Below are 60948 nucleotides of genomic sequence, written 5' to 3'. Positions count from 1 at the left end.
TTTAATAAGCATACTTATCAATTAGTCCCGGATGGCCTAGATACTAAGGGGCGTTAACCCGGTCCTGGTTCTCGGTTATTAGCCAAAATCGGGAACCGGAACCAGGGTACCCTAGTTATTGGTGTTGGGAAACCGGAACTGGGTAACTGGGTCCCGGTTAACCAGCCGATTCCGGTTTGTATCTGGTTATCCGAACCGGGTAACCAGTTTTTAAAAAAATTTGTATTTTGAGCTTATTTTAGGTATTTGGCCTAAAATAAGCCCATTTTTTGCACACAGTTGGCCCATTAAAAAAAAAAACTTAGAAAGCCAAAAAAATCATAAAAAATCAATGTTTTTGCCTATATGGGCCTTAAAAATAAAAATTCAATTTTTTTAAATACCTTAAAAATCATTTTAAAAGCTTACATAATAGGCTAATACATAATATATGTAAACAAACCAACAACAAAAAGACATATCTCCTCACAACTACAAACCTAAAGAAAACAATAAAAACATATTTAAACAAACCAACAACCACAAGAAATACCCCCTTACTACAACAATTCAAACCCCCCCCCCCCCAAAAAAAAAAAAAAATCATAAAACAAGTATTTAAATAAATTACCAACCAAAAAAAATACCCCCTTACAATAAAAATAATTCATAAACATATTACAAACACAATGAAACCTAAACTAAAAACTAAACTGGACACGAAAAAGTAAAAGGGAAAATGTATGATAAATCCTTGAGTCAGCCCTTCAAAATTTTAATATCCTTAAGTTTTTTTTCTTCGAAAATTTAGTCCCTGGATCAATTAAAATGACAATAAAACCCTTGCCGTTAAAAATTTTTAACAGATGTTAAACAACTTCAAAACGCACCGTTTTGCTCCATTAAAATATTAATTTTTTTATTAATTTAATTTAAAAAATTAAATCTAAAAAAAATTATGGGTGGCCAGGGGTGGTGCTGCCACCCCTGGCCACCACCCAACCCCTATGGGGTGGCGCTGTCACCCCTGGCCACCACCCAACCCTTATGGGGTGGCCGCGAGCCACCCCATGGGGGGTTTGGGGGTGGCCTGCGGGCCACCCCAAACCACCCATAGGGGTTGGGTGGTGGCTGTTGCCACCCCTGGCCACCCATAATTTTTTTTAGATTTAATTTTTTAAATTAAATTAATAAAAAAATTAATATTTTAATGGAGCAAAACGGTGCGTTTTGAAGTTGTTTAACGTCTGTTAAAAAATTTTAACGGTAAGGGTTTTATTGTCATTTTAATTGATCCAGAGACTAAATTTTCGAAGAAAAAAAACTTAAGGATATTAAAATTTTGAAGGGCTGATTCAAGGATTTATCATAAATTTTTCCAAAGTAAAAATAAAAGCAATATATATATATATATATATATATATATATATATATATATATAAGGATTTATCATAAATTTTTCCAAAGTAAAAATAAAAGCAATATATATATATATATAGTTACCGGGTTATAACCGGGTGCCAAAAACTAGAACTGGAACTGGGGTCCACTGTTTTTGATTTTTTCCAACCGGAACCGATTCCCCAATTTCTCGATTTCAGTTATAATTTTTCGGTATTTTTTGACACCCCTTCTAGATACTCATAGACCCACAAGACAATTCCTATGAATGACTACCAACTTAGTTATGGGTCGTGCCTTTAAGGCCGAATTGTATAGCCTAAACGATGTTAGGACTAGGCCAGATGGCTAAGCCCACACCAAGATGCACTTACATCTTTATGAAAAAAATCACATACAATCCCCTCTCTCGCCCTAGGTTTTCAGGCTCTCTCACACACTAATACACTATGCATGGGCCTGGCGCAACCCAACGAAACCTAAACTGCATATTTAACCATTTTTGTTTTGGGGGAAAGACAGTCATGTTATGAGGAAATAAAAGAAGAGGAAAAAGGCTTGTCTAATCGACCATCTTACAAAACTTCTATAACAAATTATACAAGAGTTTAAAGTAAATAAAATTTAGGGAAAAATACACTTTAATGTTTTGAACTATCACTCATTTTACACTTACACTTTCAAACTTTAAAAAGTGATATCAAGTCCTCTCATATTACCACCACGTGTCAAACTAGACATTTTTGTAATTTTCTTACCAAAATACCCTTAGAGTTATTAAAAATAATCATTTAAAAAAATAAGCAAAAAAAACTAAAAACACCAATAAGGGGTAGCCCTTTTCATATTAGCCCCTTAATTTTTTTCCAATTGTTGTTTTTATATATTTTTTAATAACTTCAAGGGTACTTTAGAGATAAAAATGCAAAAATGCCTAATTTGGCACATAATGATAGTATGTGGGGCCTCAATTTTAGTTTTTAAAGTTTGAAGGCATAATTGCAAAATGAGTGATAGTTTAGGGGTTAAAGTATATTTTCACCTTTCATGGACGAAGAAATTATATCATATGATGATGATGCCGACTATGATCATGATCTTGGGCACCGATTTAAAATCACTAGCCCCACATTGAAATCATTCCCTGGCCCCCCATAGTAGAAGTATGTGCCCCATGGAATGTTGTTGGAGATCTTGATCTTGTAACAGCGGGAGTTTCTAGCTTTGGTCTTAAGATCTTTGGCACGACTGAGAATATTATTGACATTCACAATCTCTATGTTCCGAAAGTAGCTTGCTTTTCGAAACTTTTCATAGGGAAAGTGACCTGAGCCCATTTGGGTAAAGGTGTGCTGGCCGTTAGCCCTTCTGTTCAGCACCTCACCACCCCATTCTGCCCATGCAGCATGGTCTCTTGAGCAGGAAAATAGCTCTGCTGGCCAGTATCCTACGTCAGTGTCACCAATTCTTATCCACCAATTTCGTAGTTTTCGATCCTATTTAAATTGAAGGGGTAAAAAAAAACCAACTAAAAACCAAATCTGGGAATTAATAAAGTAAATGGACATGTGATATTTGTACTATAGAGTCTGTAATTATGTAATATGTATGTGTCTACCTTCCGGATGAAGATGGTAAGTTCATATTGCATGCCTAAATATGAAGATGGAGAAAAGGCACCCCCGATGGCTATCATGCTATTGGTTTGCACAAATCCTGCACAAAGAAGGTTGTAGCACCCCGTTGCCCCATACGAATCAGCCTGTACATGTAGTAGAGAGGCAAATGATGAAAAACGACAGTCGTCAGTGACATTGCTTCATTACTTGGAATCATTCTTTTAATATACCACAAGGGTGGTAGTTGAGTTGGTAGAAGAATTCATTTCATCCTAGTGGTCGCGTGTTCAAATCCGCTTGCGGTAATAGATGCGTGAACCAGATGCTACTTTGAAGGGGCTCTACTGGCTCACACCTTTGTGGGGTTGTGGTGACGGGCTCGCCTTCCCAGGCAGTAGCTATGGCTCAAACCGGACATTCCACAACGAGTGGGAACCCCGATGGTAACGCCTAAGGGGGGAAACTACACTGGTCGCCCCTTCCCACCTTTTTAATTAGAAAAAAAAAAAGAAAAAGAAAATTGACATACTATATGGATTTCAAATATATTATCTAAAATTTTGATAATTAAAAGAAAATTTTCTTTTTTCCTTTTGCTGAATCATTGATTAGCAGTTTAGATTGCATTTACACTCAATACACATGTGGGATTCGGGGTCTGTTAACCCTTATGAAGGGTAAGTGTTATAAGGCCGACTTGTAGCATTACTTTAAGGGGATTCTTGAACAATTTCACTTATAAGTAGCAACAGTTTTCGATCTTTAGATTTTTTATAAAAAAATAAAAAAAATTATGACATTAAATTACTTTTTCTTCCCTATTCAAATAAACTATACAATAACTTCTCTAATCGTTTTCCTATACCATTTAAATTTTCTTTAAATATTATTTCAAATAAATGCTAGAGATTGAAGGCAATTTTACACTGTATATTGATAGAAGAGACTTATTTTAATAGAAATTTCACACATCAATCCCTAACCCAAGGCCCATCACCCACCATTGAACCCCCCAACCCACCTCTGAGACTCCGCACCGAAGTCTAAAACCAACCAATATGGTGGCTCCAATGGTTTTGTTGGTAGTTTTGTTAATGAGATATTTTATCAAGTAAAAGGGAAATTATTTAGTGTGAAAGATTATATTATTTTTTGGTATTTCAAGCCGAGGTGTCTACTTCCTATTGGAGAATGCAAAACACTCAATTTATAGAAAAACTCAAACTGATTGAATGCTTTGTTGATAGTGTTAGAGAATATTAGGGGATTTGATTTCATTGTAATTATTTGTAATCTCCTATAATCAGATTTGATTTATAATCAAATCTGATTGATTTTATTGTAATTAGATTTGATGGTAATATTTGATTTGATTACCAAACTTATCTACCTCAATTCTCCATTAAATAGGAGTACCATGTATTGTAAAAAATATCAAGTAATAAGAGCATAATGTAGCCCTTTGGACTTTATCATGTGAACATAAGTCATAGACCGAACCACGAAAAAATCTCTTTGTCTATTTTATTTTATTTTTGCTTTTTATCTTATTTCCGCATTTATTTATGAATTTCTTCATATAGTGCTACCCTTGATTAGTTTCTTTATTGTTTCCCTTCGTTTACAAAACACCAAAGGAGTTTGTTTACATGTGGTTTTCTTTTTAATATATAAATATATATAGAAAAAGAAATGAGATTTAAGAAAGCTATTGTAAGTTGAATTATTGAAGAATGATTGATGACCGATTTGTTTCCGTTAGGGTGAAAATCCAATTGAGGATAAAGAGAAACGGAAATGTCAAAGAGAATTATATATAGTACCTTTGACCCCATCTTATTGGACGCGGCTTCCATGCGGTAAGCCAAACTACCGCATATCTGCGGTAGTTCGGTTTGAGGGTTGAGATGCTTCCAGGCAAGCTACTCATTAATTACACTAACGCCGACCCAAAAAAAACAAACGGAAATTAATCCCGTTAACTCCCTTCCATCTCATCTTCTCTCTCTTTTTTACTCAATACGTCTCTATCTGTTCTCTTTTTCTACCCAGACAGGCCTGATACTTCTTCAAGCGGCGGCGCAACCATCCTATGGATTTTGAGTTTTGGGTATTCTTCAGATTTTGAGTTTTGGGTATTCTCAAACATTTTCACTGGTATTTGAAGTTCAATTTGGGTAGAAAAAGAGAACAGAGAGACGTATTGGGTAAAAAAAGAGAGAGAGTTTTGGGTATTCTTCAGATTTTTAGTTTTGGGTATTCTCAAACATCTTCACTGGTACTTGAAGTTTAATGTTATTTCAATCACCCAACAGATATTCTTTAGAATTCCAGAATCTACTACCCAAAATAGGCCAGAAATATGCAGATTTCTTACACGAAGAAATTTTTCCTTCACGCCAAAAGAACACAAAATTAGTAACCAATAAACAGGAAGCAAAAAAACATAAAAAAAAATGTCAAAGTAAAAATTTGGAACACCCTAACAATGCAGATTTTCAAATGAATAACCAAATGCCAAAAGCCTTTACTTTAAAATTAAACATCAAACTACAGAAACAGGGGCACAAAACAGAGAAATGGCTAAATTTTTTGAAATATTCAAAGTTCTTCTTATAAGATATTCAAGTACCGGTGAAGATGTTGACAGGAGGCCTTCGAAATAAGGGTTTGAGGCGTCCACCTTATACTGGAAGTCCATCAGGCAATGCTTCATCCGTCAGGCAAGCCTCAGGTAGTGCTTCTACCAAGATTGAGCGATCCTCTTCTTCTGTAACGGCCAGGACTACAATTAGTCCTCATGCTCGCAATCGAGAGCTACGCAATCAGAAAGTGATTTTAAAACAAAGTAAAGAGCTAAGCCCTAGAGCCCCAGTCTCTGATTTTGATGATGATGATTCAGAGGAACCTCACAGCAGACTACTAGGTAAAAAAAAAGAAATAAAAAAAAAGAGAGAGAGAGAGAAGATGGGATGGAAGGGAGTTAACGGGATTAATTTCTGTTTGTTTTTTTTGGGTCGGCGTTAGTGTAATTAATGAGTAGCTTGCCTGGAAGCATCTCAACCCTCAAACCAAACTACCGCAGAAAGTTTGGCTTACCGCATGGAAGCCGCGTCCATATTTATAAAATGCAATGCAACTCTTTGCATTAGTTTTCTTTTCATAATTTCCATGAAAGTTATCACCTTCCATAGAGATCATTTAGTGTGGGGATCAGATGACCACACTTGTTATGGTGTGACCACCCCTACATCATCAAACATTACATGGCCCTAAAATGACATGTTTTTTAAAGATTACTACGATTTTGAAATACATGGCTCTGCATGATTAATATAATGACTTAAAACCTGGAATTTGTTACTTACTAGGGGGAATTCAGAATGTAAAAAAAGAATTACTATATTACAATGGAGTGATTAATTACCTTTTAAAATTCAGAAAGCTATTTGTCAAAACCTCAAACCATAGAGACAAAAATACATTTATCCCTTTGTACATCTCATGATATTGGAATTATAGAGTAAATTATCCTAATTGTATGCATATCCAAAGCAAAAAGTAATTTTTTATTTATTTTTTTAAACAGCAATTTATCGAAATAAGATCAAGAATTTTGACCGTCCAGTAAATGAACAATCTGGTTAAGCAGTCACCATAAAGCTCTGGAAAGACCTGAGTAGCATAATAATAAAAATTCAGAAAATTTTATACTAATTTTTAACTTCTTCAGTGTTATTTTTTTTTTTAAAAGAATACATTGATAAAATAAAGATTATGTGTGTGGAAGGAGAGGAAATGGAAGAAGTACCTACCTGCCATCCAGCTTCTATGGTGTTGGGGTTGAAACCCGAGGGGTATCCCGAAGCAATCCAAATTTGGGAGAGACTGAACTCGGTGTCCAGTTGGACTGATGGGCTCCACACGTTTATAGTCGCCTTTGCCCCCAATACAACTCGGGTTGATTTTCGGGTGTAGGCCACTGCATGCTATAAATGAACAAAATCTGACATTTACTTCATCAAATCTTTTTTTAAAAAATATTGACTTGATCGAAGGAAGAACAAAAAAAAAAGCCTTGTAGTTTTGTTGCTTTTGGCTATGTTTGGCAAATGAGTGGGACCGGAAGGAGGACTTAAAGACTCAAAACCTTTGTTTACAAACAAAAAAAACAAAAAAAAAAAAAAACTCAAAACCTCAAAAAATTTCTCTTACATCACATCAATCATTTTTTTTATTACTATTCAAATAAAAAAATCACTACAAAACTCTTTTTTTTTTTTTTTTTTTTCATACAAAACATTCTTACGTTTTTTTTTTTTACATCAATCAAATCTGCTACAGTTTCGGTCCACTTCATAGTTCTCTAAAAACTCATTGAATTTTGGCTATAAATAAGAACAACTTCACTTAGCTTCCTGAATGTCACGTATTTTATAAACACTCCTCCAAAGTTTAAAAACTCTCACTTTAATATATCAATCTTTTGATTTTTTTTCAATTAACCCCCTTCCGTTAGAGATTGGGGTTAAATCAAATGGTAGAAATTGTAAAAAGACCTTTTATACCTTTGAAAATTTTAAAATTTTAAAATTTACCCTTATTTACAAAAAAAAATTATTATTATTATATTTTATTTTTTTTGTGACCCCCGGTGAGTCACTTTGTGGGGTCACAACGTGACACATAAGTTTTTATTTATTTTTTATAGTAATAAAAATTTATTTGTTAATAAAAAATGATGGTATTTTAAGAATTTCACGCCCCTCCGTTAGGATTTAACAGTAAATCCTAATGGAGGTGAGTAATTGAAAAAAAAAATTAAAAGATTGATATACAAAAGTAAGTGTTTTTAAATTTTAAAGGGGTCTTGTAAAATACGTGCGTGACATTTCAGGGGCTACATGAAATTAGCCTTAAGAATAACTATACTCTGCCTATGGTCAGAGCTTTTTCAAAATCTTTCATGCATGGTTTCATGGCTATTTGGCTAACGCATTTGAAGACTTAGTTGGTCTTTCTTCCTTAATTTGGTAGTAGAATATTAGAGAAGGGCATCTCCCTTTTAGCTAAGCCAAGGCCCATTTTCGAAGAAATAGAGTGAATGAACAATTGCGTTTGAATTGGGGGTTGTTGTTTTGTTGTTCCAGCTGGTTTTTGCCTTGCTGGAGTACTGTTTGTAATTGTTTTGAGCTTCCAATGCCTCTTATTTCCCCGTTTTGAAAAAAATAAAAAGACGATGATGATACACAATATATACGTATATATATACCTCATGCATATTCATGCCTATATATGGTGGGTCATTGGAGGTAGTAAGCGGAAGCCTAGGTTGTTTCTTCCCAAAATGAAGCAAAGACTTGGCTCTTAAAACATCACCAACTGTGCTTCGGCGTATGGGAACCGTTCCCTTTGGACATGTTGTCCCATTTCGATGCCACATTTGCCATGCATCTCTCACTGCTTCCTTATCATCATCATCATCATCATCATCATCTCCCACCCTATCTTTTTTCACTTTGGGCATCTCTGAAGGATGTCTCTGTTGCATGCATATTAACACAATCATATATACACTGATCATAGTCGAAGAAAGAAAGAGCTTTTGTATATGTATATATATACCTGGATCTTGTGATTCTTTAAAAGCGGATGATCTAAAGCTGGCTGTTTTCTTTTATGGACACAATCAATGGTATCTCCATCTGGGCTCTGGTAATTAGGTGATCAAAAGACCCACAACCAACCAGAAATAAATTAAGGAAACACACATGGAAATATACGAGCAAAGAAAAAAGATATATAAAATGTGTGTGTGTATATATATATATATATATATATATATACCTCTATCGTCAAGACAGCGGGCTTGTTAATCTTGTCCAAATGCCCCTTTATCCTTTCAAGTCTCAAGCTACTCACTTGCCTATACTTTGTGTCATTTAGGCCCGAAACAACCTGAAATCTTCCAAGAAAGATGATGAAAAAGATAGGCAGCAGCAGAAGAAGAGCTGAAAACCCAGCTGCTGATCTCTTCCTTCCAACAATACCCATATCTCTCATTAGCAAAAGAAACGTTTGATTTTTTTTCTTCTTCTTTCAAGAAAAGAAATTAAAAACCCAGACATACCCAACTGAAACACCCCCTTTTTATATTCATAATTGATCTCTCCTTCAATTAATGTCCATCTGCAACTATACACTTCGTCATTAAACGGCAAACATTCCTTTGTTAGTTTGTTTCACCTTTTTTAAACGGCAACTACCACTCAATTGGGTGTGCAAAAAAAAACCTTTGGCACTGCGACATGTCATTGCCAACTTTTATATAAGAATAACGCTAAAAATTACATTTTTATTTCATCAACTATATATTCAGTTAAGCTAAAGTGTTGGAGTACTATAGAGAAAGAAATAAAGAATGATGAAAAGCCACAAAAATATAAATGCACCGATTATTAAGAAAATGTAAGTCTATGCTCTTTGATGTACTAAATTGTATAACACATTAGATTCTTTTTCAAATGCACGTATCACTTACAAAATTTTGTTAATAATACTGGTTATGGTGACACGATTGCTTTTAGAGAAAGAAAATTTGAAAATTAAATTTATAAAATCAGCAATATTGTCAAAGATTCACAAGAAAGATTAAATAAATTAGCCATGTTATCAATTGAAAAAAAAAAAAAAAAAAAAAAGTTAAAATCCCATAAAGCAAGAGGAATAATTTTTAAATAAAAATTATTTAAATATAATAAAAATAAATATTATTTAAATATAATAAAAAGTCTACTTTAAGCCTCAAAACTTATAGGGCCAGCCCTGCCCCCATCTTCTATACATAAAACAAACCTTTGGTCTTTTGGCTCATCGGGATGTAAGATAGCTGACGTGATAGATTATTGATTAAATGATTAAATTTATCATTTTTATCAGCTTAAACTTTTGTGGCAAGTGTTGATTTCATACGGTATCAGAGCAAAGGTCTTAAGTTCGAACCTTATCTCCGACAATTCACTTATCATTTTAATTAAATATTTCATGTGTTGGGTCTCTCACCTATTAAAAAAGGAATTTGAGCCTACATGCAAGATGAAGTGTTAGATTATTGATTAAATGATTAAATTTACCTATTTCTATTAGTTTAAACTTTTGGACGTATGTCATTGACCGTGCCAAGTAAAACCTATTATCTTTATTTCCTTTTATTTAGTTGATCATGTTAGAATATATTCAAAATATATTTTATGATATTTATATGATTGATTTATATTTCTTAGTATTGGCCGATTTATATTTCCTTGTACAAGTCAGATTTAGGTTTACTTGTATAGGTCGACTTATTCCCCTATAAGGTTATAAATAGGGACATTTGTATTGTAAACAATCAACTAAATAAGCATAATGCAGTCCTAAGGACTATTTAGAGTAGTAGCCGTAGGTTTTTAATATTGAACCACCCGTAAATTTTTTGTGTCTCTTTTATTTCTCTTTGCTTCTACTATTATTATCATATTTTAGATTTGCCCACAAATTTCAACTTGATATCAGAGCTTCATCATATTTCAACATATCATTTTTTAATACATAATACTCTTATTTATATGAGAATTGAGATGTATCAGTATGGTAGTGAAAAAGCTCAACATAATAGTAAGTAAAGGTCAATATCATTTTAATTTTATGTTTGAACAAAAAGCCCAACAAAGTTGTACTTCTTTGTGAATCGATAAGCCACATCAACTTGCAAATACCATCTATGCAAATGGAGCACCGTAGCCTATTATCGCTTAATCAATTTCAGCGTTTAAAATAATGGGAATCTAGGGTTTTTAGACTTTAACGTAATGAAACCCAATAAAGAACGTACCTAGTTGTTGAAATTTATACGTGTTGGGGAGGCTTCTATGTCAGTTGTTGTTTTTATATACAGAGTCCATTGATTAATATGGGTGGTAATTTTTGTTCACGTGTCGATATCGGATTGTGTTGAGGCATGTATATAAAACTATATAAGTTAATCATAATCCGATCCGTTTAAAACTCTTCGATCATAACTCTCTAATTTTGTATTTGGTTAGTGTCGAGTTTGCAAGTGCCCGCTATAATTATGTCGTGTGTTAGGTTCGAGTCATATCAAAGCATGCGTATAAAACTATATATATCAACCATAACCCGACCTATTTAATTAAACATGTCAGACTCTTTAATCTTAACCTTTTAATTTCGTGTTGGATTTGTATTAAGTTTGCGAATCATGTCAAAAATTGCCAACCCTACACTTAATCTAGTTGAGCCATTCCAAGCTTGTTTTCAAATTGTAGTTAGAGGAGATTATTTGTCATGAGTGGTAATTCAGCTTCGGTTCTTGGGAACTAAATGTAATTTTATTCAATATTTTATATCTCTGCAATTTCCCCGATATTATATTTTTTTTATATGTATGTGGTTTGTAGATTTTGACATTAGAGCTACTATGGCATAAGCTTTATATCATGGTCTTAGAATTCAAGGCTACGCATAATGTTTTGTGGATGAGAACAATTAATCACAAGATTGAAATCCTTAAACCTTGTTTTATTACACTAGAAAGGGAAGCTGTACATTGGTTGAAGCTTAGAGCGAAGGCTAACTACACATAAAAACAGAGTCTACCAACAGACACGATCTCTCACTCATTCAGGTATTTACATGGCCCATCATGCATGCATACCCTTGCCATATAAAAACCTCTACATCTCCATCCCACAAGTATATATAGATTATGTCCGTCCACCATTCAAGCAGAGTCATCTACTCTGTGGCTGCAAAAACTGCTGACCCTTCCACCTGAAATTTCACCCGCCCCCACACCACACCAAATTGTCAAACCAATACAACAGAAAGTTAATTATAATATGTGGGTGGCGTGAATTCCAGAAATTTGTACCTTGAATGTTGCACCCCAGATCTCTTCATCAGCAGCAGGCACCGCAGTGATCTTATGCTTAGGATTCTCGTAGCTCCTCAGTCCTCCTACTGCTGTGGAGAAGAAACACCCTACAGAAGAATCCATGGCGTGCAGAATTGTCAACAAAGTGAAGTAAATAACAATGATAATTGATGAGGCACCTAATCAATGTTGTTTCATTAATTTCACCCACCTTGAGGGAAAGAAGCAAGTGACTTGCCACAAGCACCTTTAAGCAAATCTGCATCGTTAGCGAAGGCGACATATCCGTCAGCAGTGATTCCCCAATACAAAGGAACCTTACCATATTGGTCCTGTTGTCACAATTACATATATACACCCAATTAATTAACCAAATCAAAGCTAGCTAAATTAGCTTCAGCAAGGCGTTTTGGTGGGTGGTGGGTGGAGTGATTAACTTACAGAAGCAACGAAGAGGGTTGAGGTAGACTTGTCAAAGACGACGAAAGCGAAATTCCCGCTGAGGTGGCCGACAACATGGTTGGGAGGATACGGAGCGCGATCACGAAGCGCCTTGTACGCCTCGATCACCAAAATCACCTCGTTCGCAGACTTGGCTAGACCATATTGCTGCCTTAAACTTCCCAAGTTGTCGAGCGCCCCCTCGAATAAGCAGAATATCTCATCCTTCACGGCAAACGACCTGCAAATTCCCACCAATTAAGACTTTTTTTGTCTTTTTGTTTAGATTTTCAATTAAGTTCGCTAAACGACCTATCACTTACCCCGTTGGGTCCCTGGAGGGACCCCCCCGCCTAAAGTTATGTAATCCTTATCCTAATCCCACCAACCTTATCCGGTCTAAAGGTCCAAAAGCGTAACTACGGCATGGCGGTGTGGCCAGTATCGAAAGTCGAAAAAAGAGAGGAAAAAACGAGACATCCACACACAGTAAATGGACCCACGAATAATTAACCTTTGCTCTCGCATCAATGATCGAGAAATGGTGGTTGTGACTTGTAGCTCTCTTGTACCCACTTCATAAAATCGTGGCTGTGACCACTACTGACTGAAATTGCCCATATACAATCAAAAATAGTCCTATTGTTTGAGTAAATATATCTCATGTAAATATATCTCAGGTATATATCTCCTATAAACATATGATATGTTCTTAAAAACGCCATTGAATTAAATTTGATTATTATTAAATTTTAATCAATTAATAATTTTAAAAACTACATTAAAATTAGAAAAACTCAAAGAAGACTCTAGTCCTCATTATTTACGAAACAATTTTAATACCTATAATATTGCAACTTTTTTTTAAAAATTGTTCGTTTGATAATGGTTTTACATTTTTTTTTAAATAAACAATTCTACGCACACCACACTTTTTAAATGTAAATTTTACTAAAAAATACTTTCAATTTTAGCTCAAATCAAAATCGAAAGAAAAAAAAAAAAAATTTTAAAATCATTATCACAATCTACCAAAGAAATATTTATTTATTTTTCTTTGGTTACTTTTAACGTATTCCCAAATCGACCAACCCAACTGTCAACATTCAGGTTTCTTCAAAAGGTGGTCGGACCAGTCGGTCCTCCACGACCACAAGTCATCCACATTAAATGTCAATTAACGTTAACCATCATCCTACCGTCCACGTATTAGCTATAACTTAATTTCCGCCAAGTCAAACACGCGTGGGGCTGAGGCTCACGAAAGCATACTCTGATACTCAGTACTTCAAGACAGCGAATCTCTGTAGCCACGTGCCAAGCACGGACAAACCTATCTCCACCTACTAAATGCCAAAATATACTTGTCCATGGTGGACCCATCCCTCAAGAATCACCGCTCGCTCATCAACCAATATGATCTTAAAATCATGACCATTGGATATCTTCACCCTCCACGTCACGTGAGCTACGGACGTGGAGGGTGGAGATATCGTCTTTCTCTGCAAAGTTCGATCTGAGAAGTTGTAATAAAAGTATGGTATTTGACCTGAATTCTATATAAATTTCATACGAAATTAAATTATAAGGAGTCGAGGAAATTAATTGATTAATTAAATAAATTAAGTTTAATTTATATAATTTTATGTCCATTATTAGACACAATTTAAATTTAGCCTAATAATTTTTTAGACAACCTATAAATTTACATGAATCATTCATAAAATTAAAAATTAAATATATTCTTAAGAAACTTAATCGGCTGAAACCACGGGATCTCTAACTCGAATCCCACCATCCTCTTAAGTGGACGTGTAAAAAAATAATAATAATAAATAAATCTAAACAACACGAAACACAAATAGCGACCCATAGGCCATAGATCAATTTTTGCAGTACTAGTTAAACATTTGATCTTTTTGTTGATCAAATGTTCCCGGTCCTCCGATCGCCACACTCTGCTTTCAGACTGCCGTCCCCATCACCGATCAAAAGACGGTGTAAGATCATTACTTGGTTATATTTGTTAAGATGGACCACGATTTTGTAAAACCATGTTTATGTCGCTAGTTTTTCTGAACAAAACAAGATTAATAGCATATATAAATTGTGAAGACTATTGATAAAAATGGTGACATAAATCAGAGCAGGCAGACTATGGTGTTTCAAAATCATGATCCACTCTAACAATACTAATTAAGTCATCAATAATCTGAATTTTAAGTGTTGAGGAGCAATTAATTGTGCATTTCTACCAATCAGAATACGGTTCCCCCGTGATCTAGCACAAAACGAATATCGACGGTTTCTTTTTCTTCTTTTTCATTTACCTGGGCAGTAACGGCGACTCTTTGTGGTGAGTGTAAGCCAACTGGACGTTGTCTCCCACCTGCAGGGACACCGCGGACTCATTGGTCTCCACGAACCGGTTCACCAGCGCCGTCGCCGTGATCTTGGGCGACGGAGTCCGGCAGCCGGCGGCTACCAGCTCCTCCGGTGGCGACACGATCGAGCTACTGAACACTCCCAACATCTTCACCTAGTAAATCGCCTCTTTCTCCTTCTCTCTCTCTTGATAGGGAGTTCAGAGCTCAGACAATGGAATTCGGAGCTGTTTGTTGGCTTTGCCATTTATAGAAAGAGGAGGAAGGAGAAGGGATGGTCTTTTCGTCTTTTCGAATCATTGTGTTTTTTGATTGTCCAATGAGGAAGTAGGAGACATGTGACGCGTGGGGTCCACGTGGGGCGATGATTCTTGAACGTCGGATAAGGACGAGAAGAGTTATGGGACACTCTGGGGCCTACCATAGGGTAGTACTTCCTTTGTTAATATGTGTGTCAAGCCACTAAAGCAAGCCTGTGGCTGTGGGGCAGTTTATGATCAGCTGGGGAAGTATCCAGATTATCCTCATATTATCGACTGATTCCCTTGTGCCCCGTCATCGAAATGATTGTATAGATCCATGATTGCTCTTGAAATGATTATAGTAATCCATGATTGCTGCAATTTCACTGGATCGATTGCACGACTAAATGCACATACGATCATTAGAGTATATTTATATATATATATAGGTAGTTTTATTCTCCAACTACTTTACGGTGCTAATGCTGTTTAGATCAATTTTTGATTAAAAAATATATATAATAATTAGTTAGGACGGTCATTTCGTGAAATAATTATAAAATAAAAGTATAGCATATAACATTATTTATATATGGTGACAATTATTATGTAAATCGATAAATAATTAAATTTGATTATATACAATATGTAATGATGTTATGTAGACTATGGCGTCATTTTATAAGTCTTTATAATACTTGTCATATCAACTATTAAATAATTAAATTTAATAATTACTGACGTGACGGTTCACATAAACTATCAAGTATTTATAAAGGTAGTTATAGTAAAATTTGCATTGCCAATACCTATTACTAATGAAACTAGTGATTTTTCATTGCACTTGGTAGGAGAAATCGGTGATTTTAAGTGCATCACATTTTTTGAAAAAGGTAATTCAATTTTAACCATTAAATGACAAATGATCTTTAACATTCATTCACTTTAACAACGTTTTTGTTTGAGCAAAAATTATGGGAAATTACGTCACTAAGCAACCATTCCTTGGCTTTTTGGAAATGAACTGAATATGGTTCTGATGCCGAACGTAAAGCGCAATCAAATTTGGCAAAATTTTGTGTCGGATAAGCTTGATAAGAGACGGCTACTATCAATCAGAATCTCTTAAAAATTGTAATATATAAACTTTGAGCAGAAATCATCCAAAAGCTTATATACATATGATTTAGGGTCGTAACATATCTCCATGCTTTCGTAGTCAACATCTACGGCTGCTTATTTTATCGACACTGACCCAATGATAGTTTTTTCTCTTTTGGCGGTTCTACTCACTTATCAGTATTTTAATCCAGCCCATATGTCGCTCCCTTTGTGACTTGAATCCGTAACATAGTGTTTAGTTCTATTACTAAATAATACAAATTTTGAGTAAAATTTACTATTAAAACCCGGCTTATAAATGAAGGATATCCAAAAACTTATATACACATGATTAAAATTAGATGATTATAAAATTTAGACCATTTTTTTACGTCCAAACGCGACATTCGACCATAATAACTGTGTACGGGTAAACTATGATTATGGGAAGCCAGCAGCCTACATACCACTTGCCACAAATGACAAAGCAAGTTGCATGATGTGTTACCTTTAACGATGTTGAAAGCTTAATATATAGTATTATTTATACTTCAATGCTCGCATATTATTTATTTATTTATAGTACATGTTCGAGATTTTTTTTTTTATTACTATTTAATTGAGAAAAGTAAAATTTGAATGAGAAAAGGAACTGCCCAGCTGATTATTATTGATTATGTTTTATATTCATGTATCCTTGGTTGTACAACTTTGGTGGTGGACTGGTGGGTAGTCTAAAATAGTTTTTCTTATTTAAATTTTATTCAAAGGTTTTACAACAGACGGGTCCAAGTTTCTCCAATGAAAACCACGGTCTGGGCCTTAGGTTTCTGTGTTCTGATGCCAATTTGGACCTAAATTAAGGTTCTAGCCACCAACCTTAATACAATAATCAACATTATTATTTTAATTAAGCTAATCAGAAACAGCGGCTTGGTATCAAAATGAAAGGTTTTTTTTTTTTAAAAAAAAAAAAAAATTGGGTTCGAAAAAATTACTCTAATTCAATCTATTGAACTAACATCTGTTCTTAAAATATGTGATTTTCACATGCATTTTTAATAGGATTAACAGAAGACGTGACATATGTTGATAGAGTTAAAATTTATGTGAGAATGTTATGGCATCAAAACATCCATCGAAATAAGATGTTAATTAAAGTTATTAGAGATTCCATACCCATTGGGAGAGATCTACAGGCAATAGATTCTACATGTTAGGGTTGGTATACTAGATAGTATCATTAATTAATCTATTAATAATCCTTTAAGTCCTCTTCCACGTCATACACAAGACAAAAGATCGATTAGATTCTTCCTTCAAAAATAATACTTGAAGTTACAAACTGAATGTTTATTAAAAATGCTTTAAAAATTAAGGTACCAGTTTGAAAAACATCGTTGATAAAACGAAAAGTAACACCATTTTATTTAGTTGTTGCTTACGTACGATAGTTTCTATGAAGTTACACTTACACATGAAGATTGGAATAAAAATGGACATGACAGATGGAAATTTATATATATATATATATATATATATATATATATGCTCACATATATGGAAGATCAAAGAATCTCATTCCTCTATGCGTCTCCGTCATCTTTAGTACTTATGGGCTGTGTTTGGCAAACGGTCGGATTGGATTGGACAAAAAAATTCATATTAAAATTAACCCCAACATTCTTACTTTTTACATCACATTAATCACTTTTTATTTATATTTAAATAAAAAAATCACTACAAAACAATTTTTTTTATTTATTTTTATACAAAACATTCTTACTTTTTTCTCTCATATCAATCAAATCTACTACAATATAGTACCATTCCACTCCCTTTTTCCATTCCAATATTGCCAAACACAATGGTGTTTTTGATTTTTGGGCTTAAAAGATTTTTTTTTTTTACTATTTATTTTTTTTACTGTGAAGTTTGTATTTGATTTCTGTTTCTTGTTTTTGTTGCTAATTTCTTTGGTTTACTTTAAAAAAAAAAAAAAAAAAAAAAAAAAAAAAAAAAAAAAGAAAAAAAGGTCAGGATCTGAGGGAGTTGGTGATGGGAACATAGAAGAAATTGATGGGATGTGTCCACCAAGAAGAATGAAATTTTGGTTTCTCTATTTTTTTTTCTCTAATTCGTTTGAAATTGTTTTAGTTGTGTGTCTGGTTCAGTGGATATGGAAAAGAGTTGCTTGTCCAAGTGGTATAAGATTAGAATCCGGGATTGAGAATTTTCGTGTATGATTAGTGTAAATTATCTTTAATTTTTTTAATGATTTGTTGGGATTAAGTCAGATTATATATAGTTTAACTGGATTTAAATCACGAGCGCTTTGGCCGGTTCTCACCGATTAGGTTATTTTTGTCATTAATTTTCTACGAACAGATGTTACTATGATCACGTGCCAGGTAGAGTAACTTCTCTAGTTATTTTCTAATGTATTTTTGCTCGGAATAAAGAAAAGAAAAAAGAAATGAAAAAAAGTGGCATAAGATTAAGATCAAGTCATCATCATCTAAAAATGGTCTATTTCTTTACTCACTTTTAATAAAAGTAAGAAATGGCGTGCAATTATTCCACAAGTTCAGATTCCGTACCCAGGGAGGGTGATGGGAATGCCCATGGTTTTGCCAGTGGCCCATGGTTTCAAAAGGATCTGGACTTTTCCATATCAGGATGACCAGTCTCAGGCAGTTGATCGTGACCGTCGGCTTGATAAAAATAAATAAAAATGTGTGGAAAAGAGTGATAAATCTGCAACCTCTATTTATGGTTTATTCCAAGTTTTCAGCCCAACAAGTATAAGAAATGAAACAGAAACAATTAAACATTTTTTTTTTCTATTCAAATGAGGAAAATGTTACAAAGGATGACATTTTTTACTTTTGATCCGAATGGAAAAGAAAATTAGAGATGAATTGAATATATTTTCAAACATAATGTTGAAAGCGGTATATTTAGCTAAAGTGCTAAACCATATGCTTTAAAGAACTTCTAAAAACCACAAAACATCTTATTATATTATCTGTTTGAAAATAACTTCTATAGGGTCTTGGCACAAACCAAGGCCTTTGTGCCCTCAAATAAGAAGGCGACACATTAGCGTGAAACACTCTAACAAAAATATGGCATTCCACCTAATCTTTTTTCTAGAATACCTAAAACAAAACACCTTATAAAATAACATTTTCATATTTTTCTCCAAAACGACCCCAACCACTAATCTGCCGCCGGAGACGATGCCAGCCGAGTAAGAACCAAGCTCCTCCTCCCTTTCTCTGGCGCCCTTCTCTCTCACCGGCGGCATTAGAGAAAAGTTTTTTTCCTCTGCTGCCGGGCAACAGAGAAAATTTTCTCTGTTCTCTGTTGCCCGGCAGTAGAAAAAAAATTTGCAGAGAAATTTTTTTTTCTTTACTGCCGCCGATGAGAGAGAGGGGCGCCGGAGAGAGGGAGGAGGAGCTTGGTTCTTACCCGGCCGACATCGTCTCCACACCGTCTCCGGCAGCAAGTTGGTGGCTGGAATGGTTTTGGAGAAAAATATGAAAAATGTTATTCTAGAAGGTATTTTGTTTTGGGTATTCTACAAAAAGATTAGGTAGAACACCATATTTTTGTTATAGTATTCCATACTGATGTGTCACCTTCTTATTGGAGGGCACAAAGGCCTTGGTTTGTGCCAAGACCTTATAAAAGTTATTCTCTATTTGTAAACATGTTTTCACATATGCTTTAATTTGCATATGCATATGCAAAAACATGGAAAGAGACAGTATTAAAATCAAGATAAGATTTTGTAGATTTAATAGTGTAAGTGTTGCCACGTTAGTTAAAATTTTGGGTTAATAACTTTTTTAGTATCTGGGTTTACAATTTTTTATTTTTCTCCTTAGGTTTCCAAAACAATAAAAAATGGTACCTAATTTATGGGAAAAAACAAAATCGATACCTCCGTTAGTTTTCGTCAGTCCCAATTAACAGAATTTTACATCATCTTCATTAATATTGCGACACATGTCCACTATTAAGTTTTTATTTATTTATTTATTTATTTTATTTATTTTTATTATTATTTTTTAAAAAAGGTAACTCTAATTACGTGTAAATCCACGACAGCAAAAACATTAAACAAAAAGGAAAAAAAATTGAAGTGTTCCCCCTTTCTCCCATTTTTCCTGTTCGTCCACCTAGGGTTTAGAATAGCCCTATTTTTTCAATTTTTTTGCAATTGCGATTGTTGGATTTTCGTGTCGGTTTGGATTTGGCTTTCGATTGGAAGTATTCTCGGTTTTGTATGGATTTAGGTGTGGACTGGTAGTATTAGTCTGCTAGTATTGGATTTGTCTGTCTGGATTTTGGGTTGGAGTTGGTGGAGTATCATGGGTGTAGTGGGTCGATTTCAGGAAGGAAATCGACTTTGTGGCGTGATCTAACCTGATTTGAGCACGTTAGCAGAGACCTTGTATGCGGGAGGAGTAAAATGAGACTACCTCAGAAAAAACTAACGAGGTATCAGACAATGTGGAACTAGGGACATATGTTGTCCTTACAACTCATTTACGTGGTGATGACATGAAATTTTGTTAATTGGGACTAATGAAAACTAACAAGGTATCAATTTTGTCTTTTTTCATAGGTAATATACCATGTCTGACTATTTTGGAAACCTAGGGAGAAAAATAAAAAACTGTAAACCCAGGTACTAAAAAAGTTATTAACCCTAAAATTTTTAATTAACATAACATCATTAATACTATTACAAAAGAAATTAATTTGAAATGAAGAGGATCTTATATCCTAGAATTTGCCATAATTAATGTTAAAATAAGTACAACTATAAATGGGACAAGAAAAAAGAAAAATCCCATTAAAAATTGAAAATCCCAAATAGATATTTATGGACTAAAAGTAATATTCACTTGCTATATCATCCGAGTCGTTGAAATTGTCACACTGTATAACATTAATAGCGTCAAACTTGTGTTCCCAAGAGGTAGTTTAATCGGTTGGGACCACACCTAATGAAGCGAAGGTCACTAGTTTGAATCCTCCTCCCCTCTCTTGTGCGGACATGTAAAAAAAAAAAAAAAAAAATAGCGTCAAACTTGTTAGAATATACGGAAAATATTATATATGTAGGTGTCTAATATCGAATTACTCGTAAAATTTTCTGTGCTTTTTCCTCTATATTGCTTTCACTTATTTCTACATTATCATTATTTTAACTATATATTTTTCGTATATTATAACAAAACTATCAAAAAATTTGTCATTTTTCAGATTATATATATATATATATATATATATATATATATAAGGAAGCGCTTTTTTTTTTTTTTTTTTTGGACCAAATTAGAAGGGATTCTTAAGAAAATAAGAAAAAAATGCCTCATAATCTCTACTTAAATCCGTCCATAATTATATTACAAATTAATAAAATTGAGATATATCACCATTGGTTAATTTTCATTTTTTTTTTTTTTGGGTAATTACATTTCCTCCCATCAACTACAACGCATTGTCACTTTGTTCCTATGAACTAACAACCCTACTGCTTGACCCTATCAAACTACCATTTTATGCCAAAAACCCCTATTCCGTCAGTCAAATGTGTTAACTTAGACGGTCAACCCGTCACGTGAGCCCCACATGCCATCTTGAAATGACAATGCGTTGTAATTGAATGAGGTAAAGTGACAATGCGTTGTAGTTTATGGGAGAACATGTGGGATAAAAAATTTCAAGATGACATGTGGGGCGCACGTGATGGGTTGATCGTCTGAGTTAACACCTTTGACTAACGGAATGAGGGTTTTTGGCACAAAATGGTAGTTTGATAAGGTCGAAAAATAGGGTTGTCAGTTTATGGGGACAAAGTAACAATGCGTTATAGTTGATGGAGGATAATTATTATTATTATTATTTTTAATTAAAGTGCAGAAGAATAACACATTCTAGCTGGATTGTGAATCCACATATTATTAACCGTACAAACAGGATGATTACTTACTTTAGAGGCACGAATATTTTTCATTGGAAAAGACTTAAAAACAACAAAGAAAACAAAAAAGAAAAAAGAATAAAATACTTCACTTCATATATATCAATATTGAATTAGAAAAAAAAAAAAAAAAAAAAATATATATATATATATATATATATATATATATATATATATATATATATATCAATATTGCAGACCCTATTTGTCGATCTATTGTCACCTACATAAAGGAAAGAATAATTACTATTTTTTTTTTTAAAAAAATTTATTTTCTGTAATTAATCATTACTTATACAAGAGAAAACAGTGGTACATCAGTATCTGGACAGAACCGCGGGGGTAGGTAGCGGGTTCATTTCAGCATACGTCCTCGTTCGTTTTTAGAGGTTCTTCGGTTGACAAAATCAAAGAGACAATAGTTTTTTTTTTTTTTTTTTTTGGTGATTGCAATCATGGATTGAGATATAATGACTTTCTGAATTTAAATGTGTTTTTAATTTTTTTTTAATTTTTTTTTTAAATAGATAAAATTTCCCAATAATACACTGAATTGACCTTTTTATATATTTTTTTAAAATATTATTAAGTTAGAGTGTCACCTTTTATTTGGAGTGGCACTGTAACTTATGTCAGAGAATATCCTTTTTTGTATTGAAAGGAAATATATTAAAATGATACCGTAACTTACTTACATTTTATAGGATTTATTGTAATTTAGTATGGTTGGTTTGATTGCTAGATTTATTTATCTAAATTCCCTTATAAATAGGAGTATTCTGTATTGTAAAATAATTTAACAATAAAAGTAAAATATAGCATTTTGAGCTTTATCATGTAAACGTAGATCGTAAACTGAATCACATAATTCCAAAACCAAATTACTCACCAAGATTGGATTTAATGATATGTTTAACCCAGCAACATCCTACAACCAACTATTCCCCTAAAAAGAGAAAAATAAAAAATAAAAAATATACATGTATACTTAGCTCCAGCGAATTTCTTGGTTACCGTTGTTAAACAACACCCACTGCCATGACATTGTTTATGTTTGGTGAGGAAAAAAAATGAGTGTAATAATTAGTATAGAAAAGTAAAAAGTAAAAAAAATTCGTTTTGTAGTAATTTTTTTTAGGAGAAAATATAGTTTATCGCCTTGAAGTTTCAGGAGTTTTTCAATTTTAACTCAAAAGTTCAAAAATTGGCAATCTCCCCCCTGACGTTTCAAAAATTGGTAATTTAAAATTCCCGTTTAATTTTTCCGTCTAAATGGATGGAAATCTATGAAATTACATCATTACCCTTAGGTTTTTTTTTTTTTTTTTTTAAAATTTATATTCAATTTAACGGAAATTAGTAATGGAATGTTTAAATTGCCAATTTTTGAAACTTCAGGGGGGTAGATTGCTAATTTTTGAACTTTGGGGTTAAAATTGAAAAACTCCTGAAACTTCAGAGGAGTAAACTGCATTTTTCCATTTTTTTTATTTAAATAATAATAAAAAATAAATGATGTGATATATAAGTGAGATTGTTTTAATGTTAATATTTTTTTAGGAATGAAGTGAATAGTGTTTAAGAAGGGAGTGTTATAGAGTGTTGTTTAACAAACAACCCCTTAGAGTTCACGAAAATGATGCGTCAGTATTGAGTGTTAGCAAACACCACTGTTGAGCTTCGATGGATTCAATCATTTCTTAAGGAATTGGGTATTTTCGTCACCATTTCACCTGCCTTATGGTGACAAGAATTTCGGTGCTACCTACCTCACAATCAATCCTATGTTTTATTCAGGTGCAAGACATATTGAAATTGATTTTCATTTCGCGACTCTTCGAAGAATCTGTTAGTACTATAATTCATGTTCAAGATTGCAACAGAAATTCAAATTACAAATGTGTGGCTAAAGATACGAGGATGATCAAGATAAAGAAAGTGTGTTGTTTCTTGCAGATGTTATCTTTGTAATAAAATCCAACACTCATTGTACAACAGCTGTAATAAAGTTCAAGAGAAAGTTCAACAGTTTGATGAAACAAACAGCTTTTAACATGAAGTGAGTGTTGAGTGTTTAATCTGCTCATGTGGGATTCCAAGGTAGCTATCTATAATGACATGACACACTTGTCATGTTAGTGATAATTGAAGGGGATTAAAGCATCAAAATTTGCATTTGAAAGGACTAGAAATTAAATTAAATAAAAGAAAATATATGTGATTCTCCTACACAGAACAAAAGAAGTGGACTGACTGGTAGTTGGTACTCTGTGGGGACAAAGAGGCAATATTAATTGCTCAATGAAGATGCCGGAATCGACTTGGATTTGACGAAGCAGAACGATTCCACCAAAGATTTAAAGAAAAGCCTAAAAGAGTATCTATAAGCAAGCACAACCACTACCACCAACGATAGAGACCCATGCAAAATCCTTTTGTTAAGGCAAAGTGAGAGCCACATTTTCTTCCTTCTTCCTTTGACCTTGGGCCACCCTCCAATGGGAAACAACATCGGAGATGGCCATTTGGTAGAGAATTTGACACACCCAATTGGGTTTTTTTTTTTTTTTTTTTTCACAAAAAAAATACTATTGGGGCCGCTGTAAACATCAGTACACGACATACCAACATGAAATATTGATTAAATTGAATGAGTAACAATCATGGCAGCATGTATAAGAAATAAAACCAGTGTTTTTGTTTCGTGATCACTACACTTTTCCTTTTATTAATCAGATGTTAGATATAGAAAAATAAGAAGAAGGTAAAGAAGTCAAGTGAAGGGGGACGAAATTAGGCTACTTAGGTAGACCCAAGATGTGTGGAAGAGAATGGATATTGGGTTGCCCCCACTTGTCTTATGGCGTTTGGAATTGGAGCTATCTTCCAATTTCTGCCTCTTTGTTTGGTGATGAAACCCATATATGTACAGTTTTCAATACACAATCGTTCACTCTTTCAATGTGTTAAAATATTGTCATTGAGAGCTAAGTTTATGACAGGCAAAATAAAAAATTGGTCACTTTCAAAATATATTATAAAGGAGCATGCTTCTTTTATTCCATAACTTGTGAAATAATTAAAGAATATATGGGTGTTGACTTTGTAAGAGGAAGATTTTTTGCTTAATTATGAATTTTTATGGGTGCTGGAAAATATGGGAAGGAGATTCTTATCCAAAAGAGAAAGGAAATATGAGAAAGAGAAAGAGATTACTTGAAATGGGAAACCCGATTAGTCATTTTCCCTGACGTGGGTATCATGGATATCATACTCAGAATCTTGTGTTAAATTCAATTGGATGCTTGATTGGCAAGTCTTGTGCTAAATTCAATTGGATGCTTGATTGGGACTTGCCATTTACTTGATTCGAGTATAGTTTTGGGGAGTTGAACTATCAAGTGGACTATGGTACATGGTAGATTCTCCAGCTCATGGAAATTTAGGGGATAAGAGTTGTTTGTCAAATTGGTAACATTAGGTCTCAATCAATTTAATAAATTCATCATTCACCAACTTAATGTATAAAGCCAATGATCATTTTGTTGAACGATTATATTAGAATCCAAGACTCCCAAACATTTAATCAAGAAAATAAAAACATCCAAGAATTTTTTCAACTTCAATGATGAATTTAAGAATCCTTTTCATCATGATTCTTTTTTTTTTTCCTAGTCTTTTCATCATGATTCTTATTGCTTATAAACTAAATTTTCCGAAATTGCGACTTTATTATTGAGGGGCCATTCGCAGATGACAATTTCCACATCAGCATTAAAGAATAGTACGAGATAAAAAAAAAAGAGATATGCTATAGTGCAATAAAAAGATTATTTTTGGCCCATAAAAGTCTTAAGTGGCAAGAGGCTACAGTCCATCCGTGGGTGAGGCCACAGCAACTACGGATAGGGCCTATAGCCTCTTGCCACCTAGGACTTTTATGAGCTAAAAATGATCTTTTTATTGCACTATAGCAATTTTCTAAAAAAAAAAAGAAAAGGGTTTTAACATTACTCATTTGAAATTATGCACATTAAACCGCTAGGCCTGCTGCTGTGACTGAAAAGAAAAGCCCGGCCTTTCGTTCTTGGCAGAAACAAAAGCCCAGCCTCGTTTTCACACCCATATGAGTCCACGACTATTTTCGTCTGAAAATTGGTCACAGCAATTGAAAGACAGTTGGCCATCCATGAAGGACGGACTCTTTGGCAAATGCCATCTCCACCAAAAAAATCATGAGTTACTTATTTAGAAAATACATCAATTACACTCGGATAATAGACCGTTAGATAGTAGCAGCCTTTCAATGTTGACCGAACTACTTGATTATCCGAACAAGGAAACAAAGTCCCTCATAAAATTTTTTCACTGATTTTGCACATTCTCCCTTCTTCATCTTCAAGTTAAGCCAACCTCAATCATCCTCATGCAACAAGATTATTGTTTACATCAAAATTCGACATCGACACCTTATCTATATTCCTCCGGCAGACGGTATCCCGTCATAACTATTTTGTCCGCAAACATCTTACCAGTTTTGGGCATGACATGCCAGTGCAAAGTCAAGTTAAACTCTTTACCCCGTAGATTGCTTCCCTGAAAGTAATTGAATGAAGAAGGCAAATCGCCCATCATGCTCAGTAAGATCTAGGGCTAGATTTTCTATGTTAATAACATATACAAGAATGGACTATATTACAATCAATATCATGCATGGATATAAGTCCCATTGCAGTGTTACTATGAAATCAGAAATGGGTATTCGACATGGATTCAAGGAATCGAAGTGTGCTTATTACGCAGGCCAGTTTTGGTCTATACGCGTAAAGCAGTGAAAAAACAGGAAAAGAGGCAGACATAATTCAGAGAGAAGGCTTACCTGATCAGCAAAGCGGTACTTGTTCGTGGTATGAATCCAAAACTTGGCATGCTCTTGAGATGGTATAATACCATCCCAAAGGGAAACCTGTTCCATAGCAAGAATCCATCCAATCCATCAAATTTATGCCGGAGGGACTCATTAAGACAATTGTCAACAAAGCATACACAAGAAATTATCTTAAAGAATGATATACATCCAGTCCTATATTATATATTTGTGGAGGGATATGAACCATTTTGGCTGTTAAGGACTCCATGCTAAAGTCATTGAGTTGTAAGCCCAACTTACTTGTACAGTTAAGATTCATTAAGTGGAATAATGTTTAGATTTTGACATGAAAAGGAGCCCATGGCAGGGTGAGCCACCACTTGAATGGTGTCCCTGGAATGTCTCGACGGGGTCTGAAATTCAGAGATTTCTGTGGAATTGTGAAAAGAAACCTATGAAAGGTGAGCAGTTGAAGCAAGATAATACTGTGAGCACGATCCACTGGTGGAGGTTTTGAGGGGGTTGGGCAGAAAGGAGGGATAATTTGGATTCTTGTCTGTCAATACCATCTCTCATCAATATTAAGGTTTCAAACTCTCTCTGATAGATGGAGTCTGGGGTTCTCCAGCTCCAGTGGAACTTTCCTCAGGTCCTACACCCATGAATTAATATATAGCCACAGATCATTTGTTCAAGAGGAAGTGTAACACTTATACAGGATGTGCCACAAGCATATAGATGAAAAATCAGTAGGTCAGTTGTCCTTCGATGTGAGGCATCCAATTTTAATGGAGAACTCTAAGAAACTTGAAAGTCAGTAGTTACATTAACATCAGCTGATGCATAGTTGGCAAAAACATAGCAAAAGTGATGGATAGAGAAAGTACTACCCTACATAAGACTGCTCACTGTCTCCTATCAAAACCCAATTTTGCTAGATGTTAAGAATACCAAGTACACAAATTTTATCCAAACCAAACAATTATGAGGCAATAAAGATTTCAAAGAGTATAGTAAAAAACTTGATTCACAAATATCTACTCTAGAATTGTCTTGGATCAAATTATCCAGGGAGACATATGCTCAGCATCCTTACAATAACCGAAGTATAGAATATAAAAATAGCACCATTGTAGCTTCATGCATCCAATGGCAGAGCTAGGATTACTAGTGAGTGGGGACAAAATACAAAATTTTTTACAATATATGCTTAAAAAAAATAATTAGATAATCTCTTGACCATCCCATCAAATAAGTGGAAGATTCATTAAACTATGAACTGCCATAATGTGGTGTGGTTCCAATGCCAATAAAAAGTAACTCATCCAATGGTATTTACATCCAAAAAACTGCCAAATAAAATGCATCCCAAGCCAGATCATCACAAGTACTGCCTCGTCCCAGAACAAAATAGTTGTTTTTTAATATCATTTTCAAAACAAGTAAATACACCATAATTTTCTTAATGAGTTTAAGCATTGGATAAAATACACCAACACCCTCTCTGGTTCAATATTATTCTCTTGACACCTTTGGCATCTCCAATTTTTTTAATAACACCCCCCTCTAGCATCCAGTTGTTCTAATCAACCACTTCCATCCACTTTCCACTGACATCATTTAACGAAAATTAGTTACATGAGATGCATGTGACTCATATAACTAGTAACATATTTTAACTCCTGCTCCTCTGGTACCCAACTGTTCCCATGTGATTGACTTTTGTTAATAATTTCAACGGAAAATGGATAAAAGTTGCTGATTTTTTTTTGACGATATAAAAGTTGCTAATTAGAACAAAACCAACCCCATGTTTTTTTTTTTTAAAAAATTCAGTGGGGCCAATTATGTGGCTCCAGCCCTGCATGCATCATAATGCACTAAGCATACCTGATTCAGAGAATTCTTTGGGGTTTCATACTCAGCTGATAGGAAGACAAATGCCTGCAGTGTTGAAGTAACAGTGAGATGAAATGCAAATTGCAACCATGATTCAACTCACTAGACAAATAGTAATATGGAGAAAAAGACAGCTTGCAGCCACAGAAACTTTTGAGTAGAAATGGAGCCATGTGATAGCTCGTTTAATCAACAGGTATAGGGTGCTCAATGGATCTATACTTGATGGGGTGCATTTGGAGAGAACGCGATGCTCAAAATTTTGAAGATTGTGAGAGAACGGTGATAAGAGTTAAAGGCTATGTTGTTTAAAATTCTTTTGAGTAGATGGTTGCTCTCAACTGTTCTTGCTTTTCTAATTTTTTAGAATCTCTAAATGTGCGTTCTTTTTCTTCTCCTTAATTAGGTGTCTCTCTTATATACTTTATGTGCATTTGGGTTACGCTCCCTTTGCACGTTCTAGTAAAATTGAATTACTTACCAAAAAAAAAGTTATTCAAAGCTTTACCCTTATCCAAAGCCTAGAAAATCAACAGCATTCATAGGGGATCTTAAATAAATACAATGCTTACCGTATTTCATAACTAAAAAGCATAAATAATTAACAGTTAAGAAAGAAAGAGGATGAGTAGTTCATATTTTATGAGTTTTGATAGTCTAAACTTTACCAAAAACAACGAAAAATTTACAATTAAACTAACATAAAGGTTTTTATTCATCATTATAGAAAAATCATATATTTTTTATTTACGAATTATAATATATTTACCATGTAGAAAGTCTTGTAGGATAATGCTGTAACACCCCAATCTCATATTGGGAAGATAAGAAGTAGGCCACATATGGTTGGTAGTTTATAAAGATAGTCATGAGTGCTAAGTCCCACATTACTTAGTTATTAGGAGAAACTGGACTTTGTAATGAATTCTAAGGAAGCTCCAAATTGGCTAGTCATTTTGGGGTGATAGCATAGATGTGGCTAGTGCTTTTCGCTAGGTCGTTACAAATGCAGAATATTATAATGACTATTCAAAATATCTTCTTCCACAAAGCCAGTGATATTATTTTGGAACGTCCAAAATGAGCCATTCAAAATTGATTTGCTGTCATTCTTCTATTGAGTTACCTATATATACCTATAGGTAAAGAGCTTGGATGAAAAAAAGGCAATTTCAACGATACTTAATGATAACAAAGGAGATCCTAGAATTGAAGCTCCCGGTAAATAACTAATCTACAATGTCCAGTTGAAAGGCTAATAGTAGACAAAACAAAACTGGAAAGCATACGGAATGGTTAATTGATAAACCTGTTTCGTGTTCCATGTGAACATCGACTGCAAATTTGCTGAGATATTCAATGTCAAGCTGACCTGTATCAAACCAAAGATGATAAGAGTTCATCAGAAAGGTTATTCATACAAAAAAACAAATAGTTCTTCAGAAATGTTCCCAATATACATATACATGCATACCCAACAATATATATATATATAGAGAGAGAGAGAGAGAGAGAGAGAGAGAGAGAGATGGGTATACGCATATATAAAAATTAAAATATAATAACACAATAGATAAATCATTACCAGAACCAACATAGAATTATCAGAAATAGCTAACAACCACACTCAGCTTCAAAATGGTAAATTTAGGCTCTGTTTGGTTTTGCATTTTTAAAACGTGCGATTTAAAAAATATAGATTTCAAAATGCAGTTAAACTTTTGATAAAATCGGAGTTTAACCTTTAAAATTACTATTTGGCCTTTAAAATCGTGCATGTTTAAGAACACATCTCATTATCTGAGATTTGAAAACGAAAATTTTTCTATGTTTTTAAACTGTCATTTTTTAAAAATAAGCACTTCAAACAAGACACTTTCTGCAATTTTGTTTAAAAATGCAATTTTAGCATGCAAAATTGAAGGGCCGAACACTCTTAACGCGAAAAATATCATTTTGTTTCCATAAAGAATAAAATTATTACATACTATTTAACAATTTCAACGCAGAATTTTCTTGGCCTTACAATTCAACAATTCCTTCGTTTCTACCAAAACATGATCATGGTCGTACCAATACCAATCACTATATACAATATAATCCAAATTATACCATAGCACTTTGAAAATTTACGGCATGTATAGTACTCAATTGTTAATCTCTGTACAATCTAAAGCCTGTCTCATATACTTGCATTATAGAGTCCAAAATCTGAATATTTAACGAAAGAAAGAAAAAGAAAAAAGTGGTACCTCGTCGTTTCCATCACGTTGCCTCTGAAACCAGTTGATGTTTAGCACGTGGACATGGGCGGAGGGAGAGGGAACATTGAGGTTGTCGGAGAGAGAGGCCATGGCGCACATCAGGGCCAGCACAGTGACCCCCAACGTTAGCAGAGCGTTCGCTCTGTACCCAAACGTGTGCATTTTTGTTCTTTCTAACCCTATTCACAAAACACCAATCTCTGTCTGCGTTTGTGTGTGATTTTGTCGGAGAATTGGATCTTCTCCGGCGAATCAAAGAGAGTGTTTGGCAGTGGGGATCTAAGTTAACAATGGTGGAACTGGGACTATAGGTAAACAGTGTGGGCCATTACGGATTAGGCCCAGCCCATCTGACAACGATTTTGCTGCATGGGCGAACAGTGAACGCGTCGAGCCCAATAGCATATTGCTTCCAGATTACGAGTCTTTTTCGTATGGCACCCACGGGCAACGGGTAAAGCCACCAGGCAATGGTTAAATAAATACTGGATCCTTTCTGGGTATTTTTGTTTCATTCAAAAGTGAAAAGACAAAAATACCACTCAAATATAATTAATTGGATATAATGAACCAAAGAAAATCCTGTTTCGAACTTCAGGAGGCTGGCCTGCGATTTTTAAATAAAATTATTGAAGTATATTGTTGTAGGAGTGCGTTTCTAAAAAATTGCGGTTTACTCGCTTAGAAAAATTTGTATTTGTTAATCACAGAAAAATGATTACGTTTTAAAAAATGCAAGATTTAAAAGGCTAAATTGCGATTTTATCAAAAGCTTAAGAATGTGTTTAGTTTTGCGATTTAAAAATAATGATTTAAATATTTGAGATTTGAAAACATAGTTAAGTGTAAGGTAAAATCATAATTTAGCTTTTAAAATCGAAGTTTAACCTTTAAAATCATGCGTATTTAAAAATGCACCTCTTTGGTTGCGATTTGAAAACATATGTTTTTTTTCGTTTTCAAATTGCAAATCTTAAAAAACGTACTCCCAAACGATATATTTTCTGGGATTTGGTTTATAATCACACTTTTGGTCTATGAAATCGCAATGTCAAACGCACTCTAATTTGTGTTTTCTAAATTTTAATTTTCAAATCACACGTTTTAAAACCAAAAATTCGAAAGTCTGGAAATTAAATTCCACTAAACTAATCAATAAAATTATAGTTGTGCTTTTTCCCTGAGAGTTCGAGCACAGAAATATTCTGGTCCTTATTTGCTTAAGTTCGTTGTATTAATTACATTATTTTGAGCTTATTAATTTGCTTATTTTTCTACCAAAGAGCAGTAACGCATGTTGCACATTTTCGCTGAAGAAGCTGATCAAAACAAATAAGAAAAAGAATAATTCAAAGTGTTCGATCTGGCAACTGACTGATCCGCTGCTTTCTGCATAAATTTGGTTACTAGCATCCATAAAACAAGTCTACTCAAATACATTTTTCTTGTGCACTGCAGGCTTCAACCAACTACATTGAAATTAGGAAGTGGAATTACATGGGCGGGCGGGGTTGTTGAAGACGAAGAATTCGAAAGAGAAGAGCACCTGCCACGGCTCCAATGGTTGGGGCTGTCATATATATCCATATGTCATTGAATTTCCCTGAAATTATTGCAGGCCCCAATGATCTTGCAGGATTCATTGATCCTCCTGAAACAGGCCTACAATGCAAACCCACAAAAATTTATACATGAAAATTAACTAGCTAATAAATTCTTAGCAATTACTGACATGTAAGGAGTTTTTTACCTACCCTGTGATTAACACAGCTAGTGAAATGGCTATGCCAACAACGAAGCCAGACAAATGGCCTACCTACAAAATATTTCAAATATATCATGTGGATATCGTGACGTACTGAAGCAGATTATAAGGTAATCAAAAATCCTTACAGTTTGATGTTGGTAGGTCACTGAAGCAGCTAGAAACATGATGATAAATGTCGCAATAAGCTCCACCCAGAAGGCGGAGCTGCAGCCTCGGAGCGGCCGGGTGGTCATAATTTCTGATTTGACGTTGTACACAGACTGTCCAATACATGTTGCCAACACAGAACCCAACATTTGTGCCAATATGTAAAGCGGAACCTATTACACATGCAGTTAATTTATCATTTCTTATTAGCTTAAATACCATGAAAGGCGAGATTTGAAAAAATTGATAACACATGCAGTTAATTTATCATTTCTTATTAGCTTAAATACCATGAAAGGCGAGATTTGAAAAAATTGATATATATATATATATATATATATATATATATATATATATATATACCTTGGACCATGGAAAATGACCAAAGGTTGCAAAAGCTATTGTGACAGCAGGATTAACGTGCGCACAAGAGATATGGCCTATGGAGAAAATGACAACAACCACTGTCAATCCTGCGGTGGCTGCATACTCCAGAAGACCCACTTCGCCTTTACTCAGCTGGGTGCATGCTATGATCCCGCACACAGAAAACATCAAAATGAAAGTCCCGACCAGTTCTGCTAAAACCTGCATATGTAAAATATCCGACACTCACATGCATGATTACTAAAATGTCATTGTCATGAAGGAGTCAGTAAATGTTCGAAAGTTTCTAGATAATTTTAAAGCTTCTAAACTTTGATTGTTTGATTAGCATATTGAGAGTCTCGATTATTTACTTGAATTTTAAAACTGCAACCAATTTAAAGCATTTCATTCTAGCAACTCTCAATTCCTTGGACTACATATACCCAACATCTTGTCAGTCCATACCATGACAATCTAAAAGTTCATGGAACAACATGTGATTGAATTCCTAGGTGGTTCTCTGGCCATCACCCCAGACGGTGTCTCCTCCCAGTGGTAGATACAAAGGGGGCGGGTGCCCTTCCAAAAATATTTGAATTTTTTTTTAGTTTAATTGACCCTAGCCCTTACTTCTTATTCTCCCGCCCCTATTCTTCTTCTTTTGCCTCTCCTAATACGAATTCCTAGATACACCACTGTCTCTTCCATTTCTGTACAACTACCAAGGGCCGCTACAACTAGCTAGCTAGCTTCGCTGGCAGCATTAACAATTGTCTTCACTGCCTTCAAAGATCTGCTCATGCAGTAAAATCAAGTGATAATTAAGCTGATTAGTCTGTCTTACCACGCGTCCAAGATTAAGATCCATCGTTCCTCGAGGAAAGCAGCCAAAGGCAGAGTTGTTCAAGACATCAGTCTTTGAGGTGGCATTGGAGCCCATTTCTTGATCTTCTTTGGATAATCGGCCGCTATTTGGTTCGTGGTTTGAAGTGTCATGAGGATGTGGCTGCTGATGATCTTCAAACAAGCTTTTCATGATCAATTATTTCTGCAGCACTCTCGATGGGTACTGGAGTCTTTAATGATTTAGAGAAAGCTAAAGAGGTGCAAAGAAGATGTAGAATAGAAAAAGCTGGGTCTGGTTAATTGCGTGCCGTGGGGATATGGTGCAACTCATTGATCTAACAAGAGGAGGAGGGTTAACTTAAATATAGAAGAGTTGTTTGTTGTTCACACAGTTTTGGCTGATCTTTTGGAGGGTTGAAGTTTGAGAGGTGATTCAAGTTGGTGTTTCTTAACTGTCTTCATTTTACAATTCAACCATCTTTTCCCCAACCCCAACAAATCTTATTTATTTGGTTTAACCTCCCTCTCTTGCTCCCTTCCAATTGTCATAATTCATTTTATATATAAATATGTACACTATTGATTCTTCTTTCTTGCCTATTTATGTAACTTTTTTTAAAAGGAAGGTAGGTCTTAACCATTTCTAATTTTAAGTTTGAACATTGACTTTAAGGTCTATCCCTTATTTTTGTTAAATTATTACTTTATATTACGTGTAGGTACATACATACGTGAGTGAAAGTGTTTACGATATTAATTAATTAAATAATTAAATTTATTATTTTTTAACAATTTAATCTTTTAAAATAACTTATGATTTAACACTACTATTAGTAATTAATTTCATCAGCATTATTTGTCAAAAGAGAACTTGTTAAATTGGTTTGCCTGATCATCTACAGTATCGTTTTCTTTTTGAAATAGCATCCGAGCCACCTAGATGGTTTACAATTCTCCTATCCTTGTGAACTTAAGTTTGACCTTATATATTCTCATATATTTGCCTCCATATATAATGCCCCATTATTTATTTATTGGAAAATTTTCACTTATCCCTAGTTTTGCAATGTCACTATTGAATTATCAAAAGTTGTAATTTGGGTATTCTATTTTTAACCCTTTTTAATTTTATCAATTTGTTGTGATTTTCCGTTAAATCCTAATAGAAGATGCCAAAATATTTTCAAAAGTGAAACTTTGCTGTAGGTCTGGTTTAGGGTTGTTTTTTTTTTTTTTTAATTATTATTTTTTTAATAAAGGGTAAATTTACATAGGTATAAGAGACATTTCACATGTTAACTGTTTGAGTTAATGCAAAACCTTAGTGGTAGGGGTGATACATTGAGGGAGTAAGTTAATTTTCGCTAAAAAAAAACCTCCGAGGACCACTCTTGAACTGCATGCCCTGGACCTGTGCAAGAGCCCCTAGCTTACATGGATCGGGTAAGGCTTGGATTCGTCACGGGTGTAGCTCTAATGAATTGTTTGCACTCAAAAAAAATTTGAACCTTAGATTTGATGGAAATACCACAAAGGCTAAGGTCTTCAGCACGCACTAGCACTAGAGCCAACCCGTTGGGGTTTTCCCACTCAGTATTTTTTTTATTTTTTATTTATATATACATAATACATCTTCCCAACATGCTAAGGTTTAGATGGGAATATTGGTTGAAAATTAAGACACATTTTCTTGTAGTAGGACTTGCGTCCTCTCCTCTCATGCTAAAAAAAAAAAAAAAAACAAAACAAAAAAAAGGAAACCGCCCCACCGCCCCTCAAGCACTAGTATTGTATGGGGGGCTTAAATGAAGGCACACAATAATATGTTTAAAGCTTGTTTGAGATTACATTTGAAAAATAGACCTTTTAAGTCAAAAAGAGTTTTTGGGCAAAAACTTCATTTTTAAGCTTTTGCTAAAAGTACGTTTTGGCCATTTTCATATTTATTAAGTAGTGAACTGGTCTTTAAAGTAAATTGAATCGGTCATTTAATATATGTATTAATACCTTACTTAAAAAACCATAATTAAAATCCCTCCATTTCCTCCATTTAGTGCATTTTGAAGGGTATTGCATTTAATGCACTGTCATTATTAAAATTTTTGGACAACACTACCCTTCAAAATGTACTAAATGGAAGAAATGGAGGGATTTTGAAATGGAGAGGATCCTTTTCCTACAAAAATGTGAGGTTATTTGCCTATCGTCCCAGAGGAGAAGAAACTTTCTTCTAGTTTGCTGTAGGCGGTGAAGGTAAACGTTGTAGTGCTCTTTTGCCCTTAGGGAAGAGTTTCTTCGGTGTCCGATAGAGTTGGAATGGCGGAGGATTTTTCAAAATTGTGGATGAACTTCTCTCTTTCTGAAGAGGAAAGTTTGGAAGTGGAGGTACAGGATCAGGCATTGGATGGGATAGTTGCCCGGGTCAATCTTGTCTGGTGGGAAAGCTTTTGGTGGATTGGATTATCAGCAAAGAGATCATTAAATCCACTTTGATCAAGGGATGGAGGCCAACAGGGACCGTATCTTTCAGAGTGGCGTGGGAAAATCTGTTCTTGCTGGAGTTTGAGCACTTCGGGGACAAAGCAAGGGTGCTGGGAAGAAAGACCGTGGGTGTTCGAAGGGAGTCTTTTTTCAGTAGAGGAATTTGACGGCCTAACCCCACCGACTCAAATGGGGTTTGAAAGGGCTGCGTTCTGAGTCTGGATGTTTAACCTCCCTCTGGCTTGTATGGGTCCGGCAGTCGGGAATCAAATAGGAGCCTCCATGGGAGTCGTAGAAGAAGTGGACATGGATAAGGTTGGAATTGGCTGGGGAGAGTTCTTACGGGTTCGTATCAAACTGGATCTAACCAAACCGCTACCCCGGGGATGTATGCTGAAGTTACAAGGGCAATCTGTGTGGGTGCCATTCCGGTATGAGAGGTTACCTAAATTTTGCTTCCATTGTGGTGTAATTCGCCATGGGAGCACCGGCTGCATGAAAAGGAGTGGGATCCAAACGCATGGGGCAACACCACAATTTGGCCTATGGCTGAGAGTGGATAGAGGCAGGGGAAGATTCGGGGAGACGCCACGATCCGCAGCGACGTATACGTCACACTCAAATGAAGACAGTGGCGGAGAGGAGAAGGAAGATGACCGGAGGGAGGCGAGCTCCGGTGGAGTACTTGACCAGGGAAAGTGTAACCTGCCAGGCCAGGAACGGCATGTTCCTCCTTTTTTGGTAAGACAGAATGGAGATCATGATTTTGTAGCCGAAAATCACGGACACCATAAAAGCTCCACAATACTGCCAAAAGCATCTGCGCATCAACCGGAAACGGAAACAGCAAGTTGTAAGATGGAGGGGAGTAATGAAGTAATAATGGAATATTGTCAAATTTTGGGAGATGGCTCTTTTGATGGAAAGATGGATGCATCTGTGAAGGTAACTTCCGGAAATCTTCCTTCCAAAATTGCGGGGAGTTAATGGGGCAGTAATGGGTGGAGGCCAATTGCACACTTAATGCAAGCAAGGAAAACACAAGATTGGCACTAACTACTAAGAGAAGCACGAAACCTCTAATCTTATGGAATAGTCATTTATCATTCTGATCTTGTTAAATTATTAAAAGTTGTAATTTGGGTATTTTATTTTTAGCCCCTTTTAATTTTATCAATTCGCTGTGATTTTCCGTTAAATCTTAATAGAAGATGCGAAAATAATCAAAATACCTTGTTTTAATATTTTTAAAATTTAAACTTTGCCGTGGTCTAGTTTATTTATTTTTTAACAAATGGTAAATTTATATGTTTATAAATTTCACATGGGTATTAGAGGCATTTCACATGTTAACAGTTTGAGTTTATGCAAAACCTTAACAGCAGGGGTGATACATTGAGGGGGTAAGTGAATTTTCTCTATGAAAAGCCCTCCAAGGATCACTCCTAAAAGGCAAACCCCGGATCCATGCAAAAGCCCCCTACACGGATCGCGTAAGACTTGAATTCGTCTTTGGTGTAGCTCTAATGAATTGTTTGCACTCAAAAAAATTCGAACCTTGGATACGAAGGTCTTCCACACTAGAGCCAGCCCTTGGGGTTTTCCCGCTTAGTATTGTTTATATTTTTTTTTTATTTATATATAGATCTATATCTTCCGATGCAACATGCTAAGGTTTAGATGGGAATATTGGTTGAAAATTAAAACACATTTTCTTGTAGTAGGACTTGCGTCCTCGCTGTTCACGCTACAAAAAAGAAAAAGGAAACCGACCCTAAAGCATTAGTATTTCATGGGGTGCTTAAACGAAGGCACATGATAATATGTTTAGTTAAGTACTCAATATAAGTGGGTGAGTGAGGTGACCACACAAAACAAAAGCAAGTAATAGATGATTTTTTTTTGTTTGGAGAATCTATATATTTTTTTTTTTGACATGTCCACACAAGAGGGGAAGAGGGAATTCGAACTAGTGACCTTCACTTTATAAGGCGTGGTCCCTAGCTGATTGAGCTACTCCTTAAAACGTTTGGAGAATCTAATTAAACCTACGTAAATTAAAAAAATATATAGAATCCATTTATGTGTGAGCGCATTTATGTAAGTTAAAAAAGCAAAAAAGTCTTATACTTAGTTCCATAATAAAACATAAATCGTAATTGTACATAAAAGTTACGTGTTTATAAAATAATTTATATTGTAGTTGTGTGTTTTTTGTTTTGTTTTTTTTATTTTGTTGACATTTTCGCACAAGAGGTAAGAGAAAAGATTCAAACTAGTGATTTCCGCTTCATGAGGCGTGATTCTAACCAATTAAACTACCTCTTAAATACTTATAGTCTTATACTTGTGTTTTTAAAATGCTATATATATATATATATATATATATATATATATAAAGCCGATATCATTGCTTCCTTGTTTTTATCCGACTACTAGTAGAAAGCAAATTAAAAACCATTTGGGTGGTGAAAAGTTGACATTAATTGACCAAGCCACGTACGCTATAAAAATTGAATTTTTATAAGTTGCCAAAAACCCTCCAACCATCCACCTAGGCCTACCCCTAACGAGAGATGTATGCACAAATAATATTTTTTGTGGGTCAATAGTGGATTCCATATATATATATATAAATTTTTTTTTTTCTTTTATCACCTCAAAAGAAAAAATTTATCTAATTTTACCCATTTCAAAACCCAGAACTAAAAATACTTCTCAAAATTTTACCAAATGGGAAATGTTTTCTTTTAATCTAAGTACCATACATAACTTAAAAACATAGCAATTAAAATCCTAATATAACAAAGTTATAATCTGACTTGGTATTGACGTCTGATGGATGAAATGGAAATGATAATGTTATTTTTCTTAAGAACTTTGAAAGATGAAAACGGAATATATAAACTTAATTTCATGACCAAGGTGTATTTCAATAAAAAAGAAATAAGCACGTGTTATTGGCAATAATATATAGAACCCTATTTATTAATCAATTCAAATCCTATTTATCATTTTCGCTAGGGGTATAAACGAGTTGACCTTGAGCGAGCTTTCTTTGTTCAAGCTTGGCTCGTGTAAATTTTACTCGAGCTCGAGCCGAGATCAAGGGTAAGCCAAAAAGCTCGAGCTCATAATAAGTCGAGTCGAGCCAGCTCGCAAGCTGGCTCTTATATATATTTTTTTAAAAAAATTTAAACTTCAAGTACTCTTAAACGGCTTAAGAAGCTAGCTTGTACATGAAAATTTACTTAGCCTGGCTAATCGAGTATGGAGTCTGAGTCAATACAGTAAGATACTTGGTTTCAAAAGAGAGAGGATATGTATCATTTTATAGATAAGCAAACTTGGGGATTGGTGTTTTCTTAACAATGTGGGACAAGTTAACAGATTGTATTCATACTGGATCGGGACAACGCCCCCTACAAAAAAATATTTTTTCAACGTCTCTCTCTCAATCTCCCTCACCAGTCATAGCACATCTTCCACCTGAACTCTCATTTCTCACTCTCTCACTCTCGCTCACTAGATAGGTAGTGATAGTTTTTGGGTCTGTTTGATTCTTCAATAGTTTTTGCCTTTTGCAATCTCCCTCAATAGTTTTTGCTTGATTCTTCTTAATTTCGTTTGGGTCTACTCTAATTGAATCGGGGTCTTTTTAATGATTGCTCTCTCTCTCTGATCACGAAGGGTCTAGATTTTTTCATTTTCTAACGCTTAAATATAAATACAATTTTTATATTTTAATAATTATGAGATTTATAATTATTTATGTGTTACTTAGTTTATATACACACACGAGCTTATACGAGCTTGTTTACGAGCCTAACCGAGTTTGCTTCATTTAGGAGAAACTTACTTACCCCCCCTTATACTTTCGCGCCTTTTGCAGACATCCCCCATTGTTCAAAACCTCTCACTTTGGTGTATCAAACTTTCGTTTCCTTTCAAATACCCCATACCGTTAGCTTTTGCAGTGTAAAAGACTTTTTTACCCAGAAATTTTTTTTTAAAAAAATTATTTTTAATAAAAAATAAGGGCACGATTGTAATTTTTCACCATTTCCGTTATGATTTAACAGAAAATCCTAACGGAAGGGGCAAAGTGAAAGGAAACGAAAGTTGGATACATCAAAGTGAGAGGTTTTGAACAATGGGGGGGTGTCTGCAAAAAGCGCGAAAGTATTGGGGGGTAAGTGAAGTTCCCCCCTTCGTTTAATATTCGAGCCAGGATTTGTGTTCACAAAGCGTTTCATTTAATAATTGAGTCGAGTATGACACTACAAAAAAACAATTTTTTTATGACTAGAGATTTCTGACGTTTTCTAGTGTCTGACGCGTCAGGAAATTTTTCTGTTTCCTCACGTGTGAGTGGGTAAAACGTCAGAAAATTTTGACGTTTTGGTGTTTCACACGTTAGAATAATTTTCTGACTTGGGAGTTCTGCCATGTCAGAAAATTTTCTGACGTGGCAGAACTCCCACGTCAGAAATTTTTGATGTGGCAGAACTCCCACGTCAGAAAAATACTCTAAAAAAAAAAAAATCTGATATATATATATATATAAGGTTCTGGCAGGGAGATGGGACATAGGGAGGAACTCGAAATAATTTCCTGACGTGCCACGTGTTGCACGTCAGGAATTCCTGACGTGTGACACGTGGCACGTCAGAAGACTAATATAAATATATATTTGAATATATCTGAATATATATAATATACATATCTGATTATATATATATATATATATATATATATATATATATATATATATATATATATATATATATATATATAGAGTTCTGACGTGGCGGTTTGCCACGTCAGAAAATTCTGACGTGGTGCACTGCCACATCAGAGAATTTCTGACGTGGCACACCGCCACGTCAGAATTTTCTGACGTGGTACACCACCACGTCAGAAATTATATCATTTTTTAATTTCCCAAATCTGTAACATTTTTTTTGACGCTCCAACATCTAAAACGTCAAAATTTTCTAACGTGTCACTATTTACACGTTAGGAAAATATTTTTTGTTGTTTTAAAATGCACATGTCAGAAATTTTATGATGTGGCAAAAAAACAGGTAGTGTAGCAACGTCAAAAAATGCCTCTTTTTTTTTTTTTTTTTTTTGGTAGTGGTTTCTAATTGATAATTTAACAAATTAAATAATACTCCGAAAAAGTAGGTTGCAATAACTTCAAAATATTTTAAAATTTTAAATAAATAATTAGATAAAGAAAAGAGAGGCGGAGAGAAAGAAGAAAGGACAAGCTAGTGAGCTACAAACATGTCACTTGGGACCAGCCAATAGCCATCCAAGAATTTCACTTTCTCATATCTCACCCTATTTAATCTTTCCAGGTTTATTTGGGTTTCTCCAAATTAAGAAAAAGGATTTGGTCACTCAATCTCTTTCCTACATTGCATTTCATTACGTTATCAAAACAATGCAAATCTACCTAATTAATTTATAGTTTATAACACTGGTCTTTTTAATCAAAACATGAACGTCACTTATCTTTTGTACGTTCAATAGTCCTCAAGTGTTGGGAGATTAATACTTTTGAGGAGTTTTTTTGTGAGCCCATAATATAGCATGTTGAAACATGACACAACTCAAAAATAATTGTGAAAAAGAAAAAATAATTAAGCTTGAAAGGGAAAATATTTTTGGATGCTTAGCTAATTGTGTGAAATTAATGTATTGGGCCTTGTGGTAGCCATGCAATTTGTGCGTACCAAAAGGCTTACATTTCTTTTCCGAATTGTTAGAAGAGACAATCGACCAAATTTGCTTCTTGTTTTCATGATCAATGTTGCACTTATATCCCCCTATAACCTTTTTTCCCCCTTTCATTTAGAAAAAAAAAATTAAAATAAAATAAAATAAATAAACTTCTTTGGTTCTTGCTCTGTAGCTTCAGGTTTTGCACTTGACCCATCCTTGTCAAGTGCAGAAAAAAAAAATAATAAAAAATGTCGGTCTTAATTATTGCTATTTTATCATGATTTTTATAAAGCAAAAGACTTCATCAATAATTCTCAGTGGTAGTAAAATGCTAATTAAGGAAAGCATAAAGCAGCAGAGAGACAATTCACAAGCACTATTAGATGATAATTAATGGACATGCAAATTGTTGGGTCATGAAACAGCTGAGTTAGGTCCATTAAGCTATTCTTCGGCCCATCCCAAAAGCTCGGTTATTTTTACTGTTCAAAATAAACTCATGTTCAGCAGACTTAGGCTTATATAAATTATATTATCGACACTCGGTTATCCGGCTCGGTTAGCTGAGCCTAAGGCAGGTACCGAGTGTTACCTTCAGGAAATAATAAACATATCTGAATAAATATCCTATTTGATGTTCCCCGATATATTGTTGACACGTGGACCCTCGGTAAAAGTCCACAGTGTTAGATGAACAGGTACAATCCGATGCTTATAAAAGGGGGGTCCCCTCTCACTATTTCGGTAGCTTCTTTTTACCTTAAAAAACTGAATATCTTGTGCATACTTTGTCTCATCCATAATCTTCAAGTTCATTTTTCTCTTAAACACTTTGACTAACTTAGGCATCGGAGCTTCCTCTTGCCGGACAACGCTGGCAATTTTGATCCTTTTTTCTTTGTTGATTATTCAGTTATAACCCTCGGTTGATCCCTCGGCTATACAGGACCCCTCCACGTCACCATTCGGAAAACTGCTGAAACAGTTTAGCGCCGTCTGTGGGAACGATTTTTATCGGTTCTTACAAATCTCATATATTCCGATATGGTGAACACACCCCCACACCCCAGCACATCTCCACATCTTATCCCAATCATCCAACCAAATGTGCCCGGAACCTCACACGATCCAAATCCCCAAACAGCCATCATGGTAGATTTCATTAAGCGAATAGCCGAATCTGTTGAGGCTATGAGAAAGCAGAATGAAGAGATCGTCTCTAGGCTGCCTCCTAGAGAAGATTCGGCATAGAAGAGAAGACGAGAGGAGTCCTTTAGGGATCCACCACCATCAGCTCGGCATCAATCAACCCAACAAGACGCTGGAAGTTCAATACGAGGAAATCCTTATACTGTTCAGACCAAAGCAAACACACATCGACGAGAACACGCCAAAAATTCACAGCTTTGTGGCAAGTCACACCATGGCACGCCAAAACCCACTATAGCCATTCCCAGTGTAGTCATTCCCGTCATGTTCGGTCACATCTTCACAAACCTGCGGAGGCTGCCATGCATAAAGACGTTAAAGATCTCCAAGAAAAGTTTGAAAAGATGGCTTTCTTAATTGAAAATAGAGAAAATTGGTCTGCCACCGAAAATCTAATGCAACATACCAATCTACCTTTTACTGATCGGGTGATGAGGTTTCCCATGCCTGGTAGTTTTAAGGTTCCTCGGATTGGCGAATATGACGGAAGTGGAGATCCGTCCGACCATATGGAAAGTTTCCGAGCTCATATCATCCTTCATGAAACTCCTGACGAAATCGCTTGCCGAGCTTTCCCTTTAACTTTAAAAGCAGTCACCAAAGAGTGGTTTGGAAGTCTGAATCCTAAATCTGTTGATAATTTTGATCATCTTGGGCAGCAGTTCTTAGGTCAGTTTCTTACCACTCAAAGAAGAAAGAAGAATCCAGCATATTTATTGTCCCTTGTGCAAGGAAAAGGTGAAACCTTGAAAGATTATTTGTTGCGGTTGAATCGGGAGAAACCGGCAGCAGAAAGTACTGACGAGCAAACCATTCTTTCAGCATTGATGCACGGTATACAAACTGAAGGGCCTCTGATGGCCGAATTGTCCAAAAGGCCAAAAACAAGAACTTTGCGACAATTCAACAGCAAGGCCGAGAAATTCATCAACCAGGAAGAGACTATCTCAGCGTTGCTGAAATCTAAAGCTGCCGAGAATAAGCCAGCTGCTGATCCAGTTATGACGAAACCGAGAGTTTTTGTCGAGAAGAAAAAGAAGGACCGCCAAAATCCTAAGATTCTGGAAAAGAAGGTTGATCTACTGCCTCGGCCAAATTAGCATCAACAATATGTGTGATGTACATCCCTGAATACAACTGTTTATAAGGTATTCATGGAAGTTAGAAAGGATCCGAGCTTCCGATGGCCAGGAAGGATGAAGTCTCTTTCCCAGAACCGCAGTACTCGGAAGTTTTGTGAATATCATAATGATCATGGGCATCAAACCGAGGATTGTATCAGTCTTCGGTTCGAGATTGAAAAGTTTATGAGGAATGGAAAGTTGCTGAATTTCTTAGCTGAGGAAAATGGCAAGGGGAAGAACACTCAGGATGGTCATGGTCAACATTCGGGACAGAATAATGATCGATCACGCAACCAGAGGCAGAGGCGTGATGAGCCGAGGGTTTCACAGAATTAGCAGCAGAATCCCCAGAACCAAGCTATTATTGGCGAGATTCGCACCATCTCGGGAGGCCTTGCTAGTGGAGGAGAATCAAGCTTGGCGAGGAAGGCTTACGCCAAGCAGGCAAGAATGGAAGAAATCCTCGTGCTTGAAAAACCCGCCAAAATCCAGAAACAAGAACCAAGTATTCTAACATTTTTGGAGGAAGATGCGAAAGAAGTCTCGATGCCACATGATGATGCATTGGTGATAACTCTAACGGTGGCTAACCATGCTGTTCAGCGAGTGTTGGTGGACAATGGAAGTTTGGCTGATATTATTTATTGGACAGTTGTCCAACAATTGGGCATTGGCCAAGAGAAGTTGAAACCCTTCCTGTCACCATTGATAGAATTTGCAGGTGAGCGTGTCCAACCTATTGGGTTGATTGCACTTCCAGTCACAGAGGGGACCGCTCCCAGGCAATCCACTATCATGGTGGATTTTTTGGTCATCGACCGACCATCAGCTTATAACATGATCATCGGTCGTCTAGCTTTGAATCAATTGAGAGTGGTTACTTCTACCTACCACTTGAAAGTGAAGTTTCCAACCATTGAGGGAATCAGCGAAGTTAAGGGAGACCAAGTTGTTGCCAGAAGGTGTTACCATACGTCTTTGAAGAAATGCCCAAAGTCAGCACTTTTGACGATCGGCAATCTGGGTGATGAGCGGAAGATGCAGTTGAGAAAGGAGCTAGCTGAGCCATTAATTGACGTACCTATAGCTGAAGGAAAGGTTGTCAAGATTGGTTCTCAACTAACTTCTAGGGTTAGAGAAGTCCTTGTTCGGTTTCTCCAGCAAAACCTTAAAGTTTTTGCATGGTCTCCTGAAGACATGCTAAGGATTGATCCCAAGGATATTATTCATCACTTGAACATTAATCCAGAAGTTAAACCAGTAAAGCAGAAGCGAAGGAAATTTGCTCCCGACAGAAACATGGCAATTGCCAAGGAGGTGGACAAACTTCTAAAGGCTCAGTTTATCGAAGAAGCGCATTACCCTGATTGGTTGTCCAATGTAGTGATGGTTAAGAAGTCTTCTGGGAAGTAGAGGATGTGCGTAGATTTTACCAATCTTAACAAGGCTTGCCTAAATGATAGTTTTCCGTTACCCCATATCAGCTTTTTGGCTGATGCAATAGCAGGGTATGAGTTGCTGAGCTTCATGGATGCCTTCTCGGGCTATAATCAGATTTTCATGCATCCATCTGATCAGGAGAAGATAGCCTTCATCACCGACCGAGGCTTGTACTGCTACAAAGTCATAACATTCGGTTTGAAAAATGCCATTGTAACTTACCAAAGGCTGGTAAACAAGATGTTTCAAAGGCAAATCGGGAATAACATGGAGGTTTATGTCGATGACATGCTGGTTAAAGGCAAGCTGCGGATAGATCATATGACAGATTTGCAGGAGGCATTTAGGATATTGAAGCGTTTCAAGAGGAAGCTTAATCCTACGAAATGTGCATTTGGAGTTTCATCTGGGAAGTTTCTCGGTTATATGGTGTCTAGCCGAGAGATTGAGGCCAATCCAGAGAAGATCCAGGCAGTGTTGGATATGCAATCTCCAAAAAATATAAAGCAAGTTCAGAAGTTGACATGGAGAATCGCAGCTTTGAACAGGTTCATCTCTCGGTCTACAGATAAATGTCTCCCGTTTTTTATGATTTTACGCAAAGTGATGTGGTATTTTTGTGACCAAAAATATCAATAATAAAATTACCACTCGCAATAGGACGAATCTTTGTAGGATACGGCTATAGAGAGGGTGTCGAACCTCAAGGACTGTAGGGGTTTTATTATCAGAATTTAAAAGATTAAAATCAACTTAATTAAAAGAGATATTTGATTTGATTTTCTTTAAAAACTAAAGTGCATGAAAATAAAAGAGATTTAAAATAAGAAAGAGAGTGTAAGGGATTGACTTCACCTCTATCCGCACAACAATGGTTAATCATAATTAATTCCAGAAATTCATTATATGCATGTTATAAATAAACAAGAAACTACCTTATTAAAGAATAAGCATAATCTATCTTCGGTTGGCACGGATCGTCCACCTAACTACTAAGACGCGGTACGACCCGTCTTCCCTAGGTATAAATTATCAAATTCTATAACAGGATACATACAATCAATGAATAAGTGTAACCCATCTTCGGTTGACACGGACTGTCTACCTAAATTACACTAAACTAGGGTGTAGTACAATCCGTCTTCCCTAGGCATGGCCTATCAAATCCTATTGATCATATGTCAATTAAACCCATTGTATAACCATCATCCTCATAATCACAGAAAACAAGAATGATTTGATTTCAATAAAAGTAAAATACTTTTTAAGACAAGAGAAGAATTTCACAAATATTGATATTTGAATTTAAGAACAATTGCATTTAATAATTAAAAACATAAATCAATTGTAGCAATCCTCATAGTTATACAATCAACATGCATAAATTAAAAATCTAGAAATTAAATACAATCAAACCATTGTGCTTGGATAGGGTTACATCAACACCCTATTACAGAATTAGCCGCTCATCGGGGTGCTAGGATGGCCTCCTGCCATGGATTATCTCCTCTTCAACTTGTCAAGCCTCCAAGAAGATTTTTGTATCTAAAACTAAGCACACCTTCTCTTGAAGGTTAAGGGTCTATTTATAGGGAGCAAGCCAGTCCTAGAAGCCCTAGGAAACCTAGAAATTTCGGAGATTTAAGTCCAAGTCCAATTAGGATAAAGAAAACCTAAGTCCAAATCGGAATAGGATTCGCCCAGAATTGCGTTCCTATCTTGTGGGGCGATTTTGGCAATGCGGTGCTCCGAATTAGGAAAATTATATTTCACAATGATTTGTAGAAATTTGAGTTAGCTTTCCAGTGCCGCTTGAATCACCTCAATCAGATATTTGAGCTGAAAGTTATGGCCAAAATACCGAGACATATGCAGAATCCAAAATTGAATCCAATCCGATTTTGACTCCAATTTGAGAAATTTCGAATTAATCCTTTTCTTTATTTGATTTAAACTTAACCATGATTGGTTAAGTTTAACCATATCTTATAGGTCTTCTCAAAGTGTGTTTTTAAGCCCAAAATCAATGGAATTAATTGCATCTTGATTTATAACCTGAAAACACAAAAACAAAACAAAATCAAACAAATAACAACGCTAAGGAATTAACATATGCAAATTAAGGGGCTTGAATGTGCAACATTCGGCGCTTATCACACCCCCAAACTTACATATTGCTAGTCCCTTAGCAATACAAAACAGAAAATAAACTGAAAATTAAAAAGATAAGTCCATCTTTCGTGGGATGTACGATTGCATTTAGCATATGCAACAAGCCTTTTAAACCCCTAGGCATTCCCTAGAGGACGAGTGAAGTCTCGTGAGGGTTTTCCAGAAATGATACCCACAAACATTGTCATCATTATGTCATTCAGAAGGATAAAGTATCATAAAAATAATGGTTCTCATTCATTAGGAAGCTTAAAATTATAAACTTCATTTTCAAAATTCCAAGGAATTTATAAGTCAAATCACTTACAAATGGCAGATTGAGGTACATAAATTTCAATTAGTGCAAAGTGAACTAACACATAATCATGAGGCTTCAAAATAATTCCAGTATGAATGAATCAACATCTCAGAATTTATTGGACTTCATATCAAATGAAACAACCAGGGCATACATTTTTTTTCTTTTTTTCTTTTTTTCTTTTTTCTTTTTTCTTGTTGTAGGCTTTACAATGCTTAGCTCCCTTAAGCTTTCTAGTTGACCCATGTATCGAGTGTTAGGCCAATGTCTCCCAAACCAAATGGCTTTAGGGCACTAGGTGTAAAGACACCCCTAAGAACTTACTAACTCGAGTCAAAAAGGCTACGAAGCTAAGCTAGCCATTTTATTAATCAACCCAAAAAATTTCACTTTTTGACGCGAACACTCACTGCTTAATGAGGCAAGAGGTCCGGTTACTCAGTGAAAAATTCAAACTTGATTTTTTTTTTTTTTTTTTTTTTTTTTTTTTTTTTTTTTTTTTTTATAGCATGCCAAAGTTATTCACCCAATATGTCACCCAACAGAATTCAAGACATTGAAAACAAATATAATTGGTCTCAAAATTCATACCCCACAGACATGTGCAAGTGTGCTCAAGATAGATTTAAATTGAAACAAGAATCATCTCATGTTGCCAAAAGTAAGTAATAAGACTCAAAATCCCTAAGTCATATGATCATGTGTTCACAACTTTAAGCCTATCAATGAAATTTAAACCAAAATCAAAGCTCAACCTATACTTAAGAATGACATAACAACAAAAATGGACCGTGTTTTGTTTTTCCATACCCCCAAACTTGAATCATACATTGTCCCCAATGTATGTATAGAACTAAAGAGTAAGATCAAGAGTACAGAAATACCTGAATGAGCAGATGTGGGCATATCATACCCCCAAACTTGTATGCAAAAACACATGTCCTGAAAATAAAGTGATACTCCAACCAAATACCAATCAAGTGCACATATTGTTGTAAAAAGATAAACAAAGAATGAAATAAAAATGGATAAAATAAACCTGGATGGAGATCATATGCCCTGGTGGAGTGAAGGGTCAAGCGCACAGGGCCTGCACTTGATCCTAGGAAACTGACTCATCTAGTCAAAATATATGGAACAGAATCCACATTCTTTATGCGCGCAGTGTTCTCTGACCCTTAAGTTAAAATTTGAAGCACCAATCTTTTCTTCTCTTGGACCAAAGAGAATAAATTTTACCCACAAATGGGTAATTCCAAATGTCAGCATATCGAGGTAGATCCTTCTCGATGGTCACTTTTTCCTCGTCTAACTGCCCTAACAGACTACCCACCTGGCCTCTTGGTAAGTCATAAGAAATAATGACCGGGATAGTGTCATTTGTCCCTAAAAATGAAGATTTCAGATTACCTTGAATAGGGGCTTGAGGCTCATATGGCATCTCAGGAATAGGAGGTGATGGTGAAGAAGCCTCAGTGCTCGCTTCCTTGCTTTTTTCCCGATGTAGATCCTGTGGGACCTCAATTTGCTCCTCCTTTGGCTCCTCCTTCCTTTCTTCCACGTGGTTTTCGACCACCTCTCCACTCCTCAATGTGGTGATAGCTTGCTCATGACACAAAGTACTCTCTTCCTCCATGTAGTTTTCATCAGGAATGGCCACCGGGTGACTTTGAAGCTCTTCTTCTTCCATCCTATTAAGGTGGTTGATGATTTGTTCAACATGAGCTTCCATCCTGGCGTCTATCTCGGCGAAGAATTGAGGAGTATAAAGTTCCTGTTGAGATTTCACCGTCTGCTTTATCTCACCCGTTAGCTCACTTATCATTTTTAGTATCCGAGCCTCAAAATTAGAATCTGAGGGAGGTGGTGCGGCCTGGTATTGTTGTTGTGAAGGCTAGTAGATGGGATATGGCTCTTCTTGATATTCTTGAAAGTCAGAACCCATCGGAGGAGGTGGTTCGGTTTGGTATATCTGTTGTGGACTTGCTTGATATGGAGGAGAATAGGATTGACCATTGAATTGAGGATATGCCTGATGGTACAGTTCATGACGTTGTGGAGCATAATTCCCAGGAGCTTGAGTTTGCCACGAAAGATTAGACTGGTTGCTCCACGCCGGGCTATAGGAATCAGAATAATGGCCATTCCCCGGTCTAGAGAACGGTCTGTTCATATGCTCATAAGAATAATTAGAAAATTGTCCCGCTGTAGGACAATCTCTAATATGATGATAAGGACTATAGCAATATGAACATGGTCCATGGGGTGTTGGAATGCCTCCCCACATGAACTAAACTAATATAATTAACATAAAATAACAACAGAAAAATAAAAATAAAAACTCACAAACGGCCTTTAGGTGCCCTGGAAATTTGGAAGCCGACTACTGCTAATGCGCTCGATCGCATGGCAGAGTACGCTCGAGCCTACTGCCGCAGATAGGTGTGAGCACAGGAGTGGAGGGATCGAGCGCAAAAGGTGGAGTGCGTACATGCGCTCGATCGCACGCGACCTGTGCTCGATCGCAGTCACAGTGAAGGCAGCTACGGACCTGTTTGCAAATTCTTAAATAAAACAAAAACAAAACACAAACAGAATTAAAATTAGCAGAAAAATGAATTATTAAGCTAAAATCAATCCTTAAATTGTGACAATAAAACCGTTAAGCAGTCCCCGGCAACGGCGCCAAAAATTGATGTGGTATTTTTGTGACCAAAAATATCAATAATAAAATTACCACTCGCAATAGGACGAATCTTTGTAGGATACGGCTATAGAGAGGGTGTCGAACCTCAAGGACTGCAGGGGTTTTATTATCAGAATTTAAAAGATTAAAATCAACTTAATTAAAAGAGATATTTGATTTTATTTTCTTTAAAAACTAAAGTGCATGAAAATAAAAGAGATTTAAAATAAGAAAGAGAGTGTAAGGGATTGACTTCACCTCTATCCGCACAACAATGGTTAATCATAATTAATTCCAGAAATTCATTATATGCATGTTATAAATAAACAAGAAACTACCTTATTAAAGAATAAGCATAATCTATCTTCGGTTAGCACGGATCGTCCACCTAACTACTAAGACGCGGTACGACCCGTCTTCCCTAGGTATAAATTATCAAATTCTATAACAGGATACATACAATCAATGAATAAGTGTAACCCATCTTCGGTTGGCACGGACTGTCTACCTAAATTACACTAAACTAGGGTGTAGTACAATCCGTCTTCCCTAGGCATGGCCTATCAAATCCTATTGATCATATGTCAATTAAACCCATTGTATAACCATCATCCTCATAATCACAGAAAACAAGAATGATTTGATTTCAATAAAAGTAAAATACTTTCTAAGACAAGAGAAGAATTTCACAAATATTGATATTTGAATTTAAGAACAATTGCATTTAATAATTAAGAACATAAATCAATTGTAGCAATCCTCATAGTTATACAATCAACATGCATAAATTAAAAATCTAGAAATTAAATACAATCAAACCATTGTGCTTGGATAGGGTTACATCAACACCCTATTACAGAATTAGCCGCTCATCGGGGTGCTAGGATGGCCTCCTGCCATGGATTATCTCCTCTTCAACTTGTCAAGCCTCCAAGAAGATTTTTGTATCTAAAACTAAGCACACCTTCTCTTGAAGGTTAAGGGTCTATTTATAGGGAGCAAGCCAGTCCTAGAAGCCCTAGGAAATCTAGAAATTTTGGAGATTTAAGTCCAAGTCCAATTAGGATAAAGAAAACCTAAGTCCAAATCGGAATAGGATTCGCCCAGAATTGCGTTCCTATCTTGTGGGGAGATTTTGGCAATGCGGTGCTCCGAATTAGGAAAATTATATTTCACAATGATTTGTAGAAATTTGAGTTAGCTTTCCAGTGCCGCTTGAATCACCTCAATCAGATATTTGAGCTGAAAGTTATGGCCAAAATACCGAGATGTATGCAGAATCCAAAATTGAATCCAATCCGATTTTGACTCCAATTTGAGAAATTTCGAATTAATCCTTTTCTTTATTTGATTTAAACTTAACCATGATTGGTTAAGTTTAACCATATCTTATAGGTCTTCTCAAAGTGTGCTTTTAAGCCCAAAATCAATGGAATTAATTGCATCTTGATTTATAACCTGAAAACACAAAAACAAAACAAAATCAAACAAATAACAACGCTAAGGAATTAACATATGCAAATTAAGGGGCTTGAATGTGCAACATTCGGCGCTTATCACAAAGCTTTCGAATGGTCTGAAGAATGCGAACAGGCATTCGATCAACTTAAGAGGTACCTGGTCAGTCCACCTCTTCTCAGCCGAGCAGTTCCTGGAGAAGTATTATATTTATACTTAGCCGTATCGCCAACTGCAGTCAATGCGGCTTTGGTTCGCGAAGAAGAAGGGGTTCAGAAACTAGATTACTTCGTCAGCCGAGCGTTGCATGGCGCTGAGGAGAGATATGTACAGATGGAGAAACTTGCTTTCGCCTTGGTAATTGCTTCCAGGAAGCTCCGACCATACTTTCAAGCTCACACAATCAATGTTTTGACCAAGTATCCATTGAAGAAAGTACTCCGAAAATTAGACTTGTTTGGTCGATTGGTCAATTGGGCGATCGAGATTAGTGAGTTTGACATTCACTTTGTCTCACGTAATGCTGTTAAAGGTCAGGCTTTAGCGGATTTTGTGGTAAAATTCACTAACGTTTAGGACCAGGAGGAATGACCGAAAGAGAGGACATGGGTAATATATGTAGATGGTTCATCCACTAAGAGAAATGGCAGAGCTGGGGTCGTGATTATTACACCGGACAGAAGAGAGTTGAAGAGTTCATTAAGATTTGAATTTAAAACTACTAACAATGAAGCTGAGTATGAAGCTGTAATAGTTGGGCTCGGTTTAGCCCAAGAGCTAGAGGCAGAGTTCGTAGAGGTGCGGAGTGATTCCCAAGTTATTGTTGGCCACATCCGCAGCGAATTTGAGGCTAAGGGCAGCAAGATGAAGCTCTACTTGTCCAAAATTCAAGGTATGCAAAAATCTTTAAAAAAGTTTTGCATTGTTAAAATCCCAAGAGAAGAGAATGAGAAGGCAGACCATCTAGCCCGTTTAGGCTCTTCAACTGAATGTGGGGTGGGGGAATCCGACCAAATAGTACAAATTCAGCAACAACCTTCCATCGTTGAGAAGGTTTTTATTTTAACTATCGAAGTCATGCCTGCTTGGGCTGAAGAAATTGTTAGATACCTCAAAAAAGGAATTCTACCAGGAGATAAGAGGAAGACGGTGCAGTTGAAACGGAAGGCTGCTCGGTTCACACTAGTCAATGGAGCTATTTTCAAACGAGGTTTTATGTTACCGCTCCTTAAATGTGTTTCTAAAGAAGATGGTGATTATATCCTTCGGGAGATTCATGAAGGAATCTGTAGCAGTCACTCAGGAGCCCGCATTTTAGCATACAAAGCGGTAAGAGCAGGATTCTTTTGGCCGAGTATGAACCGGGACTCTATAAATATGGTCAAAACTTGTGACAGTTGTTAGCGCTTTGCCAATGTTATCAAGCAACCTCCTGAAGAACTTAGCTCGGTTTCCTCGCCATGGCCATTTCACAATGGGAGGTAGATATAGTACGGCCATTACCTACAGGAAAAGGGGGAGTTCGGTTCATTGTGGTCTCTGTTGATTATTTCACCAAGTGGGCAGAGGCTGAAGCTCTAGTGAATATTACTGCAAAGAACATCGAGAAATTTTTTTGAAAAAATGTCATTTGTCGATATGAGATTTCTCATGCCTTTGTTACGGACAATGGTAACCAGTTTGACTGTGAGTCCTTTCAAGATTGGTGTGCCGGACTTCATGTTCGGCAATACTTTTCATCCCCGGAACATCCTCAAGCAAATGGACAAGTAGAAGCAACTAACAAAACCATATTCAAGATTCTGAAGAAGAAGCTCGATCAGCATAAAGGGGGATGGGCGGAAAATCCTCCCGAAGTTCTATGGGCATACCGCACAACCAGAAGGACTCCGACTGAGGAAACTCCTTTTGCCTTCCATTTCCAGAGGATGAAGCTCGGCGTGGTCCAGTACGTCCTGCACACGCTTCTTCTCCTCCGGGGTTAAAAGAGGTTCTTGTTAACCTAAAAAATAGATGTCAGAATTAGCTTCGCCGCAAAAAAGAAGTAAAATAAAGAAAATACGAAACTCGGTTCTACCTCGGTTTGACAGGGCAGTGGTTTCCCGAGGGACGCTTGGGTCCCCGATTACTTCGTAAGGTGAGAATTCCCAGTCACCTTGAACAAAGAAGAACTCATCCTTCCACCCATGGTTACTTGAAGAACTACGCTTGAAGGTGAAGAGTTTCTTTTTCTTTCTGAGTTGGAAAGTGTACAAAAACTCGGTTCTGGAACACTTTGTCAGTCGGTAAACTGTGAGAAACTCCGCAACTGTGAGTGGATGATCCACCCCAAGGATCATTGGCCAAGCAATCAGGGAGGCAAAAAATACCCTCCAGGCGTTCGGAGCCAGCTGACGCGGAGCTATCCGTATATAGCTCAGTAACTCTCGGACTATTCTGGGGAATGGAAGTCTCAGGCCGATACGGAACATCTCCATATAGACACAAGCTTCATTACTATCCGCTTCCACTACTGCCCCAACACGGTCGGTGTCAAAGCGCAGTTGAACCGAGTCTGGGATTTGCCAGTCTTCACGGATTTTAGGCTCATCACGTTCGGATACCTTTGATGTCCAAGTAACCGGGTGTGATTCGCCCAGTTCCTTGGGAACGTCTTCAACCCTGAGACTCATCAGGTATCGATAGTGGAGGAAAATAAGACAAGAGATGAAGAAGGAGGACGAAATCAAGGTAATGAATTATGGGGTAGTTTAGGTAGATGAGAGGTTCAGCCGAAGAAACAGACTCAACCGAATCTCTGGAATACACTACTTGCGAGAAATAATATCGGCAGAAAGGCTTGTATGAAGAAAACACCAAATTAAAAAGAAAGAAGGAGATCAATAGAACTCAGAAAGAGCAACGATGGCTTCTGCGAGATAGAACAATGGGATTTAAACGAAGAAGAAGGAGGCGTTTTAAAGACTTTTTCAAAGAAACCAAATCGGTGCATTAAATAACCCTAGGTACTAGGGTTCGGCGAGGAGACGTCTCTTTTTTACTTTCTCGGTGCAAAAGCTGACGCGTGGCTACTGTGAAAAGCGTAAAACCACCGAGAATCTGACGCGTGGCTCTCAAAAGGCGGAGGTAATGTAAAACGCTTCAGTTATTTTTTGAAATTCAAAAATTCAAAAATTGAATTTCAAGAGCCAACTCGCATCATTTTGCCAAAAGACAAAAACCGAGCTTATAGAAAGTTGATCTATATCTTATATATTTATGTGAAATTTCTATATTCTGTTAGAATAAAGAAATTGGAGGGTAACTGTTGGGTCATGAAACAGCTGAGTTAGGTCCATTAAGCTATTCTTCGGCCCATCCCAAAAGCTCGGTTATTTTTACTGTTCAAAATGAACTCATGTTCAGCAGACTTAGGCTTATATAAATTATATTATCGACACTCGGTTATCAGGCTCGGTTAGCCGAGCCTGAGGCAGGTACCGAGTGTTACCCTCAGGAAATAATAAACATATCTGAATAAATATCATATTTGATGTTCCTCGATATATTGTTGACACGTGGACCCTTGGTAAAAGTCCACAGTGTTAGATGAACAGGTACAATCCGATGCCTATAAAATGGGGGTCCCCTCTCACTATTTTGGTAACTTCTTTTTACCCTAAAAAACTGAATATCTTGTGCATACTTTGTCTCATCCATAATCTTCAAGTTCATTTTTCTCTTAAATACTTTGACTAACTTAGGCATCGGAGCTTTTTCTGGCTGGACAACGCCGGCAGCTTTGATCCTTTTTTCTTTGTTGATTATTCAGTTATAACCCTCGGTTGATCCCTTGGCTATACAGGACCCCTCCACGTCACCATTCGGAAAACTGCTCAAACACAAATATCGTTATATTTATTTATTTATTTTTGGAATTCAAAGATCATCAAATTTGAAAAAGAGACCAGGCTTCCCTGCGCTAGAAAAATAACCACACCATCTGCTGTTATTATAATTTACGGTCCAGATTAAAACTCCCCACTTTCAACCTATACGACGTAGTTTTAAAGAGAATTAACGGAAGTTTTCTAAACGCTGTTTTTACTTGTCCTCCATTTCCTTCTTTACCCATTTTCACTTTGTCTTTCTGCATATTCTTTCATAGCCATTTTTCAGCAAAACAAGAAGTCAAATTCCACAGTAAAACAAATTTCTTAATACTAAGCATTTTGTCGCGCAGAGGGAGAGAGGTCTTTTAGCAAGATAAAAACTTCTCCCCTTCTTTAAATTTCGTTTTAGATTTATTTTCTCGCTCTTTGAGGTTTCTCCTTCTGCCATGTTCATGTGGGGTATTTAGTTTGATGAGTTGATGGGTTTTGGGGTTTCTGATATGAAGGATTAAATTTGGTAAAGATTTCTGAGCATTTACGTGATTGATTATGGGTGTTATGTTCTTGGGATTTCCGAATTGGGGGTTTGATTTTGGGGTTCAGTGGCTGTGGCTGATTGATCAAATGTGTGGGTTTGGATTTCGGTTCTAGTTGAGAAATTGTGTTGGGTTGCTCTTTGTGATTAAGAGGAATTTTGTGGATTTTGGGTGTTTGGTTGAGGGTGATTCCATTTGAAGTGATTGTAGTTTTGCAAGTATAATTTTCTATTGGGGGTATGGCCGAACGGGTGTTTGGGTTGAAAAATTTCGGTTGTGCTTTTTGTTGATGATTTTGGGTGGCAATCCGGTTGTGATACCATTTGGGCATCTTCAGTTGGCTTTGGCCGAATTTGGGGGTGATTCTTGTTTAGATTGATTTCGCTTTTGAGGGCCAAATTGTGGGGTCTTAATATTAAGAAATTTGTTTGATTAATTTGGGTTGATTAGTTGTTGCTGTTTTGCTGTAAATGGTTATGAAGAATTTGCGGAAAGAGAGTGAAAGTTGGTGGGGGAAGGAAGAGGAGGACAAGCAAAAAAACGGCGTTTAAAAAACTTCCGTTAATTCTTTTTAAAGCTACGTCGTTTAAGTTGAAAATAAGGAAGTTTTAATCCGTACCGTAAATCTCAAAATAATAGCAGATGGTACGGTTCTTTTTCTACTGCATGGAAGCTGGGGTCCTTGAAGGACCAAAGAAGCTTCTTTACACTTAATCCAAGGAAGTTGACTTTTTTTATTAGACGGAAGAAAAACTACATAACAAATACAGCAACATGACGTACGTTTTCCCGATTCAGTTGAAATTTATTACGACCTGCAACATCCCTAATTGAGAGGAGGAGGTCGTCTATCACTTCCATTGATGAATAATTTATTTTCTTCAACATTGACATACTAGTACCATACTATTTATTTGGAACTACTTTCATTAACCTTCGTAATAGCTTCTTTTTTTCCTGTGCACATGCATATACCTTCTGAGCTACAAGTCCTAGCGTAAAAACAATTTTTCAAATGGGAAATACATTCATGGTCCTGATGACAATGGATTACTTGACCTGCATCAGCTCTTGGTAGCATTGCCATTGAGAATGATAAACCTGTCATTTGTATTTCATTAGTCACTATGATCAATTGATCATATTAAAAAAAAAAAAAAAACTATGGTTAAGATAGATAAAAGACTATTGTATAAAACAAAAGCAAAAAATAGGTAGGGTTATTGGAGACAAAGACTAACAAGTTGCAATAAATAAGACAACAAAAAACGTCATTTTGAAAGAAGTCTTCTCCATCGCCCTCTGCTTATTGATGTTAGAAAGTTTGTGATTGAAGACTTGAGAATTTTACTTGCTTGCTGACAGTATTTCAACTCCTTACTCAATATTATATAGTGTGTCAGATTTTAATCCTAAAGGGAAGGAAAAACCAAAAATGGAAGGTCCAATTAATGTAGAATCTAAAGACATTGATACTCTATTTAAATACAATTCATACCTACAATAAATCACTCTCTTTTATTTACGGAAAGACAATCACTTTCTTTTGTAATGTAATTAATGCTTTACAGAAAAAATAAATAAAAGATGCATCAAATGAAAATGGGATTTTCCTTTTAGGGTCTGTTTGGAATTGCCATTTCAATAAGTGCAATTTAAAAAAACTGTTTTTTTGAAATTGATACTTTTTAAAATGCAAAGACGTTCGGTAAAACATGTTAAAAAACAATTTTTTATCAAATATTTGTTGGAAAGATTTTTCCTCCCAACTCGGTTGGAAAAATTTCCTCTTTTTTATTTTATTTTATTTTATTTTATCAAAGATAGTAAGCATTTTGAACTAGTTTTCAAATTCAAAGCTTAGTCTGATATAAGCCTCAAAGCTTACTCCTTTTTTTTTTTTTAATGCTCTAATTACAATTAATATTATTTTATTAAATCTCCTAATTGCGGAAAACAAATAATTAGAGAAGGGATTAAAATCATTTGATTCTCTTAAAAACTTAATTCAATTAAGCAACATTAAGGGTGCATTTGAGATTGCAATTTAGCAATATTAATCTGCGTTTTTAAAAGATAATGCAAAACGTAAAGCGTTTGGTATTGCAATTTAAAAAGCACTAAATTTAAAATAGGAAAAAATTTACAATTTCTATAAGCAAGTTAGGGGGTGCTTATTTGAAAAAAAAAATGCAAATTTAAACTAAAATCACAATTTCGTATAACAAATATAGACAGAGTTTTCCTCCAATTTGAGTTGGAGAAATTTCCTTTAACCTAGCCTTGACATGTGTCACTTTTTTTAATAGACAAAAATTTCCTCCGAACCAGTCTGGAGGAAATATTTTCCAACCCATTTAAAATAGCACCCAATGTCTACCTTCTAAATGCACTAACTCGAAGAAATTGAGGGAATTTGAAATGGAGAGGATCCTTTTCCAAATTGTTAATGTCATTAATATCAGTTTACTAATTTAGACTAAATTTAATGTGTATTTTAAATGTTTATAGACCCTTAACACTATTTTAAATGAGTTTGAGGACATTTCCTCCAGACTGGTATGGAAGAAATTTCTATCATTTTTTTTTTTTTTTTTTTTTTGAGAAAAACATAACATTTCATTCAATAATACCACGAGCATAACACTCTTACATCACAGAGTAAAGCTCTGAAGCAACCATAGCATAAAGCTACAAGATTACCAGGTTTAGTACAAGATTCGAGACTAATCCGCTAACCCATGACTAAAATCATATTTAGTACTAGATCTGTGACAAACAGACTCAACTAAATGCATGGATAGCAATTATTCCTCGACCCTGAGAGCAGAAAGACTCTCATGTCGAAACTCTTCCTCCTCGACCCGAAGGACAGGATAATGATCACATCCATAACCCAAAGGTCTGGACCAAAATTAATTAACCCGAAGGTGACATAGATCGAGTGAGAGAGGAAAGATCCTTATTACAAGCCTAACAAAATAGGGAAATTAAACCATACAGGGAAAAAACATACGCCAAAACACAAATACATCTTAAAGAAGCAACAGAACAGGAAAATAAAACAAGAAAAAAAAACAGCACACTCCGATCACGCACACTCCGGGAGCCGAAAATCGAAGGGGTGTTGGAAGCTCATTGCGGCGGGCACTCGTCGAAAGGCCCAACAGTGGACGATGGGAGGCAAACAAGCGCAGAGAAGATCGGCAAAGCAGGACATGGAAACAACCACAAACAAGAAAAAAACAACAAGGAACCACCAAAACATGAAAAAAAACATGGAAAATTAGCACAAAGTGGGAAGACGATAGTCGGAAGGGAGCCGGACCTGTGCAAGCCGGAAACCGCCGCGTAGTGGGGTACGCATGAAAGAAAACCTTAATAGCGGGTAGCGAAGCGACAACACAGGTCGGCGGTGACCATAGACAAAATCCAAATCCACAAAGAGCCAAAACAAGGCCAAGGAGCCCGCTGCAGAAAATGAAGGCGGGGGGAAGAAAAGCGACGGGAAAGGGGAAAAAACGGAGAAAAAAGAGGGGGAAAGGAGCGTCAAGGAAGGGGAAGAGAGGAGGCACTGGGGCTAGGGCATCAGGTAAATAACTAGCACCGGAGCGAGGAGGATGAGGGGAGGAGGGAGGCAGCCAAACGGCCAACCCTCCTCCCCTATGTGGTT

At 35.9% G+C, this 60948-nt stretch overlaps 6 protein-coding genes across 6 annotated transcripts; 2 read left to right on the top strand and 4 right to left on the bottom strand.

Moving 5' to 3' along the window:
* Positions 1-2471: 2471 nt before the first annotated feature.
* On the bottom strand, positions 2472-9062 carry LOC132178637 (protein neprosin). The gene is made up of 7 exons (XM_088512787.1): positions 8847-9062; positions 8625-8711; positions 8272-8541; positions 6815-6988; positions 6621-6674; positions 2999-3142; positions 2472-2876 (listed from the first exon to the last, which is right to left on the bottom strand). Exons 1-7 carry the CDS (start codon positions 9060-9062, stop codon positions 2472-2474), a joined length of 1350 nt encoding a protein of 449 aa, XP_088368913.1.
* Positions 9063-11558: 2496 nt separating this feature from the next.
* Positions 11559-14987, bottom strand: AILP1 (aluminum induced protein with YGL and LRDR motifs). Its single transcript, XM_059577506.2, has 5 exons — positions 14706-14987; positions 12376-12616; positions 12146-12266; positions 11932-12041; positions 11559-11831 (listed from the first exon to the last, which is right to left on the bottom strand). Exons 1-5 carry the CDS (start codon positions 14906-14908, stop codon positions 11796-11798), a joined length of 711 nt encoding a protein of 236 aa, XP_059433489.2. The 5' UTR covers positions 14909-14987; the 3' UTR covers positions 11559-11795.
* An 11336-nt stretch (positions 14988-26323) lies between these two features.
* Positions 26324-31405, bottom strand: LOC132166863 (signal peptidase complex subunit 3B-like). The gene is made up of 5 exons (XM_088513319.1): positions 31125-31405; positions 30182-30244; positions 28864-28917; positions 26983-27069; positions 26324-26699 (listed from the first exon to the last, which is right to left on the bottom strand). Exons 1-5 carry the CDS (start codon positions 31296-31298, stop codon positions 26574-26576), a joined length of 504 nt encoding a protein of 167 aa, XP_088369445.1. The 5' UTR covers positions 31299-31405; the 3' UTR covers positions 26324-26573.
* A 1224-nt stretch (positions 31406-32629) lies between these two features.
* On the bottom strand, positions 32630-34456 carry NIP7;1 (NOD26-like intrinsic protein 7;1). The gene is made up of 5 exons (XM_059591390.2): positions 34265-34456; positions 33415-33639; positions 33030-33224; positions 32891-32952; positions 32630-32798 (listed from the first exon to the last, which is right to left on the bottom strand). Exons 1-5 carry the CDS (start codon positions 34454-34456, stop codon positions 32630-32632), a joined length of 843 nt encoding a protein of 280 aa, XP_059447373.1.
* Positions 34457-44132: 9676 nt separating this feature from the next.
* Positions 44133-45149, top strand: LOC132178889 (uncharacterized). The gene is made up of 2 exons (XM_059591501.2): positions 44133-44762; positions 44838-45149. Exons 1-2 carry the CDS (start codon positions 44133-44135, stop codon positions 45147-45149), a joined length of 942 nt encoding a protein of 313 aa, XP_059447484.2.
* Positions 45150-45263: 114 nt separating this feature from the next.
* LOC148587732 (uncharacterized) lies at positions 45264-46226 on the top strand. Its single transcript, XM_088512786.1, has one exon. It carries the CDS (start codon positions 45264-45266, stop codon positions 46224-46226), a length of 963 nt encoding a protein of 320 aa, XP_088368912.1.
* The last annotated feature ends 14722 nt before the right edge of the window (positions 46227-60948 follow it).

Source organism: Corylus avellana, chromosome 2, assembly GCF_965113065.1.
Source record: "Corylus avellana chromosome 2, dhCorAvel1.hap1.2, whole genome shotgun sequence".
NCBI lineage: Eukaryota > Viridiplantae > Streptophyta > Magnoliopsida > Fagales > Betulaceae > Corylus > Corylus avellana.
The sequence above is the reverse complement of the archived record's forward strand: the minus strand, read 5'-3'. Positions and strand labels throughout refer to the sequence as shown.

Coding starts and splice junctions, on each gene's coding strand:
- LOC132178637 (XM_088512787.1), bottom strand. CDS start 9,062: ATGAGAGATATGGGTATTGTTGGAAGGAAGAGATCAGCAGCTGGGTTT. Junction 8,542..8,624: donor TAAAGAATCACAAGATCCAG/GTATATATATAC, acceptor TGCATGCAACAG/AGACATCCTTCAGAGATGCC. Junction 3,143..6,620: donor GATTGTTCATTTACTGGACG/GTCAAAATTCTT, acceptor CTACATGTACAG/GCTGATTCGTATGGGGCAAC.
- AILP1 (XM_059577506.2), bottom strand. CDS start 14,908: ATGTTGGGAGTGTTCAGTAGCTCGATCGTGTCGCCACCGGAGGAGCTG. Junction 12,617..14,705: donor GAGTCGCCGTTACTGCCCAG/GTAAATGAAAAA, acceptor GGGAATTTGCAG/GTCGTTTGCCGTGAAGGATG. Junction 12,042..12,145: donor ACTTGCTTCTTTCCCTCAAG/GTGGGTGAAATT, acceptor ATTCTTCTGTAG/GGTGTTTCTTCTCCACAGCA.
- LOC132166863 (XM_088513319.1), bottom strand. CDS start 31,298: ATGCACACGTTTGGGTACAGAGCGAACGCTCTGCTAACGTTGGGGGTC. Junction 30,245..31,124: donor AACGTGATGGAAACGACGAG/GTACCACTTTTT, acceptor GGTTTGATACAG/GTCAGCTTGACATTGAATAT. Junction 27,070..28,863: donor CAAAGAATTCTCTGAATCAG/GTATGCTTAGTG, acceptor GCTATGGAACAG/GTTTCCCTTTGGGATGGTAT.
- LOC132178889 (XM_059591501.2), top strand. CDS start 44,133: ATGCCTGGTAGTTTTAAGGTTCCTCGGATTGGCGAATATGACGGAAGT. Junction 44,763..44,837: donor CTAAGATTCTGGAAAAGAAG/GTTGATCTACTG, acceptor ACTGTTTATAAG/GTATTCATGGAAGTTAGAAA.
- LOC148587732 (XM_088512786.1), top strand. CDS start 45,264: ATGGAAGAAATCCTCGTGCTTGAAAAACCCGCCAAAATCCAGAAACAA.